Source organism: Humulus lupulus, chromosome 3, assembly GCF_963169125.1.
Source record: "Humulus lupulus chromosome 3, drHumLupu1.1, whole genome shotgun sequence".
Lineage (NCBI taxonomy): Eukaryota > Viridiplantae > Streptophyta > Magnoliopsida > Rosales > Cannabaceae > Humulus > Humulus lupulus.
In genome coordinates, this window is record NC_084795.1 from 57,234,067 (window position 1) to 57,306,155 (window position 72,089).

The 72,089-nt window shown below is 34.4% G+C and overlaps 1 long non-coding RNA gene across 1 annotated transcript; it reads right to left on the reverse strand.

Annotated features, from left to right (window-relative positions):
• Positions 1–18,700: 18,700 nt before the first annotated feature.
• Positions 18,701–54,283, reverse strand: LOC133821144 (uncharacterized). The gene is made up of 3 exons (XR_009887336.1): positions 54,191–54,283; positions 54,022–54,070; positions 18,701–18,745 (listed from the first exon to the last, which is right to left on the reverse strand). It is a non-coding gene; the product is annotated as an uncharacterized LOC133821144 (long non-coding RNA).
• Between the last annotated feature and the right edge of the window lie 17,806 nt (positions 54,284–72,089).

Consider the following 72,089-nt stretch of genomic DNA (forward strand, 5'->3'; position numbering starts at 1 on the left):
AATTTACCCTTAGAATAATTAAAGGATTTAATATAGCATGAGGGCAAAATAGTCTTTTGTCTATCAACTGATATACTCAGTTTATACTTAAGAACTAATTTAGAAAGTGGTAGAAACCTCAGTACACTCCCTCATCTCTCTCTCACGGTTTACTCATCTCTCTCAAACTCTCTCATGTGTTTTGAGGCTAAGGAAGGATATTGAAGGGAAAGGTTGGTTCTAGGCTGGGAAGGCTTAAGGAATTGAGGATGCTCACCCAGAAAATTCAGCTTAGGAGCTTGGGGACTTAAGCTCAAGGACAAAGGATTAGAAGCTGGTGGTAAATTCAGCCATAACAGAGGTAAATTCTTGTCCTTAGTTATGTTAAGAACATTTTGATTATTTTGACTAGGTTTGGGTAGAGAATTCACTGTTGAATTAGAGTACTAACTTTAGAAACATAGTGTGATTTTTGTGTTTGAATTGGCGGTATTGATTCTAGGGTAATTGTTAGGAATTGTGTGTTTAAAGTACGTGATATAGTCTTGAATTCGTAGCTTGTTTGGTGTTGAATTGGGGAGGTTGTTTAGGTAAAATTCTGGGTTAAGCTTTGTGGTTCTTGGCTGGGAAGAAGAAGAACAAAAACCCAGATTTTTTGGGTTCGAAGGGGGCGTGCCGCAACCCAGCCTGGGGCGCCACGGTGCGAGTGACCATTTTGGCCAGGGATGCTGTCTGACTTGGGGGTGCGCTGCGACTTACTAAGCCAAGTCCTGACCCGCCTCCCCCTTTGGCTTGGGTCTTTTCTCTCAGACTTGGGGCAAGTATCGACTCACTAATCCAAGTCGCAACCTGCCTGATTTTAGCCTTAGAATTATTTCAAGAATTGGTATGGCTTGGGGGTTCAAACCTAGCCGCTCAAGACAATTTCTACTACCCGGTTTAGTAGAAATTGAGGTCCCTAATGCTAGTTTATGTCTCCTAAGTATTTATTTGGATAGGAAGTTAATATTTAATCATTGGACACTGTGACTGGGTTTATCACCAAGGATCAAGGCTGAGGAGCGTGATCAGAACCATTTCATAATCTCTTATTGGAATTAAAGGTAAGAAAAATGCACCCTTGTGTGGCTGTGTTAGGACTGAGTTTCCTTATTTTTGAATAAATATGTTGTATGATTGTGATATGCCATGTGAGCATGAAATAAATGGCCAAAGAGAACCGAGGCTCATAATTTGCAGATAGGACGTGGTTCGGCCACTGACAGCTGGGGTCAACTAGACAAAACACTGAACTCTGCCTAATCGAGCCGGAGTCAGTGGGTTAAACAGAGGGAGTAGCCTAAGGGCGTCGACCCTGAGTATTGTATGACAATTTTGATAAACTGTTGTGTATAAATATGCTTATTGTTGCTAATCTGATGCTTATAGCTTATTAAATACACGGGTGATTGGCTTGTGATTCAATGACTAACATCACTGATTATGTGTCTGCTATTGCCTACTAAATATCTGGTTATCTATCTTGCGAATTATTTCATTATCATTATTTATTATGCTATGATGTTATGGTTTTCTCGTTGGGCCTTGGCTAACAGGTGCTACATGGTGTAGGTAAAGGTAAGGGTAAGATGGACCAACCATGAGTTGGAGAGCTCTGAGGCAGGGTGTACATTGTCAGCTGCTCGTCCGCCACGACCGAGGGATTATAGAGGGAAAAAAAACCCTAAAATATGTATTTTTCCATTAGAATGGCCTTTGAATATATATAACTTTTGGAAGTTTGTAAATTTTTCCATTTAAACCCTGTTTTTGGGATCCCATGTTCTAAACATTTATTTTAATGAAAATTATTTGTTTATGAAAAAAAAAATTAACCCTAACATGTTTATAAATTTTGGTTCACATTTTTATTCAAATGACTTTATTAGAAAGTTTTGCACTATTTTAAAACGCAAAGTGTGACGGTATTGGTTATCCAGGATGTTACAACTGCCCTTACCAATAAGGAATTCTCCCTCTCCGATAAGTCATCCCTCTCCAGCTCGAGAGGCACCCCAGTCAGCTGCCAATGGGAACCAAGCAGGGGATCGGGCACCCCAGAGACCCTCTCGAAGTGCACGTAGTGGGAGTCGAGATAGAGACCATAGAGCTCGACCTGAGCATGGGGTGAACATGAGGCCACGCAAGAGGCTCATCGAGGTGATAGGGCACCTCAACCAACACGAAGTCATATGTTGATGTCACAAACAACTAGGGCAATGGTACAAGAAAAAAACTCATCTTGTAACAATCGAGCCACGCAACAACAGCAACAATAACCAAAGAGGAATATTAACTTTCTTAGTGGAATTCCGGAACTCAGCCGGTCGGTTAGTGTGTATAACACTGAGCCCAGGAATAATGGGAATTATGAGAATGGCTATCGTGATCTTTGAGATCATCTGAATCAGAACTGGGGGAAGACTAACCTGCCAAACCCGGACTTACCAACACATTTGAATAACCGAAAAGACCCTTTGCAGCTAGTGCACGGGAATAAATATAACTTGTACTTTGACAAGGAGCTGGAGTCTTTACTAACAATAACCAACTGCCACAAATGCAAGCTCCTCCTTCAGTGGATTTGGTCCAAGAAAGGATCAACGAGCTTGAAAGAGCATTCAGGCTTCTTCAAGAATAAAAAAATTAGGACAAGGCTGACGACTCTGACGAGGAGCTCGATCCTTTCGCTTCCCACATCTCAAATAAACCATTTCCCTATGGATTATAGATACCCGATGTGGGACCCTATGATGAGACTTCTGACCCATATAGCCTCATGAGTATGTTTAACACAGTAATGTGTGGCAGCAACATCGGATACGAGCTAAATTGAATGCTCTTTCCGACCACAGCCATCGGACTAGCAAAAAAATGGTTTGACAAGTTCCGTAGACACTCGATCTCGTCGTGGGAACAACTGTCTCAAGAATTCAAGAAGCAATTCTAGGCCATAATGAGTGTCAACCTCGAGTCTTCAACATTGACTAATGTTAGGGAGCAGCCAGAAGAGTCGTTAAAAAGCTACCTAGCAAGATTAACCATAGAAGTGGCATGAGCTCGAAATGTCGATGACAACGGTCATCTCATGGCACTACAAGTTGGAGTATTGCCAGGGAGTCCCCTTTAGGATGACATGCAAAGGAAATCCGTGAAGATGATAACTGAGTTCAACACCCAGGCTCAGAAGTTTTTCAATGTAGAAGAGGCAATGTCGGCACTAAAGCTGACTTCTCAACCCATAATAACTACAATGACAAATGTTAACTCAGCCTTGACCTCGGCTATGCATCCCACGCCGCAGCCCTCAGAATATAACCATTCAAAGAGAAATAAGAAAGAAGGGAATAACTCGGAGGCTGATGGGGGTAAGAAGAAAAAAGTAGATAAATATTTCTCCATTTACACAGTCTATGCCGAGCCCATAGATACTAGAGAGAAAATTATTGTCACAAATGAGAACCAGGTCCCTTTCAGATGACCAAATTCTATGCGAAATCATAAGTCTAAAAGGGATACCATTGAATTCTGTAGATTTCATAGGGACATTGGTCATACCACCAATGAATGCATACAACTAAAACACGAGATCGAAGGTTTGATCTCAAGAGGATACTTTGTGCAGTATGTTAGAAACATAAATCTGGCCCAAGCTTCATCTAGGCATAGGGCAGCACCTACACAGTCTGCCCAACATACTACGAACCCACACGCAAGGGAGGATAATCGACCTCCCATGATCGATGGAGAAGATGTAATAACCATCGTCGGGGGACCGCATATAGCAGGGTTGGGTAGAAATTCCTAGAAAAGATATGTCAACGAGCTCAAAATGAGGGATGGATCTAACTATGAACTCGAACCCCGAGCTCTGGAACAACAGAGGGTTAGGAACCAACCCATTCCATTCACTAAAGAAGACTCCTTGCATGTCCAGTTTCCCAATAATGTCCCTTTGGTCATTACCTTCCAGCTCCCCAATAAGAGGGTGCGTTGAGTCCTGATAGATAATGGGAACTCAGTTAACATCCTCTATAAGGCCACCTTGGAAAAAATGGGCTCTCTGTCTGAGAACTGAAAGCCTATGAAATGACATTTTATGGATTTTCGGGGGAAGGAATACCTAGTACGGGATCTATCGATCTCCCAGTAACCTTGGGAGACTATCTAGTCTTGGTAATCAAGATAATGGAGTTCATAGTTGTAGACACCCCTTCGGCCTACAATTTACTGCTCGGGAGATCAGCCCTAATTTGGCTGAGGGCAGTTTCATCTGTGAGGCACCTGGCTATCAAATTCCCAACACCCCGTGGCATTGGGACACTGAAAGGAGACCAACTGGCCGCCCGAGAATGGTACAGCATCTTAATGAGGGGGAAGAGCCCAACAAGTTCACAAGCACTTGTGGTCATCCAAGAGATAAGCCAGATAGTATACGAGGTCGAGGAAGAGATTGACCCTAGGATAGAAGAGGATAGGGCCGATCTCAAACATATCGAAGAGCTTGAGGACGTCAAGCTTGATGAAAAGGATACCACTAGGGTGGTAAAGATAGGGAAGAACCTTCCAAATGATGCGAGATAAAAATTAATCTGCTTCCTAAGAGAGAACTAAGATGTATTCGCATGGTTTCACTCAGACATGATTGCGATCAACCCAAACATTATAAGTCATGTGCTTGAAAGAGGGCTCCTTGATGATGCAAGGAAGAAAGGCTTGAAAGAGGATGTTGAGAGATTTAAAGCAAATCGGTTTATCCAAGATGCTTTCTATCCCGATTGGATAGAAAATCTAATGTTAGTTCCGAAACCCAATGGCAAGTGGCGAACCTGCATTGGTTATTAGGACCTCAACAAGGTTTGTCTAAAGGATTGCTTTCCCCTACCTCGAATTTATCAGCTCGTAAATGCTACCATGGGTCACGACATCATGTCGTTCAAGGACGTGTATTCTAGGTATAACCAGATAGCCATGCATGCAGCCAATAAGGAATATAGGAGCTTTATGACTGATAAAGGTTTGTACTACTACAATGTTATGCCTTTCCAGCTCATGAACGTCGGGGCCACATTTTAAAGATTGGTAAATAGGATGATTGTTGAGAAAATAGGGAAGAACATGGAAGTGTGTGGATGACATGCTAGTCAATTCCAAGCATAATTGTAACCATGTTGACAATCTCACAGAATGCTCTGCTATACTTTGAAAGTACTGTACGAGACTTAACCCACAAAAATGCTCATTTAGAGTGTCTTTGGGAAAGTTTCTCGGATTCATAGTAAATGCTCAGGGCATAGAGAAAACCCTAGATAAGATCAAGCCATTAATCGATATGCCCTCGCCTTGGAGGCATAAATATGTCCAGAGTTTAACTGGACAAATGGCAGCCTTAATTAGCTTCATATCGAAATATATAGATAGATGCCTTTTGTTCTTTAATCTTTTGAGAGGGGGCAAGAAATTTGAATGGTCAAACAAGAGCTCGCTCGCTTTTCGAGCCTATAAAAAGCTCCTTGTCAAACCACCAATCTTTTCCCAACCAATCATATGGAAAGTTTTGTACATATACCTCAAAACAACTGAGCATGCGATTAGCACAGTACTTGTTCAGGAGGATAAGAAGATACAAAAACTCGTTTGCTATGTTAGTAGAAGGTTACTGAGGGCAGAGTCAAGATATCCGTTAATGGAAAAGTTAGTCTTATCTCGAAAGCTCCGACCTTACTTTTAGGTGCATCCTGTACACGTATTGACTGATCATCCATTGAGACAGGTGTTGTCAAAACTTGAGGAATCTGGAAGACTGTTAAAATGGGCGGTTGAACTCAGACAATTCGAGATCACATATCACCCAAGAACGACAATCAAAGGACAAGTGTTAGAAGAGATCATGGTTGAATGTACGGGAATAACAAATGAGGAAGTCATAACCCCAGCCTGTGAGCTGTGGAGACTTTACATCAACAGGTCCTCAAATGAGAACGGATTGAGGGCAGAAATTATCTTAATCACTCGGATAGGAAATCGTTTTCACTCAGCCTTACGGTTTTGCTTTGAGGCATCAAATAACGATGTTGAATACGAAGAACTACTAGCAAGACTTTTGATAGCTTCCAAGCTTAAAGAAAAAGCCATCCACTGCTATAGTGATTCCCAATTTGTTGTCAACTAGGTTTTAGGATAATCCTAGGCTCGTGGAATTAAAATGGCAGCTTACTTAAAGAAGGTCAAAGAAAATGTAGGGCATTTTGAGTTCTATTCCAATGAACAAGTTCCGCGAGAGCAAAACCTGAATGCAGATGCTTTGGCTCAGCTCGCCACAAATAAGGAAGCTGATACACTTAATATGGTGCTGGTCAAGTTTCTACCGGTCCCTAGCATAGTCAAGCCAGAAGAAGATGACGTCAACATGATTGACTCATAGCCTACCTGGATGACTCCCATAATTTACTACCTCGAAATCAGGAGCCTCCCAGCAAACCATAATTAGGCTAGAAAACTAATGAACAAGATACCAAGGTGAACTATCTTCTAGGAAAAATTGTACAGAAGGGGATATTCTAAATTGCTAAGGTGTGTAACTCCACCTAAAGCCAGAATTTTTTTAGAATAAATCCATGAAGGATTTTGTAAAGACCACATTGGGGGCAGAGTCTATAAAAAAATGTGATTAGGCAAGGATACTACTGGGCTACAGTTAAAGAGGAATCATTCCAATACGTCAAGTGCTGTGACAAGTGTCAGTAGTTCGCTGCAATCCCCCGAGCTCCACCACCCAGGCTCTCCGTGGCCATTCACGGTATGGCGAGTCGACCTCATAGGATCCCTACCAACAGGAAAATGGGGAGTAAAATATGTCGTAGTTGCTGTTGACTACTTCATAAAGTGGACTAAGGCTGAACCCTAGCCACTATCACCTCAAAGAAAGTTTTGGACTTCGAGGTCAAAAATATAATTTACAGATACAGTGTACCAAGGAAAATAGTGTCAGAATACGGGGCCCAATTCGATAGCGAACTGTTCACAATTTTGTGAAAAGAATGGGATAGTTAAGAGTTTTTCATCAGTAGACTATCCTCAAGTAAATGGCCAGGTTGAAGTGGTGAACAAGACTCTAAAGAGATCTATTAATAAAAGGCTCGAAGAGGCTAAAGGAAAATGGTTAGAAGAATTACCACAAGTCTTATGGGCCAATAGATCGATAGCTCGGACCTTAAGCAGGCGCGAAGTATACGAACAGACCTCAAACCAATGCCACCTCGAAGAAATGTTGCATACCAGGAAAGGGCTACAAGGTACTTCAATATGAGGGTTCAAGATAGAAACTTTTGATTGGGAGATTTGGTGCTCAGACACGTTTTTTTGGCCACACGAGACCCCTCTACAAGCGTACTCGGGCCTAATTGGGAAGGACTCTATCAAATTGAATCCATTATTCGACCTGGTGTTTATAAATTAGCGAGATTAAATGGAGAATTGGTCCCACGAGCTTGAAATGGTTAACATCTACAACCTTATTATCAGTAATGTAGGAATGATGTTTATTCAGTTGTAACCAAGCTTGTACTTCATTCTTGCTTTTTATTAATAAAGCACTAATTGTTATTCCAATTTTATAAATTTTTGTTGTTATACTTTTTGCAAGCTCTCCAAATTCAATAACCTAAGATTACAATCATAGGATATTAAGGTGGCAAAAGTTGTATACAATCATACCACAAGCTCAAAAAAACATAGCATCAGTAAAAATAAACTCTAATAGCAGTGTATGGATTGTTAACCAAGCACGAAGTAAACAATAACAATATGGATTATTAACCAAAATGTGTATGGATTATCAACCAAATACAGATTAAACGAGTCTGGAACAAACCAGCAAACTCTTATCCACAAGATTAAAAGTTAGAATTCTAGATACACCAAAAAAAATCATGAGTCAAGATAGAGCTAGAATTTTTTTGCAAATCGGTTTCAATATTGCAACCTCGAGACCACACTCATGGATAAGAAAAGTTACTATAGTTGAGAAAAAAAAAAACTAGACTAACGAGGTTACATGCTAATAAGTATTTTATAATGAAAATACTTGGTAAAAGTAATATTCAGCCTTTAAATAATGAAGTCCAAAAACGTGCAATCGAATGAACTATGTATGAATATATGGAAATTCGAACTTAAGCATGACAATATTTTTATAGATAATGAAATATAAAAGCAGGTACTTTATAGTATGCTTGAAATATTTCGAAGCTAGAAATATGAAGTATGTGATAAAGGAAAAAATAATAAAGGTAGATAATATGCATAAAGATTTTGAGAAAGGGATTTAAGTGTACAAAACCACCATTTAAATATAAATTTTCAAATAACTCAAACATCGAGTCAAAATTATTTTCGCCCTAAGGGCATCAAAATAATTTAGTTATAAGAAAAAATATATAAGGGACGCCACCCTCCAAGGAGATGCCTGTGACCTCCTCCTAAACCAGTCGAGCCTTCCACTTAGTTAGGAACTCCACTTCCTTGTCCATAAGGAACGAGGTGTCCATCTCGGGGTTCAGTGACCACATCCTGTACAAGGATCGATCAGGGGTCCACTCTTTCTTGGCCTTGAATTCCTCGAGCATGTGTTTCTTGTCATCCTCAAGAATTTCATTAGTGACGCTCTTCTCCTTCTTCAGGTGAGCGATCTCGGCCTTAGTAGCATGGAAATGGGTCATCTTGGTATCGAGTTAGGCCTTCAGATGACTCACTTCAGTCTCGGAAGAAGCGAGATTAGCCTAGGAGGCTTTCAGGGCATCCTCGACCTTGGTTTGGGCCTCCTTGGCCTCTCAAAGCGAGGTTTCAGCTCGAGCTTGGCCTCCTTAAGAAAACCCTTGACTTCATTCTGCATTACCTTGGCATCCTATAGGTCATCCTAGGCCTAGATTCAAGATTGGTGGGCATCATTGATCAAGGTCTCAGTAATCGATATCTTCGAGGAAAGGAGGGATCACTAGCAAATGAATTTGAGGAGAGTTTGAAAGACAAAACTATAATAGTTAGAGAATAAACAAATAACCCTTAAAATAAAAGTATAATAAAGTAGACATACGGAAACCCCAAGCTTCATAGTCTGGTCAAAGAGGATTGTGGTGGTATCTCCCCTCAGAAACCTCCAAACAATAGAATTGAAGTTGTTGCATGATTGGCCTGCCCGTGACATCAAGTCCAAGCATAGTTGGGCCCCTAGGCTCCCAGCCATGTTTATAATTGGGTAGTCTGGCATGTGCAACACAACATAATACTTCTGGACCACGGTCTGAAACGGGTCGCCTGCCAGTTTCGAGGCCAAAAGGTCTATGACTTTCTTGCCTTTGCCCCCAGCGGGGAGGAGGAGGAGGTGTAACGTCCTCCTAATCCAGGACCGTTACACTGTTTACTTTAAATAATGTCATACTTGCTAATCAAGTCCCTTTGTTATAAACTTGTAACTAAAGTTAATGTCAAGTCTTAGGGTTAAATATTTTGGTCAAAAGGAAACGTTGACTTTTCATTTAAAAGTGTAGTGCATATATGGGATCTGAAAATGATACAAACAGATGTTTAAAAGGGTATATACAAATCAAAAGTTACAACCAGTCGGCCTAAGTAGCAAAACAAAAGGATACAACCCTAGTTCCTCTGAGATATCCTTGGTCGTGGTGATCGAGAAGATGCATATGTACATCTGCCACCGAAGCTCTCCAACTCATGGCTGGCCTAGCTTTCCTTTCCCCTTACCTGCACGATATAGCACCCGTGAGCCAAGGCTCAGTAAGAAAACTCTAACATGTGCAAGAACAATAAATACAAGTTCCATATGCATATCTAGCATGCCTAGCAGTAATAACATACTCATGCATGCATACAATTACAAATAAATGATTATAGAATCATTCTGGGGCCCGCTTCTATGAATAATTGACCATAGAGTTAACCCAGGGCCCTATGTTCTGGCTATGTGACCTTATAGTCACCTGGGGCCCTTGCCCTTAGCTATGAGTAACTAGCCATAGATCTAGCCAAGCTCTTTGTTTTTCAACGACCATAGGGCTGGTCAACTAATAAGTCAATGCTTTAATGAGATATCCAGATAATTAGACAAATAGATACAAATACAGATAAGCAAACTTCAGACAGTACAACTATGCATACATATTGTAACGTCCCAAATTACCTAATAAGGCTTAGGGCCTTGATTGGGGGGTTAGGATGGCAATTTATGGTAATTATATGTGTGTAATTACATGACTATGTGAGTTATATGATAATATGACTAGATATGTATGTTTAAGTGTATTAAATATACATGTGGGCCTGTTTCTTATTAGAAGGACAATTTTCGTAATTTGGTCCATAATGGGTATATATAGAATATATGTGCATAAATGTGATATATGTGTGAGAACGCATTATTAGGTGGACATATATGGGTTACTTGGCACGAGACGATCCTAGGGAGCAACTTAGCGGGAAAGTCACAGCGGGACCCAATACCCAACTCAGGGTGAGTCAAGGGGTATTTTGGTTATCTAGTACATTACTGGGTTATCGAGTAAGGGGAATAAATATTCGATGATATATTGGAGTTAGTGAGATTAGGAGGGAATATCGAGGATTTTGACCATTTTACCCTCAAGGACGTTTTTGGTACCCCGAACCTTGGGATTTGCTTAAGGTTACTTGAACCTTAACTGAACCACACAAAATACAAAACACTCAACAAACACAAAACACTCTCACCAGCTCTCTCTCTCTCTCTCTCTCTCTCTCTCTCTCTCTCACTCTCTCTCTCTCTCTCTCTCTCTCTCTCTCTCTCTCTCTCTCTCTTTCCCTAGTATGGTGTGGATTTCTTGAGGAAAGGTAAGGGAATTGAAGGCTTGTGTTAGGATTTTGATTTATTGCAGCTAGTAGGTCATTAAACACAACTGAGGTAAGCTCCAGTCCCTATTTTAGTTGAATTCTACCATGATTTTCTAGAGTTCTTGAGGTATTCTTTAGCTTTGTGGCTTAAGGTGTTGATTTTGTTTTTTGGTAGGATTTTGGGTGAACTTAATCTTGAGTTTTGTTGCTGGTATCATGTTGATATTGTTCTGGGGATTGAATTATGGTTCTAGTAATTATTTGGGATGGTTTTTGTAGAATTTTGCTTAGGAGAACACTGGGAATTCTTGGTCCGTAGGGTCGCGCTGTGGCCTTGTTCTTCGAGCACTGTGACCACTGTAAACTAAGGGCCCAGGAGGGGTTTCTTGTTTTAGAGGCACGCAGCGACCCTCAGGGGCAAGTCGCAGCTCGTGTCCCGAATTCCAGACAGGGAGCTTTCTATTCTTGGAGGTCCACCGAGACCCATAGGGTCAAGTCATGTCCCGCCTGGGCAACTTTGGCCAGAATAGGTCTTGTGTAACAGGAACACGTACCTAAGGGCTCGAGATCAATTCTACTACCCAGTTCAGTAGAATTCGAGGTCACAGAGGCTAGGACTCGGTCCAAAAGCCTTTATTTACTCGATATTGATGAATATAATTTATTTGGTTATTACTAGGGTACCACTAGGTTTCGGGAAAGGATAGTTCTCGAGGGTCATTCTTATTATTACGTTGTAATAATTAGACCTGAGGTAAGAAAATTACACCCGGTCTGCATTCAGGGCTCGACCCAGTCATAGTATAGGATTAACGTTGTATTTAGAATGTTTTATTAAACATATTGAATGTGCTATGGTTAACTATGTTATGTGACAACTATTGGTCTGTATATCTAATTGGGGAAGCTCAGCTTAGGCCTTGGCATAATAGTCACGGGTATAACCGGTTCTAAGGGACTCGACTTATTAGTCAAAGGTTAAGATTCAAATTATTAGTCAAAGGTGAAGACTTGACTTATCAGCCGATGGTTGAAAGACCCAACTTATTAGTTGAAGGTTAAAGAACTCATCTTATGAGTCGAGAGTTTAAAGGCTCAGCTTAGAAGTCGAGGAAAGTAATTGCATGCTTGAATGCCGATAGGGTTAAGCCAACCCGAAAGAGAGATACACGCTTGAATGACTCTAGCGTCATCTAGAATGTTAAGCATTAGACTTGCTTGGCCAGCTATAAGGCTCGTTATGTGAGAGACAGGCACTAAGCCCTAGCATGACTCTATAGTAACTTATTTAAGTTAATCGCATGCATGACTAGGTTTATTGCTATTGGCATGTTAGTTGTGATTCTTCGATTTGTTAATGTACTACTTATAAGCATGTTTATGACCCGCCACGACCGAGGTCATCAGTTGGAACAAGGGTTAGAACCATACACTACGATGTATGGAAGTTAAACTCTGTTAATGAAATAGTTAACTTTTGACCAAAATTTTTAGTACCTAAACCTAAACCTAGCCTCGTGGCTCAAATGGAGGTTCGCATCTCCTCCCTATGTTTATGAGAGTCGTGGCGCCTCAATAACAGGGCAGCGACTCGCATTGAAATCCTAGTTTTTTCTGGTTTTCTGCAAGCTAAATCTCACCAAAAACCTATCCAGACATAGATTAATCAAAAAGACAAAGTTCCCAAACAACTCAACACCTCCATAACCACAAAACCCAAGCTAAAACTTGGCCAAAACCTTATAAAATCTCCAAATCATAATTGAGTTTCTAAAACTCCAAAACTCAGATAAAAACAAGAGAAACATATGGATTTGAGGTTAGAAATCATTGCCTCTGCTGCCCAACATGATGCCAAGCTTTTCCTCGAGCAATCCTGAGCCTAAACTATTTTTGATTCCTCCTAGATCTTAAGGATTCCCAATCAATTGAGAGAGAGATAAAGAGTATGAACAAGAGAGAGAGTGTTGCTCCTCTCTTTTTTTTTTTTTTTTGTGTTTTTCGACTTCTGAGAGGTTACTTAAAGTTCAAGTAACTATGAGCAAATCCTAAGGCTCAGGGTACCCAAAAACGTCCCCGAGAGTAAAATGGTCAAAAGCCCCAAAATTCCCTCCTAATCTCACTAACTCCGATTATATCCTCGAATAGTTATCTCTAATATCCGATATCCCGGTAGTGCACTAAATACCCAAAATATCCCTTGACTCACCCCGAGTCGGGTAATAGGTCCAGTTGTGACTTTCCTACTAACTTGCTCCCTAGGATTACCTCGTGTCGAGTAATCCAAATATATAAACAAAATAATGTGGTCTCAAACATATATCACATATATGCACATATATTCCAGTATGAATATTTAAGAAACAGGCCAAATTATGAAAATTCCCTTCCAATAAGAAACAGACCCACATGAATATTTAATACACCTAAACATGCATATCTAGTCATATTATAATATAACTCATTATGTCACATAAACACATATATCATAATTAAATCACATAATTTTCCATAATTTGCCATCCTGGCCCTAATTATGGCCCTAAGCCTTATTACGTAATTTGGGACGTTACAGGAGGAGTCTTCCTTCTCTGAGGAGAAGGAACAATAGTTTGTGTAACGACCCAAATTCGCTAATAAGGCTTAAGGGCCTTGATTAGTGTGCCTGGAGGGCATAATGGGAATTATATGTGATTTAATGATTTAAAGCATGTTGTATGGCTATTAGAATATTTGAGATGCATGGCTATGTGTATTAGTATGCATGTAGGCCCTGATTAGTTTAGAAAGGGCATAATTGTAATTTTGGCCCGTTGAGGGCATAACTGTATATATATGCGACAATTGTTGAGACCACATTATTATGTGGATATATCTGTGATCTATGACTCGAGACAATCCTAGTGAGCAGATTAGCGAAAAAGTCATGGCGGGGATTTATACCCGGCTCGGGGTGAGCCTAGGGTATAAATGGGAATTTAGTGAGTATATTGGAGTCTATCTTGACATAGAGGAATATAATTGGTGAATAATTAAGTATCGGGAAATATTAGAGACACTCGAGGAAATTAGCGGGAATTGGGTAAAATGACCAAAATGCCCCTAAGTGGATTGAAGGTTTAAAATTAAAAGGGAGGGCATAATGGTCATTTGGCTTGCAAGAGATAAGTATTCTGAGGCTTTATACTTAGTTGGAATTTTAGAAAAGGGTAGAACGCTAAGGAAAGAAAGGAAAGAAGGAAAAGAAAGAAAAAGAAAAGGAAGGAAAACAGAGTAGTTTCCTTAGGGTAGGTTTGTGGTTCTCTCACCAATTCTCTTCATTCTTCTTGAAGAAAAACTCAGAAGGGTGCTAGGTCAGGCTGAGCAACAAGAGTACTAAGCTAAGCTTGAAGGGCTGGCAAAGGATTAGCAAGAACAGATCAATATTTGAGGTAAGTCTTTAGAGTTTTCAGTTTCTGGTTTGGCATGTTTAAGCTATGGTGTCTAAGCTGAGTTGATGGGAACTTTAGGGGAATTCAAGCCAAGGTTTGAGAAGGAGCAAGCTAAGGTGTTCTAGAAGCTAACTCAAAGTCGAATTTCCATCAAAGGTATAAATTCTAAGCTTTAAACTTTGAAGTTCTGACTATTTTGCTGAGTTTCTGAAGTCTAGGGTCAACTATGGTGAATTTTGAGATTGGGGATGCATGTGATTGGATTTTGAGTATTTGGGATGAGTGGAGTGTGTTAATAAGCTTGTTTTTTATTTTGGTGAAGGTTTGGAGAAGTTTTGGTCAAGTTTGGCTCGAGAAAATTGTTGGAAGGGAAAATTTGATGTCTGTTGTCTGTGACTAGCGCTACAGTGCTAGCCTTTGGGCGCTGTAGCGCTAGGCCATGCTTTCTGGGGGATTTTTATTCTGCTTGTAGCGCTGTAGCGCCCTCCTTAGAGCGCAGTAGTGCTGCCCTCTCTCCAGAGAGGGATTTTAGGGTGATTTACAAGGGTTTTTTACCAAGGGTTCGGGGTTCGATTCCACCACACTGTTTGGTGGAATTAGGACTTCCCGGGGGCTCGGGATTGTTCCCGAGGCTAGGTTTTGGACTTGAGGTTTGGTGATGACTTTGACCTATAGTTATGATTAGGTGAGCGCTAGGGCTCGAGAGGGATCTGTTGGGGTTTTATGCCCTAATTAAAACCCAAATTCTTTGTAATCTCATTTTATTATCAATAAAAGAATAGAAATCATTTTTTGACTTGGTCAATCACTTTGCTCACATGTTTTATTTTCATGATTATTTATTTAATATAAACTTCTATTAAATCCCGAGCATATAGCTAATCTTATTTATAGTGACGTAATCACAATGGAATATAAATATGATTATATGTTCAAAAAATAAGTTAGTCCTAAGATTAGTCAGTGCACCGGATTTACACTGACTTGCTAATCTACGATATGATCTACTTACACATTACAGTGTTATGTTTTTTCCAGAACATTAACAAAGTAGATAAGATCGGATGTATATGTTACATCGGACAGGACCGATATTGACAGTTGATAAGATAAGTAAACATACCGTTATTATCTATTCTAGTCATATCATATAGTTGACCATAGGTCAATTCAATCTCAATTCTGAGTGGTTAGTATTCAAACTGATTGTATTATTTGAGTTCTTTGACTTGTTCGTTACCAGCTTACCCTACGGACTAGCCCATACTTACATCTTGGGAACTCGGTAGTATAATTGAGTGGGAGTGTTAATCATAGATATGAACATCTATAGCTTCTGATGAAGAAGTGAAAAGATGGTTTCCTTTTAGTTTGGTTCAAGGTGTTAAATGATAGAGATCTCATTTCAGTAATTAAATTAGTTTACTGAAATATCATTTACAAGGAACTAAGTGTTTTAAGGATAAAATACAATGAGGGGTAAAACGGTATTTTAGTCCTATCTCATTGTAGACCGTCTGTAGAGGATTGAGTGACAATTATTGTTGTAACAATGGATAATTAATAGCGTATCTATATTTGTTATAGAGCGTTCTATGAATTCAAGAGTGCAATTCCAAGTCTATAGTGGAGTCACGAGGAATTAATAAGTTAGTAAATTTATTTGTTAGATTTATGATAACTTATTGGAGCTTGATTTCATAGGCCCATGGTCCCCATTGTACCTTGGATAAAATCATCTAGATAGTCTCAATTAATTGATTTAATCATCAATTAGAATTATCAAAGTTGACCAGGTCAATTTTGGATAGTTTCAGAGAGTTGTGTAATTTTGAGAAGAAAAGAGAAATTATGGCAGATTTATTAATTAAGATAAATTGGTATCTAAATTAATAAATAAATTTAAATCAAGGTTCAAATTATAAATAATTAATTTGATGAAGGATTTAAATAATTATTTAATTAATTAAATCAATAGAAAATAATACAGGCCTTGATTTTAAGTCCAATGGGCTTATAATCAAATGGGAAATTTCACGGGCCTATAGCCCATGATAATTTCGACCTAGGGCTTCAAAATGGCTGTTATTTTATTGATTTTTTAATTAAATTAAATGGCCTAATTGAGTCTGTTGACTGCGTTTTTAGCCAACGACGTGAGCATGTCAATAACGACAAGCCTTCAAGAGAAATTAAAACGACAACAAACGGTATAAACAAGAAAAGTAAAGAACACAGGAGATTTTTATAGTGGTTCAGCCCCGATTGTCGGTAATAGCCTAATCCACTTAGACTTGTGATTTATAAATCTATACTCAAGATCAGATGGACTATGCCAACTGAGTTTCTTCAGTATAAATTGTGAAAATACAAGAATTCTCTCTAATTTCAGCACTTTCTCTCTCTAGAATAGACAGACTCAGTTTTATATCTCTAGAAAGCAGAAGCAGAAGGAAGCCCCTCTCTCATCCCATAAACTCTCTATTTATAGGCCTGGGATCCTCAACTGATATCCCCTTATGATAGGGATATTTTATTATATTTATTACATTTAAACATTCAAAATTCGAAATGTAACAAACCCCCCATTTGTGGGAAGAATGAGAGATTCCCGCGTATGTTGTTGGAGTTGTGTCTGACTTGGTCTCCTCTAGCTAGTTGGTCCACCTCCTACCCACTACCCATGCAAGTGCTGGTTGAACATGCATGGTGGTAGGATATGCATGGTGGTAGGACATGTTTTTGGTGGGTTGAACGTGCATGGTGGTAGGAGATGCACTTCTCTCCTCTAACATGCACTCTCCTCTAGCATGCCATGTTCCTCCTTGAACCAATCTCCTTGGCTTCTCCTTGGACCAAGGTGGTCCGAGGCAACCTCCTTGGCACCTCACCTTGGACAACATTGAGGCAACCTCACCTTGGACAACATTGAGGCAACCTCACCTTGGACAACATTGAGGCAACCTCACCTTGGACAACATTGAGGCAACCTCACCTTGGATAACATTGAGGCAACCTCACCATGATATTCAACACTCACCTTGGACAAGATTGAGGCAACCTCCTTTAGCATCCCCAAACATGTCCGATCGAACATTGTATAGGCTCTCCTTATCAAAATCTAAGTCTCATTCCTCTAGCATGAGACTCCTCCTCCTTAGCTAGTTACCTTGGACACGTTCGAGCCAACACTTAGGAAACTTTGGGAGGCTTGCCTCCTACACACCTTTGGGGTCTCTTAGGACCACATCCTCCTTGGGGTCTCCTAAGACCATTTTCTCCTTGGGGTCTCCTAAGACCACTCCTTTGGGGTCTCCTAGGACCACATCCTCCTTGAGGTCTTGTAAAGAACGCCCTAGACTAATACTTACAAAACATTCGTACAACATAGCTTATAAAAGAATACCGTCCATTACTAAAGTCTCAGGGGACTTATTTAAAATCATGCAAGTTGGCGCCATAAGTTTAAAATAAAACATAGGTTTTTATGCAAAGTTCAAGAAAAAAACCAAATAATTTAAATAACAGAGTCCCACTGATAATTTTAGGAAAAAGTCTCTTAAAAACAAAACATAATAAAAATGGCGTTCTATGTTGATCGTTTTATCGTCCATAGGATTGCCCCACGCCATACACCCCATGATGAAGAACTCCCCACGTCACCACGCGTGCCATAGAGAAAACCTATTTGCTACCTGGAAGGAAAGTAAGGGGGTGAGCTAAAAGCCCAGTAGGGAAGTACAAGCAAGTAAGCAAGTAAGAAAAACAACAAACAGCCAAACACTAACATTCATCTAAAACATCATGGTCTATCATAACATAATCGTAACATTTCATCTTATCATAACATAAATGTGACATATCAACATATCATAGCATAAATGTGACATATCAACATATCCTAACATAAATGTGACATATCATCATATCATAACATAAGTATATCAGCATATCATAACATAAATGTGACATATCATCATATCATAACATAAACGTGACATATCAACACATCATAACATACATGTGACATATCATCATATCACAACATACAGCATACATGATGAGCATGGAACGCTAGTTGTCCATGTCACCCTATGAGGTAAACAGGAGATCACTGGTCCTTGAATAACCTCGGCGCGTCCGCCCTAGGAGTCACGTCTCAATGTCCTTAGTAACTCGGTCGATGTATCTGACATCGAAATCTGTTTGATGTATCTAACATCGTATTCTGTTTGATGTATCTAACATCCATACACATTTCACATTCAATCATATCATCACATTAAGGCATTCATAATTGCATAACAGTTCATTCATATAACAGTCGTACCATTCATAGCATAGAAACATAAAATCTATCTAACTTCCTTACCTCAGGTCCAAGCTAAGAATTTCACAATCTTTCAACGAGCCTATATCATAATCAAAATAACATTTCTTAGGTTCATAAAATTACTATTTTGCCCTTCCATACAACTCATGTGTGCATGGGCCATGCACTCATGATAACAGTTACACTAAAACATGCAATTATTGCCAAAAAGAATAATGCTCGTTCTACCCATTTTACTAACATGTTTGCTTTGTAAAAATTACATAGTTGAATAATATTCATGATTTTGGACGTAAAAGTTGATTTGCATGTAACATGCATACGTGGGAACGTTGCGTAATAAAGACGTTTTCAAAAGCGATAATTCTACATTTCTTTTATTATTTTAAAATCAATAGACATATTATATGCTTTATTTTTCTTAAAATTTCTAAGTTGATTAAATTTCTCAAAAACTTTATTTTATTTTATAAATTTATTTTATTTTAGCTCAAAATAAAATATGTGACATTTTCATTAAATAAATATTAATTTACCAAGAATTAACCAACAAGCTTGGATTTAATTAAAATACCTATTTTAACATGTTTCTTTAGAAAAATATATTTTTATTATTGTGTTACAAAAATGATGTGAAAAATATATTTTAAGTGTGGAAAAATACATTTTGATTTAATTTATTTAAGACTTAGTTTTTAAGTAGTAAAAACTCATATGTGACAATTTAATAACAATTGTTAACCTTTTTAAAACAAACTTTCAGCCACTATTTATTTTATTCAAAAATCACCAATAAATAGAGTCTAAATATTTTTCTCAATCAAAATAAAGAAAAATCATTATTTATCAAAATATGCATTTCATACCATTAAATATCATTTTTCAATATTACCATAACTTAGGAAAAATAATTTATTCCAAAAATTAATCAAATTCATTTTTAGTGAAACTTACTTCACATTTTATTACAAAATTCCAGCAACCATTTTTTATCATTAAAATCACCATATTCAATTTTATAAACTCATTTTTTCTCAAAATTCAATAAAAATTCTGTAGGAAGTTAATTGAGTAAAATATCATAACATGAGACTTAAAATCCTCTTTTAATTTCATAAGAATTAACATATTCATCAAGAACATTATTTATGCATGCAACTCATCTTTTTATCAACTTTTACCCAATTATTTGAAAAAAAACAGCAAGCTTAATTCTTTGTAAAACTCAACTTTTGTCTCAAAAATTACATAAAATCATTCATGCCTATAATCTCATTATGCTCTTATAATATGCATGATTCTACTAACATAATCACATGAATCCTTTTAAAATCATTTGTTGCAATTCCATGAAAGCCAACAAAACTTTTTCAATAAAAATAGCATATAGTAAATTTATACCATATTCACATATGCCTTATTTTAACCTAGCATATTTCTATCATTATTTTCATGCATCTCATAATTTAATCATTCAAAATATAACATGCATCTAACAAAATTTCATGATCAAAATATCAAGATTACCACTTGTTCTCTTACCCATATATCAAAGGTCCTAAAACATGGATCAAATATTTTGTAAATCACACAACATATCAAGAACACCCTTGGGTGTACCTAGGCCGAAATCACCTTACAAGTGTTCATAGATTATAACAATTTTTTTATGCATAGCAAAATCAACATCACAACCCTTAAACACAAATCATGCCCTCACAAAAATCCAAATCCTATACATCAATCCTACCCAAAATCAACCATTAGCACCATTAGCAAAACCTCATATACAACCCACCAAAAACAATATAAGGCTAAGGAAAAGACTATTACCTCTCTTGATTGTAGAATCAAGAACACAAAAGATCAATACCACAAACTCCACACCCTTGTTCAAGCCTAGGGTTTTTATGGGAAAGCCACCATGAAGAGAAGGAAAGAATCCAAACACACACAAAACATAACACAAATCAATATCATATTATCAAATAAAGAGATTAAACAAAGAGAAAACAAGAAGACATACTCTAGGGGGGTTCCTCTTCACTTTCTTCTTCCTTCTTCCTTTCTTTCTTTCTTCCTCTCTCTCTCTCTCTCTCTCTCTACACGCCACTCTCTCTCTCTCTCTCTAGGTCACGGCAGCCACACACACACACAAGAGCAATGGCTCTTCTCTCCTTTCTTAGCCCCTTTATCACAAATCCTCTCATAAAGTCTCCCCAAACAATATTAAGGTAAGTTTCCATTTCTCTTTTATTTTCCTTGATTTTTCTTTATTTCAAAAAGATACAAAGGGATAAGATATGATCATGCCTATCCCCAAATGATCATGGTCTTCAAGTCTTGATTTTTTTACCATTTTAAGGAAATATTCCATTCCCACTAGGTCACATGCCCACTCCTCATTTCCCTTTTCTTTTCTTCTTTTTTTTTTTATAAATAAATTACTCAATTAAATCTAAAATAAGGAAACCTAAAATGTGTAGAAAATCTACACATGTGCACCATGCTACCATGCACTAGCACACACTAAATTACTAGGGTGCATTACTCTCTATCATGCACCTTAGTGCATTCCACCATAGCTCACATAAATACCTCATTTGTCACACTTAAATAAAATGTAACACTAATAGTAAGATAACATGTTACACAATTAATCACTTATTAAATTAATTAACCCAAAACATTTCTAACAATTAAATAAAATAACAAACAATCAAATAAAAAAAATAAACAATTAAATAAAATAACAACACTTAAATAAAACAATTCATCACACTTAACATTTAAATCAAATAAAGCACAAAATTTAAATAATCTAAAAAAAAAAATTTGGTGCACTACAGGTCTCCTAGGACCACTCCCCTTAACTCTCCTAGAATGAATTCTCCTTAGCCTCCTAGGATGCATTCTCCAATTTTTGGGTATAACAGAGTCTATAAAAGGAGTGCTTATAGAGAAGTCCAAATAAGGGTTTTTGATAAGTAAAATTTTCTGATAGTTTTATATTCTCTCTAAACACAAGTCATTTTCTAAGCCTCTTTGTATTTTCTCTTCTTCTCTCTATATCTATCTCATGTGTTGAGAATTGCCCACACTAGTCTAGGTGGTTCTAAGGATACATTGGAAGATCGTGAAGAAAATAGAAGATCGATTCAGTTTCTTGATAATACTCTGCGACAGAGAGGATACAAGAGTTAGAGAAACTGAAGGAAGGACTCTTAATTCCGCTGCGTATACTGTAAGTATTCTATTTTTGTTTCTCTTTGAATTCAATTTTAGAAACATGTTTTAGGCTATCTCGTATTAATTTGTTTATTATTAGATATACATGAAAATAAATAAAGATCCTGTATAAGTTTTTCCAACAACTGGCCTCAGAGCCTTTGATAATCTTTCTTTTCATGCATGAACATGTTTAAAATTGGATTATATGATATGTTTGAATAATTGGATGGTTTTTCATGTTTTTATGAACATATTGATTTTATGTGAATTTTAGCAATTTTTAGGTTATTTTGTTGTGTTTTCTATGCTCTTAATTTTTATATATGCTTTATTTTGTGTAAAACATGGTAAAAATTAATTAGAAAATGGTTTTGGTTTGAAAAATTGCTTAAAAAAATAAATTTTGGAAAATTTTTGGCCTGGCTGCCCATGCGCGCGCGCGCACACCAGCCACCATCGATGAACAGTGCCCCCGTGAACAGTGCCACGGGTACTATTCATCAATTTTTAATTTTTTTTTTTGAATTTTTTTATTTTTGAAAAATAAATAAAATTAAAATTGTGAAAATTTATTATTTATAATCAAAACCTAAAATATCTTTTTGTTTTATCATTTAAATTTTTTAAAATAAAGATATTTTTGTTAGTTGATTTTAATAATTAGATATTTTCTACAAAGAATCAAATTCAAATTTAAAATTAGACTAACAACTTAATTTTAAATCTTTTAATATATTAAAATATTAGAATTATGATATCAGATATTTAAGATATTTTCATTTAAATTCTTGATTTTGTTTTATTAAATCTTTATTTGAAAATATAAATATCTTTTTATTCTATAGTTTTTAATATTTAAATTATTTGAAATTTGAACATTGTTAGTTAGATATTTTGATGGTTATTTGAATTTGTTTAACTATTTAAGATATTTTAGGCTTGTTATAACTATTTATATTTTATTATTTTTAAATGGTTAAAATATTGATAATAGTTATAACAACACAAGATATTTTGGAAAATAGTTAAGATATTGATTTTAAAATTTAAAATTGGTTAAATTTTGAAAAATATCATTTTTTATTCAGCCAATTAATATATTTTTTTTTTTAATGGGATTTAAATTAACTTTGGTTAATTGTTGATAAATCCTATTTAAATTAAATTAATATATTTTTTTCAAATTAACCTAAAACCAAGTTGATTGTTGATAAATGAAATTTAAATTAACTATTGTTAATTGTTGATAAATTTCATTTAAATTGACTTATTTTTTGTAAAAATTTAATTAATTTGAATTCTTTTTGATAAATTCTAGATAATTAATTGTGGTATTTTTGCAAATGAAATAAATTGTGGTATTTTTGCATAAATTCATAGAATTGCTCATATAGTAACATGATTAGGCCCATCCAATTATAACATGTCTGTTTGCACTATATGTGGTATTTTTGCAATTGGGCTTAGATGCATATAGTGGACCATATGTTTGTTAGATATATGGTATTTTGCCAAATAAAATATTCATAAAATGATAGGTTTTATTTGGGCCCATTAGAAAATGTAAAGTTTAAATTCCTCTCTTGTGGGTGATTCCACTTGTGAAGGCCCATTTGCTTTGCATGACTATAGTGGGCCTAATCAATTAATAACAATTAATAAAACAAAGGTTTAAATTCCTGTCTTTTGGACCTTGTATGGAAGATAGGGGGCCTTTGTAGTGGGAATGGCATACTGGACCCAGCCCTCCTCCATACAAGCCCAATTGTTAAGGCCCATTTACTTGAGTTGGACTTAATTGTATAGGTTCATTATATTAGTTAAACCTAAATATTGATTAGCAACAAATTAATTCTAAATTAATTGAATTTGTTTCAATGTGACACTTTAGAATTAATAAGAAATTATAGGACTTTGGTTTTAAAAATTTTAATCTGTTTAATTTTTTTTTGGAAAACCATAGTCATTAATTTTCTAAAAATAAATAATAAAAACACTATTTTTTAATTTTATAATGAGCTTATTTTAAGAATTTTATTCGATCTCCACCGTTGGTTTAACATAGTCAATAGCTTAATGGGGCCTCGAGGCGCTTTGATTCGTCCCCCTACGGAAGGTGTTCATTAGTTATTTTGACAAGGTTAGATTTCGAAAGATAGATAATTATAGGTCAATTTCTACTAGACTCACCCCTACGGTGACTACTAGGACTAAATCTATGATTGTTGAAACCGTGGGTCTAGCTCATAAAATAAGAGATTTTGTTTTCTTATTTTGATCGAATAGTAGGTTGTTAATAATGGTGTCCATTATTAAATGAGTTTACAACTCTATTTAACTAGTGGTATTTTTGACTCTCGCCAACCGGGACAAGGATATCATAGATTAGTTAAAAACCTAAAGAAATAGAGATATGATTGTTTTTGGTATTTTTTCTCATATCTTACATATTTTTGGTATATGTTGTGCTATTTCTTGAAATTTGTGTGAATAGAAGTTTTATTGAGCAAATGTGATTGATTTCTATTTTATTGATAATTTGTAGTTTTAAGTTAAGTAGTGTCTGTGTCTACTCCCATCCTTTCTCAACTTTTGGTGGAGAAACTCACTGAAGAAAACTTCCTTAATTGGAAGCATAACATCAACATTGTGTTGATTGGTGACAACTCTGAATTCGTCATGATTGAGGAATCCCCAGAACGAGCATCGTGTCTGCACGTTAGTGATGGCACCGTCAATGCTCGTGATGGCACTGTAAATGCTTGGATAACACCGTCTCCGAACGTAAGTTATGGCACCGTGAATTCTCGGATGGCACCGTATCTGCACGTTCGTGATCAACTCAACTATGGTCTAACGCAGCTCATGAACGAGCTTCAGATTATTGAACCTGTCATGGGTGGACCTAGTAAAGGAGGTGAAAATAAGACTACTGATGTTGCTGCTCATCTAGCAAAGGCTGAAGCTAACCAAGCTTCGTCTTCGAAAGCTGGAAACAAGAGAAAAGGTGGACAAATAAACAACCCCAAGCCTGCAAAGGCTGCAAAGATGAGTGCACAAACTCCTAAGGGGAAAAACAAGAAAGGTAAAGATAAGTGCTTTCACTGCAAAGAGAAGGGGCATTGGAAACGAGATTGCCCTAAGTTTCTAGCAGTGAAAAACAAAGGTAATGATTATAGTTCATTTATCTTGGAAACATGTGTGTTTAGAGAATGATAAATCCGATTGGATTAATGATTCTGGAACTACTAACCATGTTTGTAACTCTTTACAGCTTCTTGAATCGTGGGAGGAAGTGAACGAAGGCGGCTTAAAGCTTAGAGTTGGGAACGGAGCGTTCATTGCGGTCCAAGCTAGAGGAAGAGCTCGTCTGAAGTTCGGAAATAAATTTTTAATTTTAAAAGATGTATTTTTTATTCCAGATTTTAGTAGAAATTTAATTTCAGTTTCCATGTTGCAATTAGAACGATTTGTTATGACTTTCACAAGTTTTAATATATCTATTTCTTTCAATGGATCACAATTGTGTATTGCATGTTTGGAAAACGGGCTTTATATTCTGCGACCTAACAAACCCCTCGCTCTTAACAATGATTTATTCAAAGTAGCTAAACCTAGGACCAATAAATGTCAAAAGACCGATAACAATAATATGACGTATTTATGGCACTTGAGACTAGGTCACATTGGCTATGATAGGATTCAAAGACTTACAAAGGACGGACCTTTGAGGGAACTCACCTTAGGTGAATTACCTGTCTGTGAATCTTGTCTAGAAGGCAAACTGACCAAGCGTCCATTCTCTGCAAAGGGTGATAGGGCCAAAGAACCACTTGGTCTTGTGCATTCAGATGTTTGTGGACCTTTGAATATACAAGCCAGGGGTGTTTTTGAGTATTTCGTCACTTTCATTGATGATTACTCTAGATACTCATGTCTTTACCTAATGCATAGGAAATCATAAACATTTTCAAAGTTTCAGGAATTCCTAGCAATGGCTCAGAACCAATTAGGTAAAAGGTTAAAGATCTTGCGATCTGATAGGGGTGGAGAATATTTGGATATGCAGTTCCAAGATCATTTAACTGAACTTGAGATTTTATCACAACTTACTGCCCCAGGTACTCCGCAACAAAATGGTGTAGCGGAACGCCGAAACAGAACTTTATTGGAAATGGTTAGATGCATGCTTAGTTACTCATCTCTACCAACTTCGTTCTGGAGACATGCAATTGAAACCGCAAATGACATTCTCAATGTCGTGCCGTCAAAATCAATCCCCAAAACACCTTTAGAACGCTGGAATGGTCGTGAACCTAGTTTACGCCATTATAGAATCTGGGGGTGTCCCGCTCACGTCCTGAGGAAAAAGGAGGGAAAGCTAGAACCGCGAACTGAAGTTTGCATGTTTGTTGGCTATCCTAAAGGTACTCGGGGTGGACTTTTCTACAGTCATTCAGAAAAGAAAGTGTTTACTTCTACAAATGCTACTTTTCTAGAAAATGACTATGTCCAGAACTTTAAACCTCGCAGCAAAGTAGTATTAGAGGAGATGGTTAAAGAATTGACTCCAACCAATGTTCCATTGTCATCAACGCGTGTTGATGATGAAATTCCCACTCTTCATGTACAACCGACGCAAGTCGATTTAAATGAAGAAAGTACCACTGTTCCTGAGCAAATAGTCACGGAGCCTCGTCGTAGTGGGAGGGTTTCTAGAAACCCAGTTCGCTATGGTTTGGATGGTGAAATCAATATGGTTGTTGGTGACACTAGTGATGATGATCCATTGTCTTTCAAACAGGGAATGGCTAGCCCAGAAAAGGAACTATGGCTCGAAGCCATGAAACAGGAAATGGAATCTATGTACTCAAATTCCGTCTGGGATCTTGTGGAAGCACCTAGTGACTTTAGGGCCATTGGGTGCAAGTGGATCTACAAGAAGAAATGAGGTGTTGATGGAAATATCGAGAATTATAAAGCTCGATTAGTGGCAAAGGGTTATACCCAAAGAGAAGGCGTGGACTATGAGGAAACTTTTAGTCCGGTAGCCATGCTCAAATCCATTCGCATCCTCCTATCCATAGCAACCACTCTCGACTATGAGATTTGGCAAATGGACGTCAAAACAGCTTTTCTTAATGGAAAGCTTGATGAGGTCATTTATATGGATCAGCTGGAAGGATTTAAAGTATCTGGACAAGAAGGAAAAGTTTGTAAGTTAAATAGGTCCATCTATGGACTTAAGCAAGCTTCTCGTTCCTGGAATCTTAGGTTTGATGAAATAATCAAAACCTATGGCTTTGAACAAAATATTGATGAGCCCTGTGTTTACCAACTGAAGGCAAATCAAATAGTGGTATTCCTGGTTCTTTATGTAGATGATATCTTACTCATTGGAAACAATGTTAAAGAAATTATCAGATGTGAAGAATTGGCTGAGCACTCAATTCCAGATGAAGGATTTGGGTGAAGCAAGTTATGTTCTAGGTATCCAGATCATCAGGGATAGAAAGAACAGACTCTTAGCTCTATCTCAAGCAGCTTACATAGATAAAGTGCTTGAACGTTTCTCAATGACAAATTCCAAGAAAGGGCGTCTACCGTCCCGCCATGGAATTCATCTTTCAAAGAAGCAGTCTCCCCAGACTCCTGAAGAGGAAGATGCAATGAGAAAAGTTCCTTACGCATTTGCAGTTGGAAGTCTGATGTATGCCATGTTGTGTACTAGACCAGATATCTGCTATGCAGTGGGAGTAGTGAGCAGGTATCAGTCAAACCTAGGACCGGAACATTGGATAGCAGTTAAGCATATCCTGAAGTATTTGAGACGGACTAGGGATTATATGTTAGTCTACAAGGGTGGTGTTCTGAACCCTGTAGGCTACACCGATTCAGATTTTCAGACTGATGTCGATGACAGGAAGTCTACTTCTGGAATGGTGTTTACTCTTGGGGGTGGAGCTGTGATTTGGAGAAGCATAAAGCAGTCTGCAATCTCAGATTCCACCATGGAGGCTGAGTACATAGCCGCGTCAGAAGCAGCTAAGGAAATAGTCTGGCTAAAGAAGTTCTATTCGGATCTCAGTGTTATTCCAGAAATGGATAAACCGCTTGTGTTGTTTTGTGACAATACAGGAGCGATAGCCAACTCAAAAGAACCTCGAAGTCACAAGAGGAGTAAGCATATAGAAAGGAAGTATCACATTATTCGAGAATATGTGGCTAGGGGAGATGTGAAGGATATGAAGATTGCAACTGAAGACAATCTTGCGGATCCGTTTACAAAGACACTACCAGAAGCTACATTTGATAAGCATATCAAGGAGATGGGATTAGTAGAATTAAGGCATTAGTTTCAATTAGTGCAAGTGGGAGTTTGTTGGGGTTTTATGCCCTAATTAAAACCCAAATTCTTTGTAATCTCATTTTATTATCAATAAAAGAATAGAAATCATTTTTTGACTTGGTCAATCACTTTGCTCACATGTTTTATTTTCATGATTATTTATTTAATATAAACTTCTATTAAATCCCGAGCATATAGCTAATCTTATTTATAGTGACGTAATCACAGTGGAATATAAATATGATTATATGTTCAAAAAATAAGTTAGTCCTAAGATTAGTCAGTGCACCGGATTTACACTGACTTGCCAATCTACGATATGATCTACTTACACATTACAGTGTTATGTTCTTTCCAGAACATTAGTAAAGTACATAAGATCGGATGTATTTGTTACATCGGACAGGACCAATATTGACAGTTGATAAGATAAGTAAACATACCGTTATTATCTATTCTAGCCATATCATATAGTTGACCATAGGTCAATTCAATCTCAATTCTGAGTGGTTAGTATTCAAACTGATTGTATTATTTGAGTTCTTTGACTTGTTCGTTACCAGCTTACCCTACGGACTAGCCCATACTTACATCTTGGGAACTCGGTAGTATAATTGAGTGGGAGTGTTAATCATAGATATGAACATCTATAGCTTCTGATGAAGAAGTGAAAAGATGGTTTCCTTTTAGTTTGGTTCAAGGTGTTAAATGATAGAGATCTCATTTCAGTAATTAAATTAGTTTACTGAAATATCATTTACAAGGAACTAAGTGTTTTAAGGATAAAATACAATGAGGGGTAAAACGGTATTTTAGTCCTATCTCATTGTAGACCGTCTATAGAGGATTGAGTGACAATTATGGTTGTAACAATGGATAATTAATAGCGTATCTATATTTGTTATAGAGCGTTCTATGAACTCAAGAGTGCAATTCCAAGTCTATAGTGGAGTCACGAGGAATTAATAAGTTAGTAAATTTATTTGTTAGATTTATGATAACTTATTAGAGCTTGATTTCATAGGCCCATGGTCCCCATTGTACCTTGGATAAAATCATCTAGATAGTCTCAATTAATTTATTTAATCATCAATTAGAATTATCAAAGTTGACGAGGTCAATTTTGGATAGTTTCACAGAGTTGTATAATTTTGAGAAGAAAAGAGAAATATGGCAGATTTATTAATTAAGATAAATTGGTATCTAAATTAATAAATAAATTTAAATCAAGGTTAAAATTATAAATAATTAATTTGATAAAGGATTTAAATAATTATTTAATTAATTAAATCAATAGAAAATAATACAGGCCTTGATTTTAAGTCCAATGGGCTTATAATCAAATGGGAAATTTCACGGGCCTATAGCCCATGATAATTTCGACCTAGGGCTTCAAAATGGCTGTTATTTTATTTATTTTTTAATTAAATTAAATGGCCTAATTGAGTCTATAAAAGGAGTGCTTATAGAGAAGTCAAAATAAGGGTTTTTGGTAAGTCAGATTTTCTGATAGTTTTATATTCTCTCTAAACACAAGTCCTTTTCTAAGCCTCTTTGTATTTTCTCTTCTTCTCTCTATATCTATCTCATGTGTTGAGAATTGCCCACACTAGTCTAGGTGGTTCTAAGGATACATTGGAAGATCGTGAAGAAAATAGAAGATCGGTTCAGTTTCTTGATAATACTTAGCGACAGAGAGGATACAAGAGTTAGAGAAACTGAAGGAAGGAATCTTAATTCCGCTGCGTATACTGTAAGTATTCTATTTTTGTTTCTCTTTGAATTCAATTTTAGAAACATGTTTTAGGCTATCTCGTATTAATTTTTTTAATATTAGATATACATGAAAATAAATAAAGATCCTGTATAAGTTTTTCCAACAGGATCATGCTCAAGGAGTCAAGTGATCAAAGCTAGCAAATTTAAGGTAAGAAAACTACACCCGGTTATATGTTTGTGATGGGACTAAGTGCTCCCGATATCTGTATAATGTCAATGATGGTATTATTCCATGGGACATGTGATAGCGGCCTAAGGGTGCCGTACACAATATTTGCGCATAGGGCACGGCTCGGCCACTGGTAGCAGAGGACAGCTTAATATTCACTGAGCTCGGTTTAAGCGGGCCGGAGTCAGTGGGATAACGAAGGGTGCGGCCTAAGGGCGCTAACCCTAGTTATCATTTGTGCACTGATGTATGATATGTTTAGTATGCTCAATACTTGATTATTCAGAATGTTTAAATGGTTGAGAATATGTAATGCAACATGAGATATTGGATTGTCTGTTGATTGCTTATGCTCTGTTGTTGTGTTTTCTTGCTGGGCCTTGGCTCACGGGTGCTACGTGGTGCAGGTAAAGGCAAAGGCAAGTTAGACCAGTCCTGAGATGGAGAGCTACAGGGTTGAATGTACATAGCCAGCTGATCGATCGCCATGACCGAGGAGTGGATCAGGACAGAGATTGCCTAATTGTCTGTTTTTCCTTAATATGGCTAATAATGTATTTAGTTCTTGAATGTTTTGTAAATGGTTTCAATCTTAATATTTTTGGGATCCCGTGTAAACAGGAAATGTTTCTTTATGAGATATGTAACTTTTGAGACCAAAACATTTTAACCCTAGTTCCTTTATAGTTTCAGTAACACGTTTTTAATTAAACGACTTGATTAGCAAGTCTAGCACTTTTATAAACACACAGTGTAACGGTCTTGGCTATCCAGGCGTTACAGTTTGAGGGTCGTCTGTGGCGGTCGTCGAGGTCACGAGGGAGGCTCGTCTTGTTAGAAGTGCTCTCCCTATGGCTGAATGAGAGTACACTGGGGAAATCGACTATGGTGACCTTACGCTTATGATCTAATGGAATTGGCTAGATCTTGTGATTCGGGTCAGGATAAATGGCAAACCCAAGCTTCTTCCTTTTTGCATTTTTGACCTCGTCGATCTGACGTTGAAAGTGAGCTCAGATGTCTTCCTTTTTGAGATGTTCTTTGTGCTCTCGGATGAGCCATTAGTTTCGAGTAAATGGCAACTCAAGTTGAGGAGACGGTGGGTGATAAGGGATGGCGACTCAAGATTAAATCTCTATAACTCGAGTTTACAAGATCAAGATAACGAGATCCCCTTAATCTCGCATGAAGGCTCGAAATGGTAAGATTAACTCAAATACCAACACCGAACTATTAAAAACTTCAGGGCATCGAGAGTGTACCCATGTGAGAATGGGGCGATTACTGTTAGTTTGAGAGTATCCTGAATTTCTTGGAAAAAGTGTGTAGTTACCAAAAAAGGAGATATTATTGGGAAACATGAGTTAAAACCCTAATCCAGAACCGTTTTCCTTATGCTACATGAAACTTATAACCTAATACCCCATAACCTAAAAAAGATTCCATTTTTATCCATTTTTACCAAAAAAAATTGCGTAAAACATGTTTCTGATCAATGCAAGCCTACACAAATAAAAAACTACCTCTTGCAAAGAAGGATTCAAGAGTGTAGTAATAACAAGAAAGGTTCTCTTACATATAGAGAGGAAATGTATAAAAAAATGATGATTGGTAAAGATCGAAAAACTTACACAATGTTGATTGTGAGAACAAAGAGATAGTCGACTGGAGAAGGGGAAGAAAAAATGATCCCATGGAGCCGAAGGTGGTGAGGTTATGTTGCTTCTTCGGTTTGGAGAACATGCAAAGAGAAAAGATCTAGTTCGTGTTCTCTTTTCTGAAAGTTAGAATGCAAAAGTGAATAAAATGGGGAAGACAAAAGGATATATATAGGAGAGAGGAATTGTAAAAGCCGAATGGATCTGATCCCTTGATCTTGGATGGAAAGTTATCTAAGGGATCAAATTTGATTTGAAAAGGTTGGTGGCAAAAAGAGAATGGGAAAGGACGTGCGCAGGTAAAAGGGTACTCAAGTAGTCTTTGTAAACACTCGAGGGTGGTACGTGGACACATTTAATTAAGATAATACTCCAAAAAAACTAACATTAAAATAAGATGATATTGACAATGATAGTCAATGCATACAAATCATGCAATTGATAGGTAAGAGAGATGAAATTTACAGTAACTCAAGCAACCTACAACAAGTTAAACAACTCAATGTAACTTACTTTAAAAAATCCAATGTGTAACAAGTTTCTTTATGGGTTGCCTAGAAATTTCAAAGATTTCTTTATAAGTGGCTTATGAGGATTATGGGTTGCCTAAGAGATTGCTATATAGAAATGCTTAAAAATTTCAAGGGTTTGCTCAATAGGTTTCTTTCTATGTTGCTTATAAGGATTATGGGTTGCTTAATAGTTTCAAGGGTAACATAACAAGTTGCTTTATGGAATGTTTATCAAGTTACTTTATAGATTACTTAAGAAATTTGAAGAGTTTCTTAATAGATTGTTTTATGGGTTGCTTAAATAGTTTGAAGGAGTTTGTTTTATATGTTGCTTATGAGGATTATGGGTTGCTTAAAAGGTAGTTATATAGAGTTGCTTAGAAATTTCTTGACATGTCGCTTATGAGGATTATCAATTGCTTAAAAGTTTCTAGGGTTGCATTACAAGTTGCTTTATGGATTGCTTAAGAAATTTGAAGAGTTTCGTAATAGGTTGTTCTGTGAGTTGCTTAACGTGTTTGATTGGTTGCTTGCTTAAGAAGTTGCTTAGAATTTCAAGGGTTGCTTAACATATCTCTTTCTATGTTACTTGTGAGGTATAAGAGTTTCATAACAAGTTGCTCTATGGGTTGTTAATTAAGTTCCTTTTATGGATTGCTTAAGAAGTTTGAAGAGTTTCTTAGTAGGATTTTTTACGAGTTGATTAAAAAGTTTGAAGGGTTGCTTAAGAATTATGAGTTTCATAATATGTTGCTATATGAGATGCTTAAAATGTTGAGTTATATGTTGCTTATGAGGACTATGTGTGTTGCTTAATAAATTTTTATGATGGGTTTCTTTAGAGATTCAAGGATGGCTTAACATGTTGCTTTATGGAATGCTTAGGAGTTTCAAGGGTTACTTCACATGTTGTTTTATATGTTTCTTATGAGGATTATGGGTTGCTTAGGAGTTTCAAGGGTTGCTTAACATATTACTTTATGAGTTGTTTATTAAGATTCTTTAAGGGTTGTTTAAGGAGTTCCAATGGTTGGTTTATAAGTTGTTTTGGAATTTCAAGAGTTTCATAACAAGGTTTTTTTATGGGTTGCTTTGGAGTTTCAAGACTTACTTTACTTAATATGTTGCTTTACCAGTTGCTTAAGGGGTTTCAGGGATTGCTTAACAAGTTACTATATAGAGTTTCAAGACTTACTTTACTTAACATACATGTTCTTTTATAGGTTATTTATGAGATTTATGGATTGCTTACTAGATTGATATATGGGTAGTTTGTGGGTTTTAAGACTAATTTTGTTGGTTTTTTAGGTTATTTTTCCAAATAGACTTGGTTTTTTTTACTATATTTATAGGTTATTATTACATTTTAATTTAAAAGTTATAAAAAAACATTATATTATTGAAAAATTATAAAAATGATATTAACATATTTCCATACAATGATTGATTTATCAAAATGAGCTTTATTGTTATATGATGATAGATATAATGATTCATCGAGCATAATAATTTCAAATTTTCATTGTTACATGGACTGAGCCAAAACAATTAAGACAATTTACTCTCTTTCAACTCTATGATACCATGGGTGGGTCTATATATTCATCTTTTATTTAAATTAGGGCCAACTAGTAATAAATGAGAAATTATTATGGGTGTGTACCTATATTTATATTATATGTGTATGTTAAAAGAAAAGAAAGATTATGGGAAATGAGACACTTGATGACAAATTTTTGTCTCCATCTGCCCACATATCGAGAAATGAATGAAAAATAGTACATGATGAAATAATACGCAGTATATTAACAAGGGAAATAATTAAGACAACATATTTAAAAAAAAAATTAATATTAGCATATTTCGGTAAATTCCCGTATAAATATATAATATTTATGTGGTCGAACCATGCCTCATGCACAAAAATGCACTGAGATCGGTTTTCCAACCTCAAATATCAGGGATTTTCATTAATATAATTTTTATTTTTGGAAAGTGCCTCCAAATATTAACGAGGAGCCTAGCAGCGAATATTATTATTATTATTATTATTATTATTATTATATGTTTTTACAATAGCGAATATTATTATTTGAAAAATCAGGAATACGACAACAAATGGCTAAACTGAAGCCTATCCAATCGACAACCATAAACAAAAAGACTAATAACACTAGCAAAACACAAATACACTAAAAATTATATGAAAATTTGGGGGCATATTTTGCATTATTTTTTGTTTTTAAAGTCGTGTTTTCAGATATAAGAATAGAAAATAATTTTTGTAGTTTTCAAAAAATAAAAAATGTGTTTGGTTAATATTTTTTAAAAACATAACTTTTTAGTTTTTATTTTTTTAAATATTAAATAAAAATTAGTAAATATATTTACGAATAGAAAAATCTTTGAAAAGTTTATAGTAAATAATGAGATGAAGAAATGTGAAAGAAAAAATGGTGAAAAATAAAGAATGAGAAAGTAAAGAGATAAAATTTTAGAAAATATAAATTTACAAGAGACATAGTAACACAAGAAAAAATACCAGAGAAAATGATGATATAATTAGTGATGAGAGAGAAAATGAGAAAATAGAAAGTGGGAAGAGAGAAAGTCATGAGAAAAAAATAAGGATAGAGAAAGTGAGAAAAGATAAACTGAAAAGAGATAAAGTGATATGAGAGAAGTGATGAAAGATAAAATGATGTTAGATTAAAAAAGTAATGTGAGAAAAAAATATGGAGAAATTTTTTTTGAGATAACAATAGAAAAATAATTTTTTATTGTTCTTAAAATTTTATATTTTTTATAACTTTATTTTAAAAATTGTTTTATGAAAAAAATGTTAAATACTTATACTTGTTTTTAAAATACTGTCTTTAGCATTTAAAAACAAAAAATAAATTTTTAGTTAAACATTCACACACACTTGATAACTGCCCATTTACACAGTTTTATAGCTAAACTTGCCAAACTATCATTTTCTTATTACACTTCAAAAGTTCATTTCATGGTTTAGGGAAGGCTATAACAGGAAGTTTATTAAAAATACAATGTATGTATTCAAACATTTTAAAATATGCTAAAATTTTAAGGAGTTTCTGTAAATTGGGCAAAGTGTCTAATTTTGGCCAAATACAGATAGCAAGACATACAAAGACTAGAATAGAAACTAGCATCAAAGAGAGTCAAAATACCGTAAGCAAACCAAATATAATAAGGTAAATTTTCTGCAAAAATACCTTATTTAAACATTATTGTACTCAGAAAGACATATTTTCAAATTTAGTAGTGAATGTACCTTCTGTCCATTTTCTTTAACGGTAAGAGTATCTTCCGTCTATTTTTTTTTTTTTGCAACCATTGAAAATCTTCTATTATTTGTAGCGAAGAGACCTTATTTATGCATTATATTACTCAAAAAGACTTTAATCAAATATTTTGTACTAAAAAAGACATTCTCTCTACTTTTAATTTTTTTATAAATTTAAATTAGAATTTAATTCTTTTAAAATATATTTAAGACTTAAACAAAATACAAGATATTTATTTAAAAAAAAGTCTCATTTAATTTAAAAGAAACTTCAGTTAAACTTTTTATATATAATTATTTTGTTTTCTTTTTATATATATAATTATTTTTTATCTGGGATTAAATTTTCTTTAATACCTATAGAATTATATTAATAATACTATATTTAGTACCAAATTATATTTAATTATTTTAATAAGCAATATCATATTTTATATTATTATTATTATATAACTAAATTTTATAAATTATTATCTATATAAATATATTGTATAAATTAAAATTAATTTTTTCTAAAAGACATATTATTAATTAAAAGATGTCATTTATATATACATAAGTAGTTTGGTATACACACATAAGAAAAATTAAGGACATACAAATCAAGTTACACATAAAAAAATTAGACTTGATAAATAAATGACATCATTCTTACTATCTAGTCGTTTTGTAGTGGAAGTAGGTCATCCTTGACACTAAATATCTTCTTGTCAAACCACTAAAGAATTGACAAGTAAATGTGGATTTGATGAATAAGTACTACATATAGTTTTTATTAAACAAAACAAAAAAGCAATAAAAAATAACATACTTTCTTCCTGAGAAATTCTACGAGATTTGGTGGAATTATAAGATCATAAATGTATCTTCACATAAAAAAAAACATTCATGTCTTTCGAACTGTTTTAGGCAAGAACCTCTCATCAGATTTGTAAATTTTTCAATGTATTCATTTCCCGAACATTGTCTGTATGCTCTACAAAAATTAAAATTAATTATCTATATATTATAATCTAAACTCTAAAAAAATTAACATTGGATACATTAAAAAAAAACTTGCTTTTCCATAACCTTCTTTATTATTGGTGGAGATTTATGATTACGCAATGGGTCCAGAATTATGGTCATCGCCCTCATCATCATGAGCACGACATCCAATGTTGGCTAAAACAATAATAAATTAAAATTATTATATGACTAAAAGCCAATGGTTGTAGGGATAATATTTTAGATAGTTCGCTCTTACTTAACCATCCAATTAATGAAATATATTTGACATCATCTATTCAGCTATAAGTTCCACCATATATTTTTTTAGTATCATCATTTCCAATAGAAAGATGTTCGATGTCAAAAAATTTGTATAGCTTTCATGAATTTGGGTGCATGCTTTCCCAAATGCATCTATAGAATCAATCACGCATATTACATATTCAAAAATATTTTCAATCAATAATATAACATATCATAAAAAAAAAATGGCCAGAGTTTCCTCTTCTTCTATAACATATCCAAAAATATTAGTACATATACATTCAATTCAAACAAAACACAACAATTAACATGCATAATTTCGTTCATAAACCACCGCAGCACACATAATTTACAGAACCTACTTCCATAAGACACACATGTTCTCAACCTTCTATTATCTCTACAACACACAATTTCATCTCAAAACCTAATTCACTACAGATGAATATCTAATATATTCAAACTCCTCTAGCAGTTTGTTATCACAGAATAGATTGAGTTCAAGTTGAATTGATACATACCTCAAACCAAACAACATAGCTGATGATTCAATATTATCCACAGAGGGTGCTTGATAAACGTCTTCCAATGTGAGGAAGATAGCCTTGGGATCATCTGTAAACTCTGGGGTAACGGGAACTTGTACAACCTCATTTGATCCTTTAATGGAAAAGAACTCCCTCGCCATAAATTTTAGACTAACGTCAATTTTGTTCCATTCGTCATCAGTTAACCACTTTGAAGGCTCTGATTGAGCTCCTTTAGCAGGGACAGCTATGTGAGATCTAACTAATGATAAATGTGGGCTTGGTGATAAGGATTTGTGTTTAGGCTTTGATGGGCGTGTTGACACTTCAAAGTTATTTATTACAGGACTCTGCATAATATCATTTAGCATATCTAAACAATATACCCATGTAGAACTAGTATTTAAACATCTGAGCAGATTATTTTATATTTGATCTGTCATGATTAAATGTTTTGGCAAAGGAAGGAACGTGTCTCGTGCATCCCAAAGATTTTGTATGTTACCAATGGGAATCAGTATCTCAACTTCTTCTTGTAAGACATCTATAAGCCAAACCTTCGCAACTGAATCATCAAGTATACCTCGATGGATGGTCATTTGACTACTCAAGTTTGGTACAATGATGACGCCCTTAGAAACTACATTGTGAATATTGTTGGAACACAATTGCACTTCGTAGCTCGTCGATGACGGGGAGTCATAGACTGGTCGATAATCTTCATCAAAAGGATCCTTTTTGGTTTAGGGGATATGTCGATAGACTTCATCAGAGACTTCCTCTGCGATTTGGGGGACCGGTCGATAGACTTTATCAAAACCATAGTCTTTAGTTTTGGGGACATCAGGATACAATTGTTGAAAATGATCCTCCTTAATTTGGGGGACATGTGGATGGACATGAATAAATATGCACCGTAGGAGGCAGGTCAATATACTTCATAATTTTGATTCTCCTAGTATTGCCCTTCATCATGGTTTTGATTCGCATAGTATTGTCCTTCATCACAGTAGTCCCCATCATCGTTTTCCTCATTGTATTTCTCATTTCGAGCTAGTTCCTCTTCTGTTGTAGATTTATGTCTCTTTAGCTCTTTAATCTCACCATTTAGCCGAGCAATATCCTCTTTTGCAGTCATTTTTCTCGGTGTTTTTCCAAATATTTTGGACATTTTTGCATAGAACCCACAAAATAATCAACCAAGTCAATCAATAAATAAAGCTAAATAATTCTTCAAAAAAACAACTATTATGAAGTATCATACCCGCCAGCTCGAACACGACCTAAGTGCTTAGTTGTCCCTAACGCTTGAGTCAAGATGTCATCCTGACCCTTAGCTGTAATTTCATCACGACTCAATTTTTCATTGAGTTCCCCCTATTAAATAAAGATTATTTTTGGTCAAATTAGTTTATATAAATAAAACCAATATGTTCTAATACCGTAGGACACTTACTATATTATTAGCTATCTGTCGTTCCAAGTCTGTCACAAGAAATTTATTCTTTTCACGCGATCTAAGCTAAACTTCATACCTCTTTGCATTTTGAATTCCTCATTCTTTTTTATACAATGTACAAGATAATGAAAGTTATTGTTTGATAATATCAACCATTGTTCAAACTGTAATATCAATTATGCTTACCAAATCTTCTCTTATATTAGTCATTCCTCTATGAGATGTTCGATGTCTTGACTTCTGTTGTAATGCATGTGATTTTTGTTCTTCATGCTTTTTTTAAACTCTAGACTTAGACAGTCAGCTACAAATTATAACTAATTTATTTCTTCAAGTTCATCTTTATACTTTTTCTAGGGAAATTTCAGTTCCTCCATTACACCCATTTCAACGAAAGGCTTGATGTACTCGGTAGTGAATTCACTTTAAAAATCCCTCATTATGTTTCTAGCTTTTTTCAAAATCTCACGGTTGAATGACTCAGGAACGTTGTCACCAGCTTGAGAATATAAACAAGAAAGTAATTATTAAATTTGAATATCACAGTCAAATACATAAATATCATGATAATAATAATTTCTAATAGTGATATCCTCCTATAGATTGTCTTTCAGCTTGGTTGGAACCTTCCTCCAATGTAATGACCCAACTATATCTTAGACCTTGGACCATTAAAACTACTAGACATAGCTACTATTATTTGATACAAACATAAGAAATAACTTAACTTTATTGAAAAAAAATATTTTATCAAATACAAAGTAAATAAAATATGACATGGTATGGGATCCCATTGTTTATAAAACATAAAAAAATACATAAACTTCTGTTAAAATACTAACTGCGAAAATACATCAAAACATGATTCAAAAGACTAAAAATAAATAACGTCATCCTCGATCGACATGCAGTCCATTCAATCCATTCATCCTTAACACACAAGCTAAGCTGCCAACAATCCTTTCGCCTTCCTAAATTATTTACCTACATCACACTAAAAAAAATAAAGGAATGAGTCTAATGCCCAACAAAGAAAATCTACTAAAAACATACAACATATACCATAAACATAAGACTATGTCATATTTATATACTATAAAACATATGACTATAAACATATATCACATATGACTACAATATTAATGGCCAATATAAATTATTGGGGCTTGTTAGCAAAACAAGTCTTATGCCCACAAATTTGTGGGGCTTGCTAGCTAAACAAGTCTTATGCCCAATATAACTTCTTGGGGCTTCCTTATCTAAGCAAATCATATGCCCAATCATCAATTCTTGGGGCTTGTTATCTTAACAAGTCATATGCCCAATCATAAATTCTCAGAGCTTGGTTATCTAAGCAAGTCATGTGCCCAAGCAACTGAAAGCATATTCTTGGGGCTTGTTGTTTAAACAAGTCATATGCCCAAGGACTACAAAACATACTATACATATACTTATCATAACATAAACATATCATAACATAAACATAAACACATAAAATCTACCCTATTTTCCTTACCAAAAGCCGGGATATTTGGGAACGAGAACGGGATTAGAATACTTCGATAAACCAACAGTAGAAAAGGTGAGAATATCTAAGAATAAAGATGAATATGAAAACTAAACCATCAAGAAGAATCTTACCAAGAAGGACCTTAAGTTTCAAGAACTTAAATACCTAATCAAGAATCATAAACAAGAGTTAGGATCTGAATAAAAGAAACTAAATGATTTTAAAGAACTGAACTTAGGAATAGGAATACCTTGATTGATCTTATGGATTGATCTAAACCTTAATACCAAAATCACACTATTTCTCACTTCCCAAGTGTTTAGAAAAGCTTAGAATGATAAAGCTTTTATCCCATACCCTAGTGTATCTCTCTATAGTAATACTAGCACCTTAGAGGCTATGATCGAATGCTTGAAGAATGAAGAAAATGGCTGAGCACTAGGTCCTATTTATAGAGTTTGAGGAGTGAAACTATACTATAAAAAAAAATACTTAAATCCTTAAATAAACATGATCATGAAAACTGTCATGCTCTTAATGGTTCTGGAAGGTTCTAGAGTTTCTAAACCTTTCTTTTATTTAAAAATACTTAAATCCGTAAATAAACATGATTATGACAAGTGTCATGACGTTAATGGTTCTGGAAGGTTCTAGAGTTTCTAGATCTTTCTTTAATTTAAAATACTTAATTTCATTCTAACTATAATCCAAATTTAAATTTAAATAAAATAGAATCCTAACTTCTATAGAAAATATCTCTAAATTATTTTATTAATATTTTTATTAAATAATTTAGGAATAATCTAACATCAAACTACCTAGGAAAAATATCTCAAACTCTAACTACCTAAATTTCGTAACTCTAAACTCACCTGTAGTAAAATCAACATAACTAGAGCTGTAAGATTCCAATTTAGACCATTGTTATATCGTTAGAAATCTAATTCAATTATCTACAACTCTTTGGAAATACTATTTTTCAAAATTCATAATATAACTGGGTCAAAAATAGGTTGGAAGTTACAGTAACCTAAAGTTACGAAAAATCTATTTAATTATCTAAATTACAACCTAATCCACAAATATCATGACTAACCATAAAATAACAAACTCTAATTCCCCAGGCTGATTTTGAATTTACTATGTCCAAAATCTTATTGGGCTTTTGGGCTTTATGTAGGCTCAATCCACAACACTTTTTAATAATATCATAATTAATTTATTCTTATGGAATCACTCAATTTTCCACAACCAAGGCTACTAATACCATAAACCTATACTATACTATAATAATCATAACTACTAAAAAAAATTAAACCTTATTCTATCACCACAACACAAGCTAAATCTATTCTATAAAAGTAAGACAACCTACACTCACAAAAATAAATAGGTCTAAGAGAAAGGTAACCTCAGATACTACAATTCTCCCTTCCTTAAAGAAGTTTCGTCCTCGAAATTTGACATACCAAACAATTTCAGATACCAAGCTAACATGTCTTCCTCCAACTCCCACATTGACTCCCTTTCAGAACTATTACTCCATAGGACCTTGATTATCATAATACTCTTAGACTGTAATTTCTTCATCCCTCTATCTAGGATGCTAACTGGTCGTTCCTTGTAACTCAAGTGTTTCTGGAGTGCAATCGTATCATACTTGAGGACGTGAGATGGGTTTGACACATATCTATGCAGCATTGAGACGTGGGACACATTATGGCTATCTGCTAGAGCTGGCGGCAGGGCTAATCTATTTGCAACTGTTCCCACCTTGTCCAATATCTCAAAATGACCTATAAACCAGGGACTAAGCTTGCCTTTCTTCCCAAACCGCTTCACACCTTTCATAGGAGATATCTTTAAGAAGACTTGATCTCCGACTTTGAATTCTACATAACGCCGCTTGGCCTCCACATAACTTTTCTGACGGCTCTGAGTAGCGAGCAAATGCTTTCTAATCAACACTACTGCATCCTGAGCTTTAAGAGATGAAATAAGCGGCATACGTAGACCTGAAACTTTTCCAATATAGCATAGTCTCTGACCGCTAGGAGTCTCGAATGTCACTTGCTTGCGTCTACAGTCGATGGTTGCACCATGCCTTGCTAGCCAATGCATGCCCAGTATCACGTCGAAGTCTTTGATCTCTAATTATATCAGGTCTCATTCTAGTTCTATGTCCTCAATTTTGATCAGTACGCCTCGTACTATTCGTGATGACAAAACTACTTCACCCGAAGGCAACTCTGTTACAAAACTAGTTCTACAAGGTTTGTCTAATTTCTCTATGATTCCTAACAAGATATATGAGTATGCTATTCTCAAATCAAACAATACGTGAACATATACTATAGAGGATAGGAATCTGACACGTGACTACTTTATTACTAGAAAGGGCTTCTCCTTGGGTCAAGGCAATGACTCTGGTCTGGAATTATCTTAGTATCCCTCTTCTTTTCTTGCTTAAGCTGTGGACATTCCTTCTCTTGATGACCTTCCTTGCCACAACTGTAACATCCTTTGGTGTTTGCATGACATTCCCAAGATGTTTCTTTTGGCATTTGGAGCACTGGGAGTATTCTACATAACGTAGCCTATCACTTGCTCGTAGTCTTTTGTCACTACTGGCCTTCTTATTATCAGAATGCCTTCTCTTCTGCCTATTATTGTTGCTATGTTGAGGATGCAGTTGCAGTTGCGGTTGAGGCTGTCGTCGTTGTCGCTGTAGCAGCTCTTCCACTTGTTGTCGTAGCTTGACAATTTCTACGGTGATGTCAACTGGCGGCGGCGGTGCACTTTCGCTAGCAGCAGCATTGGTTGCACACCTTCCCCTTCTTTGAACTATAGGGGCTTCATTAGTCTCAGGAGAGACACTGGAGGCATTAGCGTTCGTACGTGCAGACCTTCTGAGGAACATCTTCAACAAAGTTCTAATAGTCGAGAAAACATATTAGAACTTACCCTAATAGGTTCTAAGGGAAAACTTTAATCTAAGCAAACATAACTGGGACCTATTAATTATGACTTCTTATGAAAAATTATGTAAGACTTCTTTATAATTAGGGTGTGTTTCTAAACTTAGAAAAATAAGCCATCTTTATTATTTTCTAAGTCTATTTCTAATCATCCTATATGACTTAATTCTCACGCTCGAAACTCGTCGTTGTTCTAAAGTTAACCATATTGAGGGAGGGCTGGGATCAGTTGTAATGACCCAACTAATTCTAAGACTTAGGACCATTAAAACTACTATACATAGACAATATTTTCAAGAAAACATACATAAGAAACATTCTCAAACTTTATTAAAAACTCTAAGTAAATGTTTAAATACATAAATTCAGCGTATGGGATCCCATTGTTTAAAAATAACTTTAAACTTAAATAAATTTGTTACAAAACTAAGTGTGGAAAATATATAAAAACATAATTAAAAAGAGGGAAAATAATGTCGTCCTCGAATCGATCACGCAGTCCACCGAATCCATTCTTCCCCAATACACAACCCTAAGCTGCCAAGAATCCTTCCACCGCCATAACTATTTTCCTGCATACATAAAAATAAAGGAATGAGTGTAATGCCCAGCAAGGAAAATCTACTAATAACAAAAACAAACATAAACTATACCATAAACATATACTATAACATATGTCATATACTACTACAATGGCCATTATACTACTTAGGGCTTGTTAACTAAGCAAGTCATATGCCCAATATATTTTTGGGGCTTGCTAGCCAAGCAAGTCATATGCCCATAAATTATTGGGGCTTGTTATCTAGACAAGTCATATGCCCAAGGTCTATAAACATATTTTATATAATGCAAACATAAGATCACGTAAGATAAGATAACATAACATAAGAAAATAGAACATATCATATAAACATATAAAATTCTATCCTATTTTCCTTACCACAACTGGGATATGAGAACAAGGACGGGATTTGGAATACTCCTAAAACCAACAATAAGAATGTGAGTATTTCTAAGGAAAGAGATGATAAAGAAATGAACTAAACCACACTACAAGAAAAAATGTTTTTAATAACACCAAAAATGTGTTATCAAAACCTACGATAACACTTTCTGATGTGTTAAGACAGACTATGTTATCGTAGGTCAGGGTACTTTACATAACACTTTATCAGTGTTATACAGATGTGTTATTGTACTGTCAACGATAACACAATTTCTGTGTTATTTTATAATATAGATAAGTGTTGAATTATGTTATTTATAGTCGATACTATAACACTTTCTTTGTGTTATACTACACTTTAGTATAACACTTTTTTTGTGTTATACTACACTTTAGTATAACACATTTTTTGTGTTATATAATGAAGTTTCCATAACATAATTCTTTGCATAAAAAGTGTTATTGTAATATATATTATAACTCAATTTTCGTATTATTGTTATATTTAGATATATTTAAATTCTCATTATATATTTTATTTATATTACAATAATTTATTCTATTATATTTTAATTTTTTTATATAATTAAAATTAGCTTTCTAATATATACTAGCATCATCAAATGAACTTGATTTTCAAATAACAAAAAGTAAGAACATTCTACATTGAATTAACAATCCACAATTTAGTTTAAAACATGCAACACTGTCATTAACAAAAAAATATTCTTTAAGTATTCAAGGAGTCTAAAAGTTACTACTTTCAACACAAAGAAATAAACAAAGTTACTACTTTCAAGGAGTCTTAAGTATCCTTTTATACTTCGCTTTTCATATCTGTAAAATAAACAAAGAAATATTTTATTGTTATTATCTAGCATCACAAATTACTTCTAGAAAAATGCTATGGAAATTATATCCAAGAAAGGACACCACATACAAAATAATAGATTCACAACTACACCAAAGCAAACAAAGAAACCAAACACTAAATTATAAGACATTAATTATTTTTTGAGTAAGGAAATATATCTCTTGGAATAACTTTTTTAGAAGGCCATGCAACTGTGGAACCAACTGCTTCTTGTATTGTAAGCATCGCATGATTTGGACGAAATAAGTAAGACTCTGGTACAATAGCAACATCAACCCATACTCGCATAAAGTCTGGTCCAAGAGGCTTTCCATGTACAGTTATATTTGGATCACTAGAATCCCAACGACCTTCATCAACAATTGCATCTGCCCAGTCAAGCAAGTAGCAAGCATTCTTCCCTTCTGTAAAGTTATGTCTTTTTTCTAGTGCAATACTCTACCAAATTTATTTTAAAGACAATATATTAGTTTCTGTAATTGTTCTTCTAAAATGAAAATTTAAAACAATAACAACTTTTATAATTTACCTTAGGGGACTGAATATTGTTTGACTGCGGTACATTGCGAGACTGCCCTTCGCTTGGTGTCACTTTAAGACCAACCTAAATATAAAACCAAGATAAGTTTTCTTGGAAGAAAAGAAAACTAAGATTCGTCATGGCTGTCTCAACAAACTCTTTAGCTTTTTGCTTATATTCCACCGTTACTCTACAATTTTAGAGCATACGTCAATAATCAAGCACTAACACTTAAACTTATATCCAAAATAAACTATATGATTTTGGTTACTAACCTGTTAAGATGGATCCAACTTTTATCCATCTCCAATGAATTTGTATTTGATGTTGTTCTCTTACTAAACTCTTGTTTTTTTTCTGGGTTTAACAGCCGTTAGACAAGACAATCACATTATTTGCGGTTGTAATATCAGGGTCATGAAAAGGTCATTCACACACATGCTTTTAAAAGAAAACATGCCTTGGTTGAATTTCAGTATATTTGGGTTATTGAAGTTTAAAGCTTTATTGAATTTCATTCAGGGGCAGAGTTACTTGTTCAGAGTTAAATGATCACTTTTGCTGAAGATTCTAGAGTGGAGTTAATTACTTAATTCCAATTTACAAATTTGTTCTAGTTCCCTGTAGAGTGTTTGGGATTTCTTTATGGTCTCGTACCTTTTCTGATTGTTAATGGATATAAATTTATAATTGATTCCAAATTTGTGGTTTATAGATTATTATTAGTTCTCAGTTTGATTGTATAACTGTGTATGGTGAGTTGTGTTCAGAATAAGCGGTAAACATTTCTAGAAGAATAGGGTTATTTTAGATTTAGAGAGAGAATTAAGACAGAAAATAAAATAGAACTTTAGAGAGAAATAGAATAATAACAGAGAAGGTGAACATTTAAAGAGAATCAAGAGAGGAAGAATTCAGCAATTCATTCATTTCTTACTAGTGTCAAAAACAGTGGCAGAGCAAATTCCTCTTTGTAGTAGGGGTAAACTAGGAAATATAAATTATAATAGGCAGAATAAAAATAAATATAAAATATTGTTGAAAAAATTAAATTTTTATGGGGACAAAACATATTTTTTAACTAAAGTATACTTGTAAATTATTAATAAAAAATTTATGTGGGGCCTTGCTCCCCCTGGTCAAAAGCACTGTTGGCCTATTTATAGATAGGAAAATAAACTAAACTAGCAATTATAAAAACAGAACCCACGCATTCTATCACTTGAACCGAAATAATGATGGGAAAAAAGTACCAACTGATGCTGTGATATTCCACAATCAGTACTGGTAAGTGCTCATGTTCCCTCTTGCATACTTGCACAATGTAAAACTACTTGAATCCCTGGTTTCATTACTCAAATCGTTTAAAATACCTTCTGGTTCGAAATAGCATTTTGTGCTAGTCTGATTGTTTAATTTCATCGAGTATTTAGGATTACTGAAATATGTTTCTGCCATGATTAATATGTACTGTTTCATGGGTCATAAAACATTAAAACTTTGGCTGTTAATCAGGGCAAGCAACATGGGGAGGAGGCATTATTCTTGAATATATTAGTAGCTGGCTTCCATGCCATTATATGAGATTAAAATTATAATTTTTTTGGAGTTATCCTCTCTATTTTATTAGTTCTTTGGATGGGGACTTGGGAAAAGTAGCAAAATGTTGAGTGTTTGTGCTGAGTGTTGTGTTTTGGGATTCTTATACAAGTCTGGAAAGACAGGTTGCTAGTTTATGGTGCTATTGAGACTAGGTACTATCTGTGGTATATTATGACTAACCTTTCTTCTGTTTCTTCTTAGTGCTATTGATTCATCTAGTTAGTGGTTTTATTTGTTAACTCTAACTTAGTTATAAACATCCTAAATTTATTTGGTTTCAGTCTAACTTTGAAACCTGTCCAAATAAGAGAGTTACATTTGCTATGTTTTGATTATTGATAAGGCAGCCTCTCTTGATAAATACAACCTAGAATAAAAGGAAATATATATAAGAAGGGAAAATATACTAAAGTTATTAAGATGCGGATTCCCTGATTACCCCTAAGAAATTTTAAGCAAGTTTACCATCTTTTGAGCTCGTTTAAATGCCTTATGGTGCTCTTAGTTTGTTCTGTTTATTGATTCATTAAGTCTGTTTCTGAGAATATTCTGACTTACTGAGCTGTAAAACAGAACGATCAAATTTTTATTTTTATAAAATTCTTGGATTTTAATGGTCATAGGATCATAAGTTCAACGTCTAGTCACCCAAATTGGAAGGGATAACTCTTCAATAGCAAGATTGCAGCTTAATATGCTAATTAGTTTCATCTAGCTTCATTTTGAATTTGGCCAGTGAAACCAATAGATAACTCGTTTAACTGCATTTTATTTTATTTTCAAAGGAGAATTTTAAAAAAGCTGTGAGTTATGAATTTTCAAAATTTGATAAAAATTTATGAGAATTTACCATAGTTTCTGGATAGCCAACTTTGAGTATCCGTTTTACCAAGTAAAAATGCCTAAAATGATTTTATTTTTGGTGTGAGTGTTTTTTACACAACCTATTATGGTCCTAAAAAATTTTGGACCAAATTAATAAACCAAATAGATTTTATAAAGTCTCAAAATTTGTATGTAGTTATTATACAAATATATCCACTATATGATCTAATGCTTTAATATATTTGTATGTAGTTGTCTAGTGGATTAATTAGAGAAAATATTATCAAAGAAAGTTACGTATAGTTATTTTCTTCGAATTGTTTCTGTATAATCTTTCTAATTTCAGAAAATTGAGGATGGGACTTGAGAAGCTAGCTTGCAAGTTATGATTAAACGAGTTTCAAGTATGGTTCATAGTCTCTCTCTTTGTTTCTTCTTGGCTGGTTGTTTATCGAATACATTTTAGCGCTCCCTACTGTTTAAAAGGTTCACTTTCATGAAGAATAATAATAGTAGGTTATTTTTTTAGCATCAACTGTCCACTGATGTTTTTATTTTCATGTCATTTTATAGAAAGAACTAAATCAATAGTTTATTGGCAATAGGGATGGAGGAACTGTCAAATTTTTTTAACAAGAGAAGGTAATATTCTGGTAGGAAACTAATTTACTATCATGAGATATTGTTTCTTTTTTCTATTATTTTGAAAGCAGATTTTTTAAATGGATTTGGTTAAGAATTAGCCTTAATATTAGTACTAATTGGAATTGTTTTAGTGGGACACTCTAAATTCCAATGAATAATCATTCCAAAAGCCTTGCTTTAATTTATGCATCACGTGTAGGAAAAATCATGATGACTAATTATATATATGATATAATGATAACCAGATGCTATAGTGAATCAATGATAAGATCATCTCAGTGATTCATTCATTCTGAAGTTTATATATTCTCTTTTTCTTTTTTTTACCTATTAAAATTCATTCCTTATTGCTCAAATGGTTTTGATTGTTCTAGTGCTGAGATTTTTAATTGTATGTTATAGCAGTTACTTGATTTTCTAGAACCATGATTCTTAGTCCCACTAAAGATTTCATGGTCTAAATCTATTACTAATTTCTAGTACTTTAGTTTCATTAAGCATTAAAGAGATTCTAGTGTTGTTTTTAATTTAAAAATCAGATTCTAAAATGGTAGCCACTAACTAATTGGGTTTGGATCAAAGACAAGATTTTAGCTTGGGTTGTGGCAATTAAATCTAATCTATACATATGGAAATAATGAAAACAATATGACTAAATGAAAAATTTAATCTATACATATAATGAAAAATATAATCTATACATATAAAAGCTTACCTAACCATCTATTAATACCAAGTCAAAAAATTCAAACAACACACAATAAGTTTTCTTCCTTATATCACCGCAGCACACAAACAAATTTTCCAGAACATTCTTCTCTAATACACACAAGTTTTCAACCTTCCGTTATCACCGCAGCACACAATTTTAATCTCAGAACCTACTTCTCTATGGATGAATATTTAAGATATTCAAACTCCTCTAACATTTTAAAGATATTAATAATAAGAGTTAAAAGAACAAATTCCGTACCTCTTGCAAATTACCTTTGCAATGCTCCTTGCCAATTTGATCCCCAACCTAAAGAATATAATCAACACTTAAAAGATTAATACAAAATTAAAATTTGTCAATAGATATTAAACAAGCATGTATGATAAATTAACAAACTAAACAACATGGCAAGCAAGCTCAAACAACCAAAAATAAAAGTTGGAATATGACCAATCAGAATAAGGCTTAACTGTTCAATGGATGGGTTTAAACTTTACAAGAATGATATTGCATTGAAATATTGGGCTTTCTATTTTTCTTACTTTTTTCAGAATCTGAAGAGATTTTTCTTACTGTTTAAATTGTTCAGTGGATGCTTTCTATACGTGTTTAGTGTAAATCAGACCCAAAGTTGGGTTCCCCTTAAAAAAAAGAAAAAGAAAGACCCAAAGTTGGGTTTAGTCTAGATCAGCATTCCTATAAATTAAGATTAAAGGTACATATTATGTTGTATTAACTTTTCATGACCTTTACCACTTCCTCAGCCTATCAACTCTATTTGGTAAGATTGCTGGTTTTTAGACTTGTCAGTAATAAATTGTAATACTAGATGGAATACACTGTTGCTATAATGAGTTTTAAATTAATAAGTGCTCCTCATTTATTTATCATTGTCAATATATATAGGAAGATCATTTAAAGCCTAAAAATAAATAATTTTTTTTTATTCAAGAAGTAAAGGAATATTTTAATCTTAAACATTAGATTATAATTCATGGTTTAGAAACAATGTCGTTACATGATTTTTTTACGATCAAATGACCTATATATAAAAATAAAATTGTGTAATATATTCAAGAAAAATTATAGCAAATAAAAAAAATTTCTTGAATATATTAGTAGCTGGCTTCCATGCCATTATATGAGATTAAAAGTATAATTTTTTTGGAGTTATCCTCTCTATTTTATTAGTTCTTTGGATGGGGATCTGGGAAAAGTAGCAAAATGTTGAGTGTTTGTGCTGAGTGTTGTGTTTTGGGATTCTTGTACAAGTCTGGAAAGACAGGTTGCTAGTTTATGGTGCTATTGAGACTAAGTACTATCTGTGGTATAATATGACTAACCTTTCTTCTGTTTCTTCTTAGTGCTATTGATTCATCTAGTTAGTGGTTTTATTTGTTACCTCTAACTTAGTTATAAACATCCTAAATTTATTTGTTTCAGTCTAACTTAGTTATATACGTATATTCTCTTTTGTGCTGCTGCTTAATTATATATTGGTTTCATTGGCTTGCTCCAAGTGTGCTGACTCTAACATTTACTGAATTTTTTTATGCCAATTTATATGGACAAAAATAGTAGACAAAAAATTAAAGTGATGAATTCAATGGTTATATCCTCAGAGTAGCCATGTCATTATGGTTTGCTTATATATATACACACACACAAACATAATGGCCAACTATTGAGCTAAACTATTCATTTACTCAAAGTGATGCGTATGTGAGATATTTAAGCACCATTGTAACGAACGCCCTAGACTAATACTTACAAAACATTCACATAACATAGTTTATAAAAGAATACCATTCATTATCAATGTCTCAGGAGGACTTGTTTAAAACCATGAAAGTTGGCGCCACAAGTTTTAAAATAAAACATAGGTTTTTATGCAAAGTTCAAAGAAACCAAAAATTTAAATTACTAAGTCCCACTGATAATTTAGGAAAAGTCTCTTAAAAACAAAACATAATTTAATTGACGTTCTACATTGATCGTTTTTCCGTCCATAGGATTACCCCACGCCATACACCCCATGATGAAAGAACTCCTCATGTCACCACGCGTGCCATAAAGAAATCCTATTTGCTACCTGGAAGGAAAGTAAGGGGGGTGAGCTAAAAGCCCAGGAAGGAAGTACAAACAAACAAGCAAGTAAGAATACAACGAAAGCAAACACTAACGTTCATCTAAAACATCATGGTATATCATAACATAATCGTAACATATCATCATATCATAACATAATCGTAACATATCATCTTATCATAACATAATCGTAACATACCATCATATCATAACATAATCGTAACATATCATCATATCACAATCATACAGCATACATGATGAGCATGGATCGCTAGATGTCCATGTCACCCTATGAGGTAAATAGGAGATCACTGGTCCTTGAATAACCTCGGCGCGTCCGCCCTAGGAGTTACGTCTCAATGTCCTTAGTAACTCGTTCGATGTATCTGACATCGTAATCTGTTTGATGTATCTAACATCGTATTCTGTTTGATGTATCTGACATCGTAACTGGTTTGATGTATCTAACATCCATACACATATCACATTCAACATATCATCATGTTATGACATTCATAATTCATAACAATTCATTCATACAACAGTCTTACCATTCATAGCATAAAATCATAAAATCTATCTAACTTCCTTACCTCAGGTCCAAGCTAAGAATTTTCACAATCTTTCAACGAGCCTATATCATAATCAAAATAACATTTCTTAGGTTCATAAAATTACTATTTTGCCCTTCCACACAACTCACGTGTGCATGGGCCATGCACACATAATAACCGTTACACATAACATGCAATTATTCTTAACTTTACACATAAAACCATGAAAAGAATAATGCTCGTTTTACCCATTTTACATGCATGATCGTTTTATAAAAACCACATAGTTGAATAATAAACATAATTTTGGACGTAAAAGTGGATTTGCATGTTACATGCATACGTGGGAACATTGTGTAATAGAGACGTTTTCAAAAACAATAATTCTACATTTCTTACTTTTATTATTTTAAAATCAATAGACATATTACATGCTTTATTTTTCTTAAAATTTCTAAGTTGATTAAATTTCTCAAGACATTATTTTATTTTAGCTCAAAAATAAAATATGTGACAAATTTCATTCATTAATCTCAATTTAGAAAGAATTAACCAAAAAGCTTGGATTTAATTAAAATACCTATTTTTAATATGTTTCTTTAGAAAAATAAATTTTATCATTGTGTTACATAAATGATGTAAAAAATATATTTTTAAGTGTGGAAAAAAAAAATATATTTTTATTTAAATTATTTAAGACTTAGTTTTATGTAACAAAATTCATATGTGACAATTAAATAACAATTTTTAACCTTTTTAAAACAAACTTTCAGCCACCATTTATTTTCTTCAAAAATCACAAATAAATAGAATCTAAATATTTTTCTCAATCAAAATAAAGGAAAAATCATAACTTATCAAAATATGCATTCATACCATTAAAAATACCATTTTTCAATATTACCATAACTTAGGAAAAATAATTTATTCCAAAAACTCATCAAAATCATTTTAGTGAAACTCACTTCATATATTCTTACAAAAATTCCAGCAACTATTTTTATCATTAAAAATCACCATATTCAATTTAAAAGCTCATATTTTCTCAAAAATCAATAAAAATTATGTAGGTAATTATTTGAGTAAAATATCATTTTAATGAGACTTAAAATCCGCTTTTTAATTTCATAAAATTAACATAACATCAAGAACATTACTTATGCATGCAAATCATCTTTTTATCAACTTTTACCCAATTATTTACAAAAAAACAGCAAGCTTAATTCCTCATGAAACTCATCTTTTATCCCAAAAATTTCACATAAAATCATACATGTCCAAAATCTCATCATACTCTTATTATATACATGATTCTAATATTACTAACATATTCACATGAAATCTTATAAAACCATTTTTTTCTATTCCATTGAATCTACACATGAAATCCAACAAAACACTAACAATAACAATAACATACATTAATTCATAAGCACCATATTCACATATGCCTTTATGTTAACCTAACATGTTTTTATCATTATTTTCATGCATCTTATCAAAATTTCATGGATCCAAATATCAAGATTGCCAATTATCATTTTACCCATATTACATAGGTCCTAAAACATGGATCTAATATATTGAAAATCATACAACATCAAACAAAATATCAAGATAATCCTTAGGTATGCCTAGGCCGAAACCCCATATTTGCATTCATAAATTACCACTAATCATTATACATAGAAAAATCAACATCATAATCCTTTTTAAACAAATCAAATTCTAAAAAATATACAAATCATAATCATCAACCCTACAATAATCAACCATTAGCATCACCATCAAAAACCTCAAAGATAAACCCATCCAAAACCAATATATAGGCTAAGAAAGACCATTACCTCTCTTGATTGTAAAATCAAGAACACTTTAGCAAGAAAACCTTGTCACCTATAGAGGATTTCCAAACACCATATACCCAAAGAAAGAAACCACAAAATTAACCTTAGATTAGAGAAGAGGAGAAGATCCAAATGCACATATGTGAAACACTAGTTGATAGATTCTTACCTAGGGTTCGAAACCCTCTTCTTCTTCTCCTTCTCTTTCTTTTCTTCTTCTTCTTCTCTAGAAAAATATGGCAGCCCTTGCTTTCCCTCTCTCTAGCTCGCCTCCCTCTCTCTCTATCTCTTCTCTAGGTCATGGCCAAATGGCCTAATCTCTTCTTAATCCCCTTTTTAAATTCTCATTCCCATAAAGCCACTATCAAGAGGAAATGGTAAGTTTCCTTTCTTCCCCATTTTCCTTTAATTCCATTTCATTTTTCTTTTATTATAATAGATATAAAATAATAAAGGGTGATCACATTCCTATCCCAAAATAACTAGTGTCTTCAAATTTTGATTTTATTACTTAAAAGAAATAATCCTTTTGCCACTACACACCACACACTACACGTCCACACTAGCCATTTCCTTTATTTATTTATTTATTTTTTATTAACTAAAATAAATCCCATAAAGGAAAGAGTGTGTAGAAAATCTACACATGTGCACCTCATTACCATGCACTAGCACACACTAAATCACTAGGGTGCATCACTATCTACCATGCACCTTAGTGCATTCAACCATAACTCACATAATTACCTCAATTGTCACATTTATTTAAAATGTAACACTAATAGTAAAATAAACATGTTACACACTATTCACTTATTAAATTAATTAACCAAACAAACAATATACATAATTTAAATTCAAAAGATTATACCAAACAATTCTAACAATTAAATAAAATAATAAACAATCAAATAAAGCAAACAATCAACTAAATAAAATAACAACACTTAAATAAAACAATTCATCACACTTAACATTTAAATAAAATAAAACACAAAAATTTAAATAATCTAAAAAAAATTTTTGGTGCACTACCATGGTGTCCATGAATTCTTTTCTTAGTTTTTATGATATTAATTAAAAAAGTTTTGAGAAAGTACTGCATTTTCTACGTTTTTGGATTATATGTGCTCTGTAATTGCATTATCAACCTGTCATGAAATTAATATAATCCTAATACATATTTAGTTTTAAATAATTAGAATACTATCTTTTTAACATAACTAGGAGGAGCTTTTATATTAATTTGGTACCAAATTATTTCAGAGCTTGTCTGTTTGCTTATTTTACAGTGTAATGTCTTCTTTTAACCACCCATTTTCATTTGTAAAAGTTATGATTAAATGCTTTCAATTTCACCATCCATCATGCCAGTTTCAAATAATGTTTGTTTGAATCAATTTGATAGCTATAAGTTGGTGTGTTGTGAACCTTTTCATATACATGCATTGACAGTATTGTCATTGTGTATTGTCATTTTTATTGGGTTATTTAAAAAATTCTATCATTATTTGATCACTTACCTGATTAAAAAAGACTAGAGCTTTTCTTCTCTTTCTTTTTTTTAATGACATAAAAGAGTTTCCCTAACAATAGGCTTGGTAGAACATTAGAGTGTAAGCTCTTTCATTCAAGCTGTTGATATTTAATTTTGTTTATTCGTATTTTGCTGAATATTCTTCTTATTTTAAAATATAATACTTAATATTCTTCAATAGTGTGTTACTTTATTTTAGTACCAGTTTTTTGTTGGTTCCTTGATCTGTAATGGAAGTGAAACAAGCACTTTTGTTAGGAAAGGTCATAAAATAGTAGACATGCCTCTTGACAGTGATGTTTTCCAAGTTTTTCTTGGCTACAATGATCCTTAACAGGTATATGCATTTTTCTATATGTATATATATTTTTAAAATGAGTTTCAATTCTTAGTTATAAATTTTGCTTGTATAGATAGCTATTGGTTTATTCTACATTGTTCCTGAGATTTGAAGCAATCATGATGTTGGGTTTTCTATTTGGTGGAATTAAGTTAAAGAATTTGACTTGAAATTTATGAAATTGTTCAAATGGTTTCATTGTTTGATGGCCTAAAATTAAGGTTCATATTGCACTAGGATACCAACTTGGGAAGACATAAATAGTGTTCATGGGTTACAATGGCCTAACCAGGTTCAAGTAAAGTGTTTTACTGCATGTAAGTTAGCAAGAAACAAAAGGTTGTGGAGAGCAAATTAGTAACTTATAAATTCATCAACTGTACTTCTGGTTTATAAGATAAACATGTGTCAAGTAGACTTCTGTAACTTGTTATTTTTTAATTGCCTGGTTATTATTTATGTATACATTTGTTGGCATTATGTGGTCATTAATATTATTGATTAGTTGTAGATATCAGACTTAAAGGAAACCAAGAACCCGTGCATACGTGCCTTACACTAGAATATCATGTATACATTTATGAGGTGCATGTACCAACACAGATTTAATACATACTTTAAGCATAAACCTTCCCCTGTTTTAGCAAAAGACTAAATTGTTCGATCACATCTTAATATTTTATTAGGATCTGGAAATGAAAAGAGACCATTTTTCATCTAGACCAGATTTAAAAAGGTCAAACAAGAAAAACCTAATTTTGGAATACCGTCATATGATCAGTCATCATATAGCAAAGCAAGTACGACACGCTACTAAATTCTGAGACCACCTGATTCATTTACAAGAGTGCAATTTTCTTTTTCCATTCAAGTAAGACTGTATTCTATCATATACAAGATTTACAACACCAAAGAAAAATGTGAACAAAGTAAAAAAAACATAAAAGAAATTAATTAAGCAAAAGAAACATGAAAACAGTAAATGTGCCTAATTTGTGTACCTGAGAATGAGTGAAACAGCTAGTGGGTTTGAGGTATTTCTCAGAATAGAAGAGGCTCCTCCATTGATAGAGCAAAGGAGAACTTGATACAAAGAGAGGGCTAACCTGCAAGAGAAAGCTACGATACCTGCAAGACTGAAGAAATGCAGAAGAAATGCAGATTAGAAACAAATGTTCGATAAAACAGAGCAACAATCTACACAAAACCCACACTGCAATAACAAAAACAAAACAAGCTACGAGCTGACCTGCAAGAGCAAGCTACGAACGGACCACGAACGGAAACCGAGAGACCAAGAGACCGAGTCTACGGGAAACCGAGAGAGATAGACCAAGAACGGACCACGAACGGAAAGACGAAGAATGATTGAAGATTGAAGGGACCGAGAGACCAGGAAGGGGAAGACCGAAGAATGATTGAGGAAATGGGTATAGGGGAAATGGGTACACGGGTTGAAAAAAGTTAAGTAAAAAAAAGTTAAGTCATTTGGCGGTACCTTATTTTAAGTTGTCGCCTGAAATTTTTTCACTTACAATAACTCTATTTAAATTCTATTATAATCATGTGTTATGGTAATGGGTGTTTGGTGTAGTGCCACCTAGAACAAGAGCTTACCGAAAGGAAACCTTAAGTTTAAAGAACTTAAATACCTAACCAAGAATTGAAAACAATGAGTTAGGATCTGAATGAAAACTAAAGAAACTAAAGAATTAAACTGAAATGAACTTAAGATTAGGAATACCTTTGAATGTACTAGAACCGAACTACACCTTGTATAGAAAAACACACTATTTATCAGTGTTTATAAAGCTTAAAATGATAAAGCTTAGAACCCAACCCAAGTGTTTATCACTCTAAAGTAAACCTAGCAGCTTGAAGGCTTTGAACACAGCTTGAAGAATGAGAGAAATGATTGGGTACTAGGTCCTATTTATAGAGTTCAAGGAGTAAAAAGATCTTCTTTTAGTTTGAATAAAAAATAATGAATATTACTTGAAAAAACATTTGAATATTCGTTCAGTAGAGGCTGGTGAAGAGGTTAAGTGCTTAATTGAGCTCAGTTTCAAAATCCTTTGAAAACATAGCCCTAGGGCCGATATATCACACATTGTAGGCGATATATCTCCTTGGATTATGACCTGAGTGTTCGTCGATGCGTTTATGCGAAGTTCACGTGTCTATTGTATTCCCCGTGTGGGGATATATTGCCCCTATAGCTGCGATATATCGGCATACGCTGAAATATTATACATATAATTGCACTTTTTCCACTTAATTTGAATTGGGGAAACAACTTTGACTGAGTCATAATACATTTTTAAAGCTGCTGGAAGGTCCTAGAGTTTTTAAATATTTCTCTTATAAAACTATTCATAAAAAATACTTAATTCCTTAATAAACATGCACACGACAAGTGTCATGATCTTATTAGTTCTATCTAAATCTTATAGTATAATAAAATAACATCTTTATAATCAACTATATTAATCAAACCTTATGTAATAATTAATATTCTTAACTATAGGTTAAACTTATAAAATCTATAAGTGTTGCTATGAGTGTTCAACTAACTCCCGGCTTGAACCAAAATCCACATTAATAAACAAACTATAACTACTACTAGCTATTGCTACTACTACTATCTAACTAGCTAAGTAAAATTCTGGGACTCTACAATTCTGCCCTACTAAAAAGAATTTCGTCCCCAAAATTTACTTACCAAAAAATTCCGGATACCGGGTTTGCATGTCTTCCTCCAACTCCTGTGTTGCCTCTCGTTCAGAACTATTACTCAATAGGACTTTGACTATCGGAATACACTTGGACCGTAACTTCTTCATCCCTCTATCTAGGATGCTAACCGGTCGTTCCTCGTAACTTAAGTCTTTCTGGAGTGCTATCGTATCGTACTTGAGGACGTGAGATGAGTCTAATACATACTTACGCAACATCGAGATATGGAACACATTGTTGTTATCTGCTAAAGCTGGCGGTAGGTCTAATCTAAATGCAACTGCTCCCACTTTGTCCAATATCTCAAATGGACCTATAAACCGGGGACTAAGCTTGCCTTTCATCCCAAACTGCTTCACACCTTTCATAGGAGATATCTTTACGAAGACTTGATCTCCGACTATGAATTCCACATCACGCTGCTTGGCATTCGCATAACTTTTCTGACGACTTTGAGCAGCGAACATACGCTTTCTAAACAGCTTCGGGACCAAGAAGTTGCCTTTCTCCTACCCCATCCCAATGTAACGGTGATCGGCACCTTCTTCCATAAAGTAACTCGTAAGGTGCCATCCTGATTGTTGACTGGTAGCTATTGTTGTAGGAGAATTCTATCATCGGTAAGTACTTATTCCAGGATCCTCTGAAATCAACTACACAAGCACGCAACATATCTTCTAAAATCTCTATGGTACGCTCGGACTGACCGTCTGTCTGAGGATGAAAAGCTGTACTATGACTTAACTTGGTACCCATGGCTCGCTACAAACTTCCCCAAAATCTCGATGTAAACACCGATCCTCTATCGGATACTATTGTATTGGGGATTCCATGTAGTCGTACTATTTCTTGGACATAAATATCTGCGTATTGATCTGCTAAATATGAAGTCTTAACAGACAGGAAATGAGATGACTTGGTTAGTCTATCTATTACTACCCAAGCTGAATCATGCTGTTTACTTGTTTGTGGCAAACCCGTCACGAAATCCATGGCTATATCATCCCATTTCCATTCTGGTATGCTAAGTGGTTGCAATAAGCCTGTAGGCTGGTGATGTTCTGCTTTCACTTGCTGGCATACTAAACATTTAGATACAAATTTCGCTATATCCTTCTACATTCCTTGCCACCAATATATTGCCTTGATCATTTGGCATGCATACCCGATCCTTATATCTCAATAACCCTTGACCTAGTATTGAGAAATATGTGGCCTTACCTTCTCTAACTGCATCCATATGTTCTACTAATGTGTCATCATGACCTTGCCCAATCCGTATATCTTCTAACAGAATTGACTGGATTGATAAGTTAGCCAGCTTACCGATGACTACTTCTATTCCGGCACTGATAAGCTCCTGCTGTAGCGACTTTTCTATTTCGGCTAGTGCTGCTAGACTTCCATAACTCTTCCTACTTAGCGCATTAGCAACTACGTTTGCCTTTCCTGGGTGGTATAGGATTTCGCAGTCATAATCCTTCACTAGCTCTAACCACCTGCCCTGCCTCATGTTGAGCTCCTTCTGAGTGAAGAAGTACTTTAGGCTTTTGTGGTCCATATAAATCTCACACCGTTCTCCGTAAAGATAATGGCACCAGATTTTCAATGCAAAGACCACTGCTGCCAACTCCATATTGTGTGTAGCATAGCGTTGCCAGTACTCCTTCAGCTGCCTTAGGCTATCACCTTGTCATTTTGGATCAGCACACAACCCAACCCTTACTTTGACGCATCATAGTAGACTATAAACTTGTCGTTAGGTGTCGGTACACAGAGTACTAGTGCTGAGCACAACTTATCCTTAAGCAAATGGAAGCTCTCTTCACACTTATCCCTCCAGTTGAACCTTTGTTGTTTCCGGGTCAGGTTGGTAAGTGGAGTGGTTATCTTAGAAAAGCCCTCTACAAACCTTCGATAATAACCTGCTAATCTCATAAATCTTCTTACTTCTGATGGGTTCTTGGTCTTGGCCAATCTTTCACAGCCTCTACTTTAGATGGGCCTACAATAATTCCATCCTCAGATACTATGTGGCCGAGAAATGCTACCTGTGAAAGCCAAAACTCGTACTTCTTGAACTTGGCGTAGACTTGATGCTCCTTTAGTCGTAACAAGATCAACCTTAAGTGCTCCTCGTGCTCGACTTCATCTTTTGAGTACACCAAGATATTGTCGATGAATACTACAATGAATTTATCCAAGTAGTCTTTAAAGACCCTATTCATTAAATCCATAAATGTGGCTGGAGCGTTGGTAAGTGTAATGACCCACTACTCTAGACTTTTTGGACCATTAACGAAACTATACATAAAACTTACATTTTTGCGAAAATACCATAATTTATCAGAAACTTGTAGAAACAAAGTTTACTTTCATAAAATAAGTAGGATATGGGTACCCATTGTCTTTAAAACAAAAATAACTTAAAAACTAAAAAGAGTTACATAGAAAATGCGGAAAATACATTTAAAACCATAAAAACATAAACAAGACTACATCCTCGAATCGAATAACGCTTGGCCCCTTGACTCCATTCACCATCGATACACATCCTCTAAGCGTCACGAATCTTTCCACCTCTAAAGCTTATTTCCTGCACATAAACAGAAAGGAATGAGCCTAATGCCCAGCAAGGAAAAATCTAACACTTAATCATATACATAATTTCATAAGAAACATAAAGACTTAACATAATACATATAACATACACTTATTATAATGGCCATTATTACTTGGGGTCCCATAGACTAAACAAGCATATGCCCATGGAATTAGTGGGGTCCTACTAGCTAAGTAGGTCATATGCCCATAATCCATTTGGGGTCTTGTTAGTCATATAGGTCATATGCCCAAGCCTACAAACATACATACATATCATAACACATTAATAACATAAAACATATAGATAACATAAGCACATAACATATTGATTCTAGCCTATTTTCCTTACCAAAGTTACCGGGATATAATGGACTGAGTTGGGACTTTTTGGAACACTCCTAAAACCATAAGAAAGAGTGAGTCTAAAGAAAGGAGATGAAATGAAAGAGATGGAAAGACTAAACCATTTGAGAAACATGCTTACCGAACTTATGTGCTCAAGAACTTAGATTCCCTAACCAAAATGAAGATTAAGGTTAGAGATTGAGTAGAAGACTATGAGGAAGAAAATAACATAATGCAGAAATGAACTAGAGTTTTGGTTACCTCAAAGACTTGAAAGACCAATCTACACCTCAACCGAAATACTATAGAACCTCACTTCCCAAAGTGTTTGATAAGCTTATGATGTTTAAGCTTATGATTTTTCCCAAACCAGGTGTTTACACTCTCACACTCACTTAACACTAGCAGCTTCTGAACTTAGAGCAAAAGGTGAATAATGGCTGGGTACTAGGTCCTATTTATAGAGTTTGGAGATGAAAAGATCTTGATTTTACTTGAATAAAAATAATGGCTTTTTAGGTGAAAATCATTTGAATAATCGTTCAGCAGAGGCTGAAGACTCGTTCAAAAGATGCTGGACTGTTGAAGGAGTTTGAATGGATGAAAGGAAATGAATTCAAAAGTGTTTGAATTTATGCTGAAGGAGGCGATATATCGCCCCCTGTAGGCGATATATCGCCTGGGCCAGTATGCCCGAGGCGACCGTGCATCGTTTCGTGTTTTCCGTATCTACGTGCTGCGATATATCGCCCCCTATAGCTGCGATATATCGACACACGCTGAATATTTAAACACGAAATTACACATTGTTAGCTAAGTTTGAATGGAGTAAACAGCCTTGACTAAGCCCTCAACGTACTCAAAGCTGCTGACTGACCCTATAACATTCAAACTTTACTCCTTATTTGATTTAATCCCCAAAAATACTTAATCCTTAATCACCATTCATAACATGTGTTTAAAATCCTATTGGTTGATGTCTAAACCTTATGATATAATAAATATAATCCTTAATATCAGTTACTTTAATCAAACCTTAGGTTATACTTAATATTATTAAACTATAGATTAAACTTAGAAAATCTATAAGTACTACTATGAGTGTCCAAATAATTCCCGGTCTGAACCAAAAATCCACAGTTACAAAGATAATACTAAACATACTATAATACTATTATCTATCTTAGCTAAGTAAAGTTCTTGGACTCTACAGTAAGACCGAAAGACATAACTAAAAACTCGAAATGCCCATAAGGAGTTCTAAGAGCTGTCTTAGGAATGTCCTCTTCCCATACCCTGAGCTGGTGATACCCAGACCGTAGATCAATTTTTGAAAACATGATAGCTCCTCGGAATTGATCAAATAAGTCGTCAATCCGAGGTAGCGGGTACTTATTCTTAATCATCACCTTATTCAGCTCAGGGTAATCTATGTACATCCGCATGCTTCTGTCCTTTTTCTTCACAAATAGAATCGGTGCTTCCCATGGCAAACGACTCGGTCTAATGAAACCCATGTCTAGGAGTTCTTGTAGCTGCATCTTTAACTCCCTGAGTTCGGTAGGTGCCATCCGTTATGGTGCCTTGGACATGGGCTTCGTGCCCGATACTAATTCGATGGTGAAGTAAATTTCCCGAGTCGGCGGCAACCCTGGTAATTCGTCGGGAAATACTTCTAGGAATTCTTTTACAATGCAGACGTCTCCAACCTTTAGTGGTGTTTCTTTTACCACATCTGTGATGCTGGCTAAGAATGCTTGATAGCCTTTCTCTATCATCCTTTGGGCTTTGAGAGATGATATTAGTGGTGTGCGTAGTCCTGAAACTTGTCCAATGAAGCACAGTCTCTGGCTATCAGGCGTCTCGAACGTCACTTGCTTACGTTTACAGTCGATAGTTGCGCCATGCCTTCCTAACCAATCCATGCCTAGTATCACTTCGACGTCTTTGATCTCCAGTTCTATAAGGTCTCCTTCTAGTTCTATGTCCTCAATCTTGATCAGTATGCCTCGTACTATCCGTGATGATAGAACTATTTTGCCCAAAGGCAACTCTGTTACAAACCTAGTTCTAAATCTTTCACAAGGTTTGTCTAGTTTTTCTATCATTCTCAACGAGATATACGAATGAGTGGCTCCCAAATCAAATAATACAGAACATACATTATTGAGGATAGAAACCTGACCTGTGACCACTTTATTACTAGCATCAGCTTCTCCTTGGGTTAAGGCAAATACCTTGGTAGGAACCATCTTGTCTTCCTTTTTCCCTTCTGGCTTGAGTTGGGGACAGTCTCTCTTCCGGTGTCCTTCCTGACCACAATTATAGCATCCCTTGGTGTTTTCCCGGCATTCACCAGGATGTTTCTTCTAGCACTTAGCACATTGCTGGTATTCTACATAACCCGGCCTATTACTTCCATTATTCATTCATGCTCTTTTATCGTTGTCGGACTGCTTATTGTCAGGATGCTTTCTTTTTTGACCGTTGTTATTGCTGGACTAATTGTTGTTGTTGTTGTTGTGGTTGTGGTTGTTCTGACCATTCTGAGGTTAACTTGGCTATTTAGGCTAAGGCTTACCGGCCTCCTCTTTACTAACATTTGCCTGAAGCCTTTCTACTTCTATTATCGTTTCTAGAACATCGGCATAGGTAGTATTTCCCGGGTTCGCTAGCTTAACCCGTAGCTCAATCTTCGGTCGAAGTCCTCTAATGAACTTGGTCACCCTCAGAAAGTCAGTTGGAACAATTTCCAGTGCAAACTTGGCTAATCTATCAAACTACTGAGCATTTTCTGCCACTGATAAACTCCCTTGCTTCAGACCAGCGAACTCCTCGACTCTTGAAGCGATGACTGCCAAATTATAGTACTTTTTGTGCAACAACTCCACAAATCTGGTCCAAGTCATGGTGGCAACATCGTGAGTCTACTGAACTAAGTCCCACCATATTCTAGCATCTTTCTAAAGCAGAGACGAAACGCAGGATATGCGGTCCGCATTGCCGAGATTCATGTGCTCTACGATCAACTCCACATTTCTGAGCCATTCTTCCGCCTCGAAGGGGTCTGTTGCCCCTTCATTGTTCGGAGCGTGTTGCTTACGAAATCGCTCATAAATTGGCTCCATGTGCTGAGCTGGGTATGGCGCATAGTTCGCCATTGGCCATCCCTCGTAAGCACCAACTTGATGGGGTGTTGGGGCCATTTGTTGAGGCTGAGGTTGTGGCGGAGGTGGAGCCTAAGTCTGAGGCTGAGCCTGTTGTGGCTGTTGCTACAGTAATTCCTCATCTTGCTGTCGTAGTCTGGCAATTTCTGCAGTGTTTTCAATCGGCGGCGGAGGCGCATTTCGGTTAGCAGTAACACGCACTCCTAATCTGCGAACCGAAGGGGCTTCATTACTCTCAGGAGCAGAGTTGGAGGCATTGGCATTGGTGTGAGCAGACCTTCTGAGCGACATCTTTAGTGGAGTTCTAACAGTTGAGAAAAACATGTTAGAACTTTACCCTAATAGGCTTCTAAGGCAAAAAATTAATCTAAGGAAACATAACTCAGACCTATTAATTATGACTTTTTTTACAAAAAAAATAGGCCATCTTTATTATTTTTCTAAGTCTATTTCTAATCATCCTATACTACTAAATTCTCAAGCTCGAAACTCGTCGTTTTTCCGAAGTTAACCATATTGAGGGAGGGCTGGGATCAGTAAAATCGTTCCCACTACTATGGCCCCGTAACTCTCAATATAGAGAACCCGGTTCATTGATTCGTATCCACCCTCACCAAACTTGGTCATTATTTATTAAATTTATTATTTTATTATGATTGCAAGAGAAAATCAAACTCATACATGTCATCAAAATAACAATGATTTTTATTTGGAATAAGGTTTTCACTATTTACAATCATAAATGCAAAAATAAATAAAATAAATAAGGAAACTAATCTATTCTAAAAATCAGGATCTTCTACATCTGATCCTTCATCTAAGATATCATCATCTATTTCTTCATAGTCATCATTATCTTGAGCCTCAAAATGCCCTCGAGGAAGGTTCGTAAAAATTCTATGTTTTTGCTCATTTGTGAATTGGAATTCCATTTTAGAAGTGAACCTACGTATGAGAAAATAATATCTCATAGCTACAGGTAATTCATCTTCATCATATATCATCTCCCATATATCTTCTAAAGCTGCAATCATAGTTGGATAATCTTTCAAAACTCTAATTACTAAAACATTTTGCTCCGTTGATCTCATCATGATTTGCTTAGTCTCTTGGAGGTGACCTATCTCCCTGTGGAATAAAAAAAGTCTCTGAGTGATTCTTTCTAGCACTCCGACGGTGTTTGTTGGCTCTCTAATTCTTTTCAAGGCCTTAATGGCTCGGATATCCTCATATGTTAATGCTCCATTCATTCTTAACTGAAATCATAAAGGCTAAAACCGTTAGCTATAAATATAAACATAATAACTATAACTTAAACACTTACTTGGCAGTTAGATTCAGAGCTTGAGCGTGTGTATCAAGGAGAACTTCATGCGAATGAACCGTTGCTTTAATACCAACTGTAATGACCCAACTAATTCTAAGACTTAGGACAATTAAAACTACTATACATAGACACTATTTTCAAGAAAACATACATAAGAAACATTCTCAAACTTTATTAAAAACTCTAAGTAAATGTTGAGATACATAAATTCAGGGTATGAGATCCCATTGTTTGAAAAAAACATTAAACTTCAATAAATTTCTTACAAAACTAAGTGCGGAAAATACATAGAAACATAATTGAAAAGACTAAAAATAACGTACTCCTCAAATCGATCACGCAGTCCACCGAATCCATTTTCCCTCAATACACAACCCCAAGCTGCCAAGAATCCTTCCACTGCCATAACTATTTTCCTGCATACATAAAAATAAAGGAATGAGCCTAATGCTCAGCAAGGAAAATAAACTAATAACAAAAACATATACATAAACTATATCATAAACATATACTATAACATATGTCATATACTACTACAATGGGCATTATACTACTTGGGGCTTGTTAACTAAGCAAGTCATATGCCCAATAGATTTGTGGGGCTTGCTAGCCTACCAAGTCATATGCCCATAAATTATTGGGGCTTGCTATCTAGACAAGTCATATGCCCAAGGTCTATAAACATATTATATATAATGCAAACATAGGATCACATAAGATTAGATAACATAACATAAGAAAATATAACATATCATATAAACATATAAAATTCTATCCTATTTTCCTTACCATTACCGTGATATGAGAACAAGGATGGGATTTGGAACACTCCTAAAACCAACAATAAGAATGTGAGTATTTATAAAGAAAGAGATGATAAAGAAATGAACTAAACCACCGAGAAGAAGAGCTTACCGAAAGGAAACCTTAAGTTTAAAAAACTTAAATACCTAACCAAGAATTGAAAACAATGAGTTAGGATCTGAATGAAAACTAAAGAATTAAACTAAAATGAACTTAAGATTAGGAATAACTTTGAATGTTATAGAACCGAACTACGCCTTGATATAGAAAAACACAATATTTATCTTACTTCCCAAGTGTTTATAAAGCTTAAAATGATAAAGCTTATAACCCAACCCAAGTGTTTATCACTCTAAAGTAAACCTAGCAGCTTGAAGGCTCTGAACACAGCTTGAAGAATGAGAGAAATGACTGGGTACTAGGTCTTATTTATAGAGTTCAATGAGTAAAAAGATCTTCTTTTAGCTTGAATAAAATATAATGAATATTACTTGAAAAAAATTTGAATATTCGTTCAGCAGAGGCTTAAGACTCGTTCAAAGCGTTCAGAGGTTGGTCAAGAGGTTAAGTGTTGAATTGAGCTCGGTTTCAAAATCGTTTGAAAACACAGCCCTAGGGCCGATATATCGCCCATTGTAGGCGATATATCGCCTGGGCTTATGCCTCGAGTGTTCGTCGATGCATTTGTGCGAAGTTCACGTGTGGGGATATATCGCCCCTATAGCTGCAATATATCGGCATACGCTGAAATATTATACACGTAATTGCACTTTTTCAACTTAATTTGAATTGGGTAAACAATTTTGATTGAGTCGTAATACGTTTTCAAAGCTGCTTGCAGGTCCTAGAGTTTTTAAATATTTCTCTTATAAAACTATTCATTAAAAATACTTAATTCCTTAATAAACATGCACACGACACGTGTCATAATCTTATTAGTTCTATCTAAAACTTATAGTATAATTAAATAACATCTTTATAATCAGCTATATTAATCAAACCTTATGTTATAATTAATATTCTTAACTATATGCTAAACTTATAAAATCTATAAGTGTTGCTACGAGTGTTCAACGAAGTCCCAGCTTGAACAAAAATCCACAGTAATAAACATACTATAATTACTACTACTACTATCTAACTAGCTAAGTAAAATTCTAGGACTCTACATTAGTTAAATCGTTCCCACTACTATGGCCCCCTAAACTCTCAATATGGAACCCGGTACATTGATTTGTATCCACCTTCACCGAACTTGGTCATTATTTATTAAATTATCATTTATTATGATTTTAAAAAAATAAACTCATTCATGTCATTCAAAAGTAACAATGATATTCATTTGGAAAAAGGTTTTCACTAAGTACAATCATAAATGCAAAGATAATAAATAAATAAATAATAAACTAAACTAACATAACTAGGGTAAATCTAAAAAAATGGGATACATAACGGCTAAAACGTTAGATTCAGAGCATAATAAACATAAACACTTACATTGGCAGTTAGATTCAGAGCTTGAGCATGTGTATCAAAGAGAACTTCATGGATATGAACCGTTGCTCTGATACCAAATGTAACGACCCAACTCTTTCTAAGACCTTGGACCATTGAAACTACTAGACATTGCTACTATTATTTTGATACAAACATAAGAAAAAATTTAACTTTATTGAAAACAAAAAAAAAAAATTGTATCAAATAAAAAGTAAATAAAATATGATATGGTATGGGATCCCATTGTTTATAAAACATCAAAAAAAATATAAACTTTAATTGTTAAAATACTAAATGAGGAAATACATCAAAACATGATTCAAACGAATAAAACTAAATAACGTCATCCTCGATCGACATGTAGTCCATTCAATCCATAACACACAAGCTAAGCTGCCAAGAATCCTTCCGCCTTCCTAAACTATTTACCTACATAACACTAAAAAAAATAAAGGAATGAGCCTAATGCCCAGCAATGAAAATCTACTAACAACATACAACATATATCATCAATATAAGACTACGTCATATTCATATACTATAAAACATATGAGTATAAAAAAAAACATATGACTATAAACATATATCACATATGACTACATTATTAATGACCAATATAAATTATTGGGGCTTGTTAGCTAAACAAGTCTTATGCCCACAAATTTGTGGGGCTTGCTAGCTAAACAAGTCTTATGCCCAATATAACTTCCTGGGGCTTCCTTATCTAAGCAAGTCATATGCCCAATCATCCATTCTTGGGGCTTGTTGTTTAAACAAGTCATATGCCCAGGGACTACAAAACATACTATACTTATACTTATCATAACATAAACATACCATAACATATCATAACATAAACATAAACACATAAAATCTATCCTATTTTCCTTACCAAAAGCCAGGATATTTGGGAACAAGAACGGGATTAGAATACTCCTATAAACCAATAGTAGAAAAGGTGAGAATCTCTAAGAATAAAGATGAATATGAAAACTAAACCATCAAGAAGAAACTTACCAAGAAGGACCTTAAGTTTTAAGAACTTAAATACTTAATCAAGAATCATAAACAAGAGTTAGGATCTGAATAAAAGAAACTAAAGAAAACTAAAGGATTATAAAGAACTGAACTTAGGAATAGGAATAGCTTGATTGATCTTATGGATTGATCTAAACCTTAATACCAAAATCACACTATTTCTCACTTCCCAGGTGTTTAGAAAAACTTAGAATGATAAAGATTTTATCCCAAACCCAAGTGTATCTCTCTATAGTAATACTAACACCTTAGAGGCTATGATCGATTGCTTGAAGAATGAAGAAAATTTATGAGCACTAGGTCCTATTTATTGAGTTTGAGGATCACTATCCTATTAAAAAAATACTTAAATCCTTAAATAAACATGATTATGACAAGTGTCATGTTCTTAATGGTTCTGGAAGTTTCTAGAGTTTCTAGATCTTTCTTTTATTTAAAAATACTTAATTTCATTTTAACTGTAATCCAAATTTAAATTAAAATAAAATAGAATCCTAACTTTTGTAGAAAATATCTCTAAATTATCTTATTAATATTTTTATTAAATAATGTATGAATAATCTAACATCAAACTAAACTTACCTCTAGTAAACTCACCTGTAGTAAAATCAACTTAATTGGAGCTGTAAGATTCTGATTTAAAACATCTTTATATCGTTAGAAAGCTAATTCAATTATCTACAACTTTTTAGAAATACTATTTTTCAAAATTCATAATATAACTCGGTCAAAAATAGGTCGGGAGTTGTAGTACCCTAAAGTTACGAAAAATCTATTTAATAATCTAAATAACAACATAATCCACAAATATCTTGACTAACCATAACATAACAAACTCTAATTCCCTAGGTTGATTTCGAATTTACTAAGCCTAAAATCTTATTGGGCTTTATGTTGGCTCGATCTATAATACTTTTTAATAATATCATAATTAATTTATTCTTATGAAATCACCCCATTTTCCACAATCAAGGCTACTAATACCATAAACATATATTATACTATAATAATCATAACTACTATAAAAAATTAAACCTTATTCTATCACCACAACTCAAGCTAAATCTATTCTATAAAAGTAAGACAACCTACATGTAATGACCCAACTATTTCTAAGACCTTGGACCATCGAAACTACTAGACATAGCTACTATTTTGGGAAAGATACATAAGAAATAATATAACTTTATTAAAACTCAAAATATTGTATTAAATACATAATAATAGAAAATATCATAAGCATAAAACGACATCATAAACATAAACTATAAAACATGTGACTATAAAAACATATATCATATATCATAAGCATACACTATAAAACATATGGCTATAAAAACATCTATTACAATGGCCATCATACTCTTGGGACTTGCCAGCTAGGCAATCATATGCCCATAAATTTACGGGGCTTGTGTAGAGTCCAAGTACTTTACTTAGCTAGTTAGATAGTAGTATTATAGTATTTATAGCATTATCTTTGTAATTGTGGATTTTTGGTTCAGACCGGGAATTATTTGGACACTCATAGTAGTACTTGTAGATTTTCTAAGTTTAAACTAATGTTAACCTAAGGTTTGATTATATGACTCATATTAAGGATAATATTTATTATACTATAAGGTTTAGATAAGGACCAATAGGATTTTAAGCACATGTTATGTATGGATGATTAAGGATTAAGTAGTTTGAGGATTAAATTTAATAAGGGTAAAAGTTTGAATGCTATAAGGTCAGTCAGTAACTTTGAATACGTTGAGGGCTTAGTCAAGGCTGTTTACTCCATTCAAACTTAGCTAAAAATGTGTAATTTCGTGCTTAATTAATCAGCGTGTGCCGATATAACGCAGCTATAGGGGGCGATATATCGCAGCACGTAGATACGGAAAACACGAGACGATGCACGACAGCCTCGGGCATACTGGCCCAGGCGATATATCGCCTACAGGGGGTGATATATTGCCTCCTTCAGCATATTTTGAAACATTTTGAATGTTTTTTCCATTCAGCCATTTAACCTCTTGATAAGTCCAGCACCTTTTTGAACGAGTCTTCAGCCTCTGCTGAACGATTATTTAAATTATTTTCACCTAAAAAGCTATTATTTTTATTCAAGTAAAATTAAGATCCTTTCATTCCTAAACTCTATAAATAGGACCAAGTACCCAGCCATTATTCACCTTTTACTCTAAGTTCAGAGGCTGCAAGTGCTAGGAGAGTGTGAGAGTTAAACACTTGGGTGGTGAAATCATAAGCTTGATCATCATAAGCTTATCAAACACTTTGGGAAGTAAGGTTTTATAGTATTTCGATTTGAGGTGTAGATTGGCCTTACAAGTCTTCAAGGTAACCCAAAACTCTAGTTCATTTATGTACTTGTTCTTTTAAGTTCTCATAGTCTTCTACTCAGCCTCTAACCTTAATCTTTATTTTGTTTAGGAAATCTAAGTTCTTGAGCAAAAAGGTTTTGGTAAGTATTTTTCTCAAGGTTTAGTCCTTCCATTCCTTTCATTTATTTTTCTTCAAATCTACTCACCCTGTTATATATGGTCTTAGGAGTGTTCCAAAAGTCCCAACTCTGTCCTCATATCCCGGTAACTTTGGTAAGGAAAATAGGATATAATCTATATGTTATATGCTTTTGTTATCTTATGTTTTATGCTATGAAATATG